Here is a 71,240-nt window from a genome sequence, read left to right as displayed (position 1 = left end):
CTCTGACTCCCAGCCCCACCTGCTCTAACCATTACACCCCACTGCCCTGCCAGGGCTGGGCACAGACCCCAGGACACCTCACTCCCAGACCCCACTGCCCTAGGATCCAGTTCCCTCCTGGAGGCTTCAGAGCCGTCAGGGGGCGGGTCCTTTTGGCTCCTGTCAATTTGCAGCAGGACCAGTCAGGACAAGCTCCCTGGGGTGTCAGACCCTCAAGGTGTGGGGGGTCTCGAGGTGCCAAACAGCCTCAGACGCAGCGCAGGGACCGTCTGCTGATTTTCAGGGACACCCACGCCAGCCCCAGCTCGGCAGGGAGACGCTGTTGGTGACGGCGGGAAGCCGGTTGTGTCACCCTTGTTGCTCTACAGGAAATGTCTCTGCCGTAGGCCAGGAAGGGCCAGTTCTGCCCCCGCAGGGGAATCGTTTGTGTCCTTCTTCCCCGGCCATCGACCGAATCTTTGGTCTGACTCCCAGCAACCCCTGAGACCTGCATCTCTCCTGGAACCCCTGAGCCCTCAGCCCCTTTGCAATCCAAGCTCAGGGTGAGCTGTGTGGGGTGGGAAATGAGCAAGGGCCAAGCCAGGCCCAGCTCTGCCTCCTGCCTTGGCCCCACTCACAGGGCACAGTCCCCAGCCAACACATTACGCATTGGCGGTAACCAAGAGAGACACAGCTGAGGTAACCAATTCTTTGGGGTTAATTAATCTGCCGACCTCCTAAGCAGCTGGGCATTGCCTCTGCCAAGAGGTGGCAAACTCCTCTGTACGCATGAGAGTCAAAAGTTGGAGGGGGCGCTAAAAATCTCTCTTCGCCCCCATGTCTGACTCTGGGGGAAAACACACGCCCGCTCCACTGTGCGACACCAGATGGGTATCCCGGGGGGTCTAGGCCGGCCTACTATGTACAGGATGGCTGCCACGCCCAGGCGTGTTGCTGCAAGTGTCCGAGGAGGCTCGCCGTTGTCCTAAATTAATGCCGGGAGCAGAGACTGAGGGAGACTTTGTTTCCAGGAGGGTGCGAGTCTGACACTGAGTCCCGCGTCCGGCCCTTCTAGGCATCACCTGCTTTGTCTTTTTTTTTTGGTAATACAATGTGAGGGGGTACGTCTACACTACAGCACTAATTCGAACTAACTTAGTTCGAATTAGTTAATTCGAACTAAGCTAATTCAAACTAACGCATCTAGAACTAAAAACTAGTTCAAATTAGCGTTTTGCTAATTCGAACGAGCGCGTCCACACTGATTGGACGCAGGGGCGCATGTATCGGTTCTGGCAGGGCATCAGGTCAGTAGTTGCGTTGTGTGGCTGCTGTCTGAGGCTATCTGAGGCTCGAGCTTAAAGGGACCCCCCCCCCGGACAGCCGGTTCTCAGCTTTTCCTGCTTGCTTGCCAACCTCGCCGAGGGACAGCAAAGCGTCGGTCTCTGTGCCCGTCTGTGTCGGTGCTTCCCTTCGGGGGGGCCGCCGCAGGTGGAAACATGGAGCCACGGCTCGCCCTGCACCTTCTGGTGCACTTTCTGGACTTGCTGCTGCAAGCCTGCCAGCAATGGCTCGAGGCTGCCTGGCACCACCTGGTGCACGTCAGCCCCCTGCCTCTCCGCCTGGCTGCCCTGGGGGCTGTGGAGAAGCCGCGGCGGCGCCCCGGCACCGGCGTGCCCCGCCGCATCTGGCGTCTGGACACCAGCAGCGACTGGTGGGACCACATCGTCCTGGAGCGCTGGGACGACCGACAGTGGACCCAGAACTTCAGGATGAGGAGGGACACCTTCCTGGAGCTCTGCGAGTGGCTCGCCCCTGCCCTGCAAAGAAGGGACACTCACATGCGGCCCGCCACCCCCCTCCAGCAGCGGGTGGCCATCGCCCTCTGGAAGCTCTCCACGCTGGACAGCTACCGATCCTTCGGGAACCAGTTCGGCGTGGGGAGATCCACCGTCGGAGCAGTGCTCATGCAGGTACGGCGCTCGTCGGCCACCGAGCCGGGGGGGAGGGGGGCTGCGAGGAGGGGACGGGCCGCCCCAGGGACAAAGGGGGGGGCGGGAGGAGGCGAAAGCGCCCCGCACCGGAGGGGTCGGTCTGTCCCGGCCATACTACACGCCGCCGGTGGGGTTGCTTCCGGGAGTGGGGCGCGGGGCACTGCCAGGGCACGCATGCTCCCAGCCACCCGGGCGCCCCACTGAGTGGCGCTGTGCTGTGTCTCTCCGCAGGTGGTCAAGGCCATCAACCGGGTGCTGCTCCGCAGGGTGGTCCGCCTCGCCGACCTGGACGCCCTCATCTGGAGATTCAGCGCCCTCGGCTTCCCCAACTGCGGGGGGGCCATCGACGGGACGCACATCCCCATCCGTGCCCCGGAACACCAGGCGTCCCGTTACGTGAACCGCAAGGGGTACTTCTCCATCCTCCTGCAGGCCATGTATGACCACCGGGGCCAGTTCATGGACATTAATGTGGGCTGGTCCGGCAAAGCACACGACGCACGGGTGTACCGCAACTCCTCCGTGTGCCAGCGGCTGCAGGACGGGACCTTCTTCCCCGACCGCCACATCAGGGTCGGGGACGTGGACATGCCCGTGTGCCTGGTGGGGGATGCCGCCTACCCACTGCAGCCGTGGCTGATGAAGCCCTACACGGGGCACCTCAGTCCCTCCCACCAGGCCTTCAATGCCAGGCTGACCAGGGCCCGCATCGTGGTGGAGGGGGCCTTCGGGCGACTGAGAGCCCGCTTTCGATGCCTCCTCACCCGTCTGGACCTGGCCGAGCACAACATCCCTCCCATGGTGGCAGCATGTTGTGTGCTCCACAATTTGTGTGAGCGGAAGGGGGAGGCTTTCCTGCCAGCCTGGATGGCTGAGGCTGACCACATGGCTGGCCACTATGGTCAGCCCCGCACCGCCGCTGTCCGGGAAGCCCAGCGGGGGGCCGTCCGGATCTGGGAAGCCCTGCGGGAGAGCTTCCTGGTGGAGGAGGAGGACTGACCTCTCCCTGCATGCCCCACTGGGGCCTTCTTCCACCCTACCCCCCTTCCCCTTTCCCCTCCCTACCTACTGTCAAATAAAGACACCTGTTTTTCAAACAAAAACGTCTTTTTATTTATCATAACTGGGGTGGGGGGAGGGAGGAAGGAGGGTGGGAGAGGGGAGGGGGAAACCTGGGACGAGGGAGCTGGAAGTGGAGGGAAGGGAGGAAGGGAAAGGAAAGCTCAGGGGTGGGAGTCCGGCTGCCTCTCTTGTCTCGCAACGCTGCGGGTCCGGGGGCGTTGGTGGGGAATGGTTGTGGAGGGGGGGCAGGAGGGACGGGGGGTGTGGAGGAAGCAGGAGCGGTAGCAGGAGGGGGAGCAGGGGGAGCAGGAGGGGGAGCAGGGGGAGTAGGAGGAATTGGGAAGCGGTTGAGCAGGCTCTGGAGGTGGCCTCGCAGGGCACGGCCCTGCTCCTCCAGGGCCTCCAAGCTCCTCCGGTGCAGCCTCAGGTCCTCCTGGACCCAGTGGTCCTGGAGACGGAGCTGTTGCTCCAGGAACCGGAGGTGCCGCCTCTGGTAGTCCTCCTGGTTCCTGGCTCTCCTGCTTGCCCGGGCATGGGCAGCTGCTGCAGGCGGGGTGGTGCGCCCTGCAGGCCCAGGTGCTGCGGCTGTGGTGAAACAAGACCAGCGGTCAATTACCCCAGGGGCCCAGGTGTGTGAAACCCAGCTCCCCTCTGCAAGGCCAGGGCCCCTGCAGGATTCCCAGCTGCTGCTCCGTGGTGGGCAAGGCCCAGGCGCACGGTCCCAGGGCTCCCTCTTGCCCCAGACCCCCCGTACACATAAGGGGAGCATGATGGTACTCACAGGTGGACGCCTCCCCGGCCTTGGACGACACAGGCGAGTGGCTCTGTGGGGTGCCTCGGGGGTCCCGGGTCCTGGGCAGGCTGCCGGCAGGCTCCTGGCTCTCGGAGCCCTCCTCCTCCTCCTCCTCCTCCTCCTCCGTCTCCTGGAGCAGTCCCTCTGCCCCGGGGTCTATCGCGTCTCGGGGGGCAGGGACGGCATGAGCCCCCAGGAGGCGGTCCAGAGCCAAAAACTGGGGGCATGCCTCCAGGTCAGCCCCTGGCAGGCAGGCCCGGGAGTAGGACTGCTGCAGGTCCTTTATTTTCCAGCGCACCTGCTCCCGGCTGCGCTGGTGGCCCCTGGCGGCCAGGCTGGCAGCCATGAGGCCATAGACTGCTGCGTTCCTGTGGCTAGTGCGGAGATCGTGGACATTGGAGGCTTCCCCCCAAACCTGGATGAGGTCCACGATCTCCGCACTAGACCACGCGGGCGCCCACCTCTTGCGCCCCCGGGCAGGGTCCTGGGAGCCGCTAGGCTGGTCCCGGGAAGAGGGGGAGGGCTGGGTGTCCTCGGGTGGCTGGCTCATGGGTGTCAGGTGCAGGGTCTGCTGGCACGGGTGCTGGCAGCCTTGCAACTGGCACAAACTGTGTAGCCAGCCCGTGGCCCTTTAAGGGCTCCGGGGCCGGGAGGGGGGCAGACAAGTTTCCCTGGTGTTGGCCAGAGTGGCCACCAGGGTAAGCTGGGGAGGGCTAGCCTCCCACTAGTTCGAATTAAGGGTCTACACAGCCCTTAATTCGAACTAGCAAGTTCGAACTAGGCTTAATCCTCGTGGAATGAGGATTTCCTAGTTTGAACTAAGCGCTCCGTTAGTTCGAATTAAATTCGAACTAACGGAGCGCTAGTGTAGCCTATGAAAGTTAGTTCGAACTAACTTTGTAGTGTAGACATACCCATGGAGAATTAGTGTCGCTTGGGCGTCTGGACATCATTTTCCGCCTCACAAGAGACAGAATAGGTCAATGGAGCCAACTTATCACAACCCAGTCACAAATCCGTCCTTCCTTCCTTCCTGATGGGCGTCACCTCCCCAGATCTCCTGGACTGGTCTGGCAGACTTGTTCCTCCATTTTTGTTCCATCTTTACTGCAACTTTGGACCACTTTTGAGCTGTATTCATAGAATCATAGAATCATAGAACCATAGAGCTGGAAGAGACCTCAGAAGGTCATCAAGTCCAGCCCCCTGCTCTAGGCAGGACCAGTTCCAACTAAATCAACCCGGCCAGGGCTTTGTCAAGCCGAGACTTAAACACCTCTAGGGATGGAGACTCCACTACTTCCCTAGGTAACCCATTCCAGTGCTTCACCACCCTCCTAGTGAAATAGTTTTTCCTATTATCCAACCTGGACCTCTCCCACCACAACTTGAGACCATTGCTCCTTGTTTTGCCATCTGTCACTACCCCATATACCCCATGTCTGGTGCTTCATTCACCCGCCACCGCCCTCTGGTCTTTATCTGACACGTTCTCCATGACATTGGAAAAGGTTCAGAAAAGGGCAACAAAAATGATTAGAGGTGTGGAATGGTCCCAGATGAAGAGAGATTAAAAAGACTTGCACTTTTCATCTTAGAAGAGAGGAGACTAAAGGGGGATGTTGATAGAGGTCTATAAAATCACAACAGACGTGGAAAAAGTGAGTAAGGAAAAGTTATATACATGTTCCCATAACACAAGAACTTGCGGCCACCCAATAGGCAGCAGGTTTAAAACAAAGAACAGGAAGTTTTTCTTCATGCAGCACACAGTCAACTTGTGGAACTCCTTGCCAGAGGATGTTGTGAAGATTAGGTTCATGGACAGATTCATGGAGGTTAGGTCCAATAATGGATATTAACCAGGCTGGGTAGGATTGGTATCTCCAGCCTCTGTTTATCTGGAGATGGATGACAGGGAGGGATCACGTGGGGCTTCCTTGTTCTGTTCACTCCCTATGGGGCATCTGGTATTGGCCACTGTCTGCAGACAGGATACTAGGCTAGATGGACCTTTGGGCTGACCCAATATGACCGTTCTATGTTCTTATGTGCATTTCATCTAGCCTGCACATTGCGCATGCACAACTGTTCACAACCTAATGCCATATGCTGGCATAGATAGAATGTGTGGGGGGCATCGGCGGAACGGTTGCAGCGTTGTGATTGGATGCAGAGGGAGCACACAGCTCTCCCCATCAATGTTGAGTGCAATCTGCTTGCCCCTCACATCACGGGCCTTTCCTTTATGTGGGAATTGCTTTGGCGATACCGCTACGGAAAAAACGACGCAGACGAAAACCAGCGGGATCTGGAAACCCTGTGCATGGGCAACAGTCAATAAATTGTCTTATGGGCCACCGTAAACCCCAACAGGCCTCAGCTTGCCCACCACTGACCTAGTACCCACGGTTTTCCGGCTGGATTCCAGGTTCTGGGTCGGATTGCTTCGAGCAATTCTTAGTGACTCAGATACATCATTGTGGGGTGCTGGGTTCTTTTGCTTTTCTTGATCAGTGCACTTTTTCTCCTCTCGCACCTGCCAGCAGGACACGTTACTTATCTTGCTGCTCAACATGCCAGCAAATGAGAGCAAAGAAGAATAGCAAAAACCGACACCAAGTGCCCACTAGTGCAGATCAGAACTTTTCAGCTATTTGCACCGGAAGGGTTTATAGGGAGCGAAGGCTTTTAGTCATGAAAAGGCTCCGGTAGAAGATTGAAATTTGGTATTCATTATATGCAGGCAATGACATAGGCAGACATGCAAACAGGAGTGTTTCTCATAATAGGAATACAGGCTGCCCCCAACGTGCAACACAATCGGTTATTGGGATAGCGTCGCAAGTCGGGGGCATCGTAACTCGAGCCTGCATTTATGACAGACATTATGTGCCCTCATAAATGCGGGGCCGATGATGTAAGTCGGTGGATTTCGGCCCCTTCCGCACTTATGGAAAAGGTCGTAAGTGCGGGGTGGTCGTAAATCAGGCTGTCGTAAACCAGGGGGCCTCCTGTATACAAATGTATATAATCATGTAGTTCTACAAATATGGACCATGTATATAGGCGTTTGGTGAAATATTGTTCTACATTGACAGACCCAGCGGTAATCCCAAGAATTTTGAACACAGATATTTATTTTACAGCTGTAATATAAAATATGTATAGCGCTTCTCTGGCTCAGGAAACATCAGGTTAACTTGGCACAAAGCAAGGTGAACATTTTAGTAAAGGTATCATATTCCTATATTTATATCGTTTCTATATTTATTATGTATACATAGTTTCTATATTTATTACTTATTAAATGTGTAAATGTCACATTCATATATTTACATAATCTATCTATCTATCAATCTATCTTGCTTTCACACTTTACATTTTGAAGCTATAAAATCGGGAAATAGCCTCATTTGATATTTTAATGAGGTTTAAATCCGCTCAAAAGTTTCTCTCATATTTTCATGCACATTTAGATGTATTTTTTCTAGACACAAACATTTCTCTTCCCATTTCCCTCAGGTGTTGACAATGAATCAAAGCTTTCCAAATCCCAAAAAGTCAGTTTAAAAAGATGAAAATTGAGAAAAATATTTATGACTTTTCCTTATCCCCCCCACTTTGATTACCTCTATTTTCTGTTCTTTGGTTTCTAGAAGCAAAGATGCTTTTCTCTACTGCTTTTCTCAGGGCTCCCTTCACCTCTTTGTTCCTCAGCGTGTATATGATGGGGTTCAACATGGGTGCCACAATGGTGTTCAAGAGGGAAATCATTTGATCAGTCTCTGGGCTGGAGCTAGACTTGGGCCTCATGTAGGTGATCAGGGCCGTTCCATAGAACAACATCACCACCATGAGGTGGGAGGAGCAGGTGGAGAAGGCTTTACGCCTCCCCTCCACTGATGGTAGCTTGAGGATGTTGTAGATAATGCAGATGTAGGACAGGATTATCAACAGAAAAGGGCTCATGATGAAGACAACTGACACAGTGAAGACCATGATCTCATTTTTGGATGTGTCGGTGCAGGCCATATTCACCACCGGTGGGATGTCACAGAAGAAGTGGTGGATGCGGTGGGATCCGCAGAAGGGCAGGCTGAAGATCCACGTAGTCTGAGCTACTTCCACTGAGATCCCAATGAGCCATGAAGCCCCCACGAGCTGGGCACACACCTGGCCACTCATGATGGTCGTGTAGTGCAAGGGGTGGCAGATGGCCACGTAGCGGTCGTAGGCCATCGCTGCGAGGAGGCAGCATTCGGTGAGACCCATAATGGTGATGACGTACATCTGGGCTGCGCAGCCTGTGAGAGAGATGGTCTTTTCCTCTACCAGGAGGTGAACCAGCAGCTGAGGGACCATGCTTGTAGTGAAGCAGATTTCCAGGAAGGACAGGTTGACCAGGAGGAAATACATGGGGGTGTGGAGAGAAGGGGTCAGCTTTATCAGAAGGATAACGAGCAGGTTCCCGAATAGGGTGGCTAGGTAGATGACCAGAAGCAGCAGAAATAGAAGGATTTGCAGCTTGCCAAGGTACGAGAATCCCACCAAGATTAACACGCCGGAGATGGTCTGGTTCTCGCCAGGGCCGTTCTTAGAGTAGGCCATCTGCATGGGGATTAAAATTGAAAGGGAAGATGGAGCTGAATCTGCGGAATACCAAACACATGGGTGTGAATCAAACAATTCACACTGGTCTCCAGTGTGCTGCAATGCTTCTGACTCAAACACTCTACAATGAATAAGGAACTAGGCCCAGTCATCATCACACATGAACTAGTGTAGCCATTTTGTAGGCAATCAAGCGATGCCAAGGAGATCAGCTGCAGCTATGGCCACTTGGACCCCGGTGGAACTATAGCTGACTTTCAGCAGTTGGGGAATCTCATAAATTAATTCCAAGGGCACCTCTACAATACACGGGAGATCGACACTGCAGCAGTCGGTTTTCTGGGAGTTGATTTAGCAGGTAGTATAGATCGAACTCAAACGGCACCTCCTGCTCCTCGTAAGGAGTAAGGGAAGCCGACAAGAGTATTTGTTCCCATTGACCTCTGGCTGTGTGGATGGGGATTTAAGATACGTCAACTTCAGCTTCGTAATTTATGGAGCTGGAGTTGCGTATCTTACTTTGACCTTCTTATGTTGTGTGGACCAGACCTGAAGGAACTACCTCACTTTATCCCAGCAATAGAGGTGTTTCCAGCTTGCTTGCTTGCTTGCTTGCTTCCTTGCTTCCTTCCTTCCTTCCTTGCTTCCTTCCTTCCTTCCTCCCTCCATCCCTCCCTCCCTCCCTCCTTCCTTACTTCCTTCCTTCCTTCCTATCTATGGAGAATGTTCCACATTCACCAGATACAATTTCTCAAAGGAGGGCAACTTCTCATCTCCCTCATATCTTCATCCCAAGGAGAACTCTATACATCTCAGTGTTCCCACTGTTGTTACAGCTCAAGTAAATGAGGGCTACAGTGACCTGATGCTGCTGAGCCCAGTAAGTCTGAAGCCCTTTGAAGAATGAGACGCACGACGACCGATGGGAGATTTTTGGCCTTTTGTGTATCTATTATACATTTTGGAGACTTTCATCGTTTGTGGATTTCTTTGTGCAAAATAAAGTCCTGCTTCCCGATTACTTACAGGTACCAAATTAGGCATAAACAGCCCTGCCACTGATATTACCTGAATACTACTTTTTACACCAGAACGTGCTGGGTGAAAGATTTAAATAATTATTTTTTTCATTGGAAAAATGTCATGACTATTATGATTAGAGTTCCTAACAAATATTTGCTAACAAAATAAAAATCGAGTCGCTGATTCAACTGTCCTTTTAGCGCAAAGAACATTTTTACTGTTACCAATCACAAAATAATTCAAATTAGTTATGAAAAGAGCAACGGAAGCTTTACGAGTTTCTGATTCAAATGTACGATGGATGATAATTATCCGATACAATGAGTCATGTTTGATGTTTTTTACTTCCTTTTGCAAGCACCTTAATAAAAAATCCAATGACGTAGATTTAATATCTTGAACTTTCTGTCAGTGTAATCTACGCAAAATGACTTTGCCCGGTCAACCATGGGCCTCGCCCATTAGTTATAAAATATTATTCTTCCCTAAATATTAGAGAACGATTTGAATCTTGCCTGCTTCATGGCTCTAGTTTCTATAAATATATAAAAGGAGACCTAGGGCCAGTTTCTTAGCTGGTATAAATCTTGATAACCCTGTGGGTGTAAAAAAGAGCTGATTTACACCAGTGGCCAGTGTTTGTCTTGTGATCGTCCTGCAAAGCCTTTTTGCAAAGAAGAAGAGACATTTTCCACTGATGTTTTACTGCAGGATTAAGCTGTTGACAAGAAACTTCTGATATTTTACATCAGGGTTAGTTGTCAACAGGAACGGAGTCATAACCTTGACATCTTCAGCATGGGACTCAATGCAGCACATCAAATAACAGTAAGCTACAAAGCAGGAAACGGGAATGATAGAAGGACTTTTTGAGTGAGCATATCCAGAAATAGGAACTGATGTCTCTAGGGATACATCTACATTGCACGGATATCTCGGGACACTGGAGGTATCCTGAAATAGTTACCCAGCATCTTAACAAGCTGCCCATTATTTTGAAATATTTTTCAAAATAACGGGTGTGCTATTTCTGCATCCCAGTAATTCTTGCTAAGTGATTTCTTGAAATAGCACAGTATTTCCAAATTTGGTTCTGTGCAGACACTCCAAATTTCAAAATAGCCTATTTCGAAATTCAATCGCAATAAGATACGTGATTTGCATAGTGCAAATTGCGTATCTTATTTCAAGTTTAGTGTGCTATGTAGATGCCCCCTTCATACTTGGAACTCTGGAAGAATAAATGGACCAGTCTTCTGGAAATTACACACACACACACACACACACACACACACGTAAAGGGAATCAAAGAGAAAATTAAATCATACCATAAAAGAAAACTTGGGTGGTCCACTATGAACAGAGAACTGTATAGAACAATTTAGAACACAAGCAATTGACATTCCCCAAACACAGAGTCCCGGAGAAGGGGTAGGAGTTCTTCTCCCTCTCTTAAGAGCTACTTTGAGGTAAATTCATTGGTGAGTATTGTCTGTAGCTCAGACACTGCACTAATGGCAGAGATGGCCAGGAAGTGGAATTCCCACCGCATGGAAACTATCAAAGAATCATAGAGCATTAGAACTGGAAGAGACCTCAAGAGGTCATCAAGTCCAGTCCCCTGCCCTCATCTAGACCATCTCTGACAGGCGTCTATCCAACCTGCTCTTAAATATCCCCAGTGATGGAGTTTCCACAACCTCCCTAGGCAATTTATTCCAGGGTTTAACCACCCTGACAGGCAGGAAGTTTTTCCTAATATCCAACCTAAACCTCCCTTCCTGCAATTTAAGCCCGTTGCTTCTTATCATATCCTCAGAGGCCAAGGAGAACAATTTTTTTCTCCCTTCTCCTTGTGACACCCGTTTAGATACTTGAAAACTGTTATCATGTCCCCTCTCTCAGTCTTCTCTTTTCTAAACTAAACAAGCCCAGTTCTTTCAGTCTTCCCTTATAGGTCATGTTTGCTTAGACCCTTAGGCTGTGTCTACACTGGCATGAATTTCTAGAACTGCTTAAAACGGAATACTATTCCGTTTTCAATTTTTCCGGAAAAGGAGCGTCTACATTGGCAGGCTGCTTTTCCGGAAAAACCCTTTTTCCGGAAAAGCGTCTGTGGCCAATGTAGACGCGCTTTTCCGGAAAAGAGCCCTGATCGCCATTTTCGCGATCGGGGCTTTTTTCCCGAAAAGACTACTGGGCTGTCTACACTGGCCCTTTTCCAGAACAGTGTTCCGGAATAAGGACTTATGCCCGAGCGGGAGCAGAATAGATTTTCTGGAATAGCGGCTGATTTTGTACAGTAGAGCATCGTTGCTCTTCCGGAAATTCAAGGACCAGTGTAGACAGCTCGCAGCTTATTCCGGAAAAGCGGCTGATTTTCCGGAATAAGTGGCCCAGTGTAGATACAGCCTTAATGTTTTTTGTTGCTCTTCTCAAGACCTTTTACAATTTCTCCACATCTTTTTCCAACTGTCCCAGTATCCCAATACTTGTTTTCACCCTGAAATACTATGAAAGTTGAAATCCCTAACTTCAAATCAGAAAAAAATCATATGATGCCAAATAGAAAATTGAAAACTGCCACCAACACAAATGTTTTTCATGCAAAAGATTAATATGCATGGAATAATATATTCAGAAAGAATTTTGATTTATTTCTTGGCTGACGTTTGGAAATGCTGTAAATAAATGGAGACATTTACTCACCCTTAGAAATACGATCTGTAACGATTCCTGTCACTGGCATTTGACCAATATTTTCCATTTAAACACAGGAGAACATGCAAGCAATGGAAGAAGAGCACAATATATGGAAAGCGGATTGAGGGAAATATTGCTAAAACAGTCCAGTACCCTCCTCAGGAAACAGCATTTCCACTCTCATTCAATGGATGAAGGGGGTTTTAGAATATGGGAGACTACAGACAGCAGAAGGGAGAAGCAAGAAAAAAAATCAGCAACACAGCACCAATGGTAAACGAGACCATGGCCTGGTGACAAGCAAGTTGGGTGTACTCGGATGTGCACTATGGAATTCTGAGACCCAAACACCACCCAGTGTTAATTAGCATCGAGCCATTGAACTACAGATCATGATCTGGTTTTGTTCAACATCTTTATTACTTACCTGGATCAGAGGGTAGGTTGCACCCTCATTAAATTTCTGGATGACACTAAGCTAGGGGGAGTGGTAGATATATAGGAGGGCAGGGATAGGGTGCAGAGTGACCGAGAAAAATTGGAGGATTGGGCCAAAAGAAATCTGAGGAGGCTCAACAAGCACAAATGATGAGTCCTTCCCTTGGGACGGAAGAATCCCAAATATTGTTACAGGCTGCGGGCCAACTGGCTAAGTAGGAGTTCTTCAGAAAAGGCCTGGGGATTGCATTGGATGAGAAGCTGGATATGAGTCTACAGGGTGCCCTTGTAGCCAAGAAGGCTAATGGCATATTGGGCTGCATTGGGAGGAGCATTGCCAGCAGATCTAGAGAGGTGATTGTTCCTCTTTATTCGGCACTGGGGAGGCAACATGTGGAGTATTGTGTCCAGTTCTGCCCCCTTCCCACTACAGAAAAGAGTTGGAGATGGTTCACATTGCAGATGGTCCAGCAGAGGGCAATGAAAATGATTCAGGGGCTGGAGCACATGATCTACAAGGAGAAGTTGAGGGATTTGGGCTTACTTAGTCTGCAGAAGAGAAGAGTGAGGGGGGATTTGAGAGCAGCCTTCAACTTCTTGAAAGGGGGTTCCAAAAAGGCTGGAGAGAGGCTGTTCTCAGTGGTGGCAGATGGCAGAACATGGAGCAATGGTGGGGACATTTATGGGAATAGATAGATAGATAGATAGATAGATAGATAGATAGATAGATAGATAGATAGATAGATAGATAGATAGATAGATGGAGTGTCTGGGGATAGATAGATAGATAGATAGATAGATAGATAGATAGATAGATAGATAGATAGATAGATAGCTGCGTGTGAATACAACCCACGTGCTCAGACACACTCCAAAGTTCTTTATGCCCATGTGCAAAACTCAACTAGTTATGTGATTTCGTTCCACTCATTCATTCCCAGCCTACCTTTCTTAGGAAGAACAGATCCATTTGCTGGCGGCAGGCACTGGATGTGCTGAGAAAACAAAGGGGGTTTTATTGCCTTCCCTGGCTCCTGGGACTGAGTCCCTGATGGAAATTTCTTCTCATATTCCTTGGAGGAAGAACAGCCCTGTCTGGAACTGCAACAGAACAACACTCATTAAGACAATCGTGTCATAGGAAGTTGTACTATCATCATCACCATCATCATCACCAAGAGTGTTTCTACACGGAAATGAGCCTGGAATTTACTAACTTTGTTATAAATCCTAACGCTTTTATTTGTTTGGCAGGGGCAATGCTCTGTCCCAGGCAACACAGAAGAGTCAGGGACAGGGACAGGAACAACCCCCCAGGCTCATGGCTCTAGGTCCCTGATGCTCAGACTCTGGGCCCCACCCTTGTCTCAGAGCCATGATGAGACTCTAGGAGCTATGATTCAGTCAGTGCTGCTGACAATGCCCCGGCACTAGGGGGCGCTGAGCGACAGGGCTGGGCCGGGAGGGCTCTGTGGGACGGGCTCAGGTGGAGGGATCACACTGCCCCAGCTCAGCAGCAGGGGGCGCTGAGTGACGGGGAACTGGGCGTGTGGCTCATTCGGGGACGGTCTCCTCTGGAGGGGCAGTGCTGACCCCAGGTCCCACCGCGGCCCCAAGGGGTGACGTGCTGCACAGAGCTGGGGGTTGCCTCCAGGGGGTGCTGTTCTCTCTGGGTCCAGGCTGACACCTGTGCCCAGCAGGGCTCCACACGGCCCCCTATGCCGCAAGGATCTGGGTGGGGCCTCAACTATGGGCCTGCCCCATCGGAACTGCCACTTAGATCACGGCCCAGCATGGTGCTCCCAGGCCCCGTGCTGCAGGGGGTGGGCAGAGTGGGGCAGTAGGGGGCGCTCTCCCCTTGGAGCTGTTACTGACCCATAGAGACCCACCATAAAGGATGGGTTGCAGTGTCTCATGGCAGCTCACACATAGGAGATGAGACGATATTGGCCAGACTTTTATTAATGCAATTAGGAAATTCACACACTTGGCATCCCGGCTAGGCAGGAGGCCAAAATACAGTAAGATCCGAGCTTCCATCGACTGACACCACCCCTTGCAAAGCAACCCAAAGTATCTCTCTTCCCCTCACCGCCATGAGCTGCCATCACATGTTCATCTCACCCCCCATACAGCCCAGGATATAATTTTATCATGTGTTACATGGATGAGGTTGTGCCTAATGCCAATTCAGCAGAGGGCTCCTGATGCTTTTCCTTATTGCAGTCCTATCAGGATGGCCTTATCCCATAGGCTCTTGATTCTTTCTATAAGGCCACATTTTTGCTTTGTGGATGATAGACACTGCAGTGATCAATGTTCCAGAGTTTGATTTATAAGGTCTAGTAAAGACCTGCTAAATGGAACGCTGAATAAATGGAGCATTTTCCCTGTTGTGAGGATGGTTCCATAGCTCAGATTAAGATACATCGACTCCAGCTATGGTTTTTACATTGTTAGAATTACGTCCCTTCAGCGAACCTTTGGCTGTAGTGTGGTCCTGGCTCACTAGCATATCCCTCAATAATACATCTTAGCCTTCTTATCAGAAATGTGCTGGCACCCCAAACTAAAAATATCTCAACCTGACATGAACCTCCACCTTAGAGCCACCTAGCTGATGTTTGCAACATGTGGGTTTATGCCAAAAACGCATACATAAATAAACAGAACTTTGAGCTCTGTTGTGACCGATGCTCGTATTTAACTCTTTAGACTAACTCATTGCACAACTGCACCTCTTCCTGCTGTAAGATTTCTACCGATGGTATCTGCTTACGCTGTTCTGGGATGATGGGCTGTTGTAGCTGTTCGGCTTCCAGGATACCAATGAGACCAAGCGGGTGAGGACATGGCTTTTCCTAGACAAACTTCTGTCTCTCTCACCAGTTACAAAAGATGTCACCTCCCCCACCCTTGTATTTCAGAACTCTTTTTAGAAGTCTAGGCCCAGTGGTGTCTTCTGTTCCCACTGTCAGTTCCACATCTCTCTGCCCTCTGCTTACAAAGAACAACCGTTAATGCAATGGCTACCCAAGCTGCACGGGTTAGGGGGAACAACAAGCCCATTTCTCTTTTGTCCTCACTTGGATGCATGATTAGAGGCCTCTGGGTTGAAACCCAAAACAACACGGTAAAAGAGGAGATCAGAGTACGGGGTTTTGATGCCTCTTTTTGCCTTGAACTGTAAGACTCTTTAACACTATGAAACATCACTGTAATGAGGGACTCTAACTGCTTGGGATGCAGCAAGCACACATGAGGGGGAAGAGAATCGCAAAGCCAAACAAATGGACTATCTAGGCGCCAAATAGCCCCAGAGGTGTACAAGTGATTATCTCCTGTTTTCCATGGACACAAACGCCCGAGCCAACGCAACAGGGAAATGTTGTTAAGTGACACCTAAAGGCCGTTGCGTCATCCTGGTTGAAATCCTTCTGATTCAAATGTCCTGTGGATGTAATAAAATGAATAATATTTGTAGTTGAAACCACACACGTTTAAAACTGTTCTTGTAGTTCCTTATTAAAAGTAGATTAATATATAAATGTTCTACTATTTAATGCCTTAAACTTTGCTATAAGAGTAATCGATGCAAAATGACTTTGCCCAGTCCAGGCCTCACTTGCTAGTTTATTACACCTTATTTTGAACATACAATTACACAAATATTACAAGATACAAAAAGTTTTGGAGTAATATTTTATATATTGATAGAAACTATTGTAGTGATATGTGTTGCAAGCAGCAATTATTTTACAGATGTAATATGTACAGTGTTTCTCTGACTCAGGTAATATTCCCTCACCTGCAAATACGGAGGTAGGAGCGATATCCTCAAAATGGTCCTTTAATGACTCATAATCATTGAATCTATGATGCACATCCCGGTGTTCCAATCCAATCTGCAAGCATATACATTGACATTTACGCAAAATGGCAGGGAAGTCAAGAAATTCCCGGTATTAAAATCCTGCTGAAAATGGTACAATTTGCACACAACAGGGGAGAACATTTTCTGAAATGTTTCTCACGTTCAGCCATTTTCTTTCTTTGACATATCAGATTTTCCATATATGAAAACTTTCACTAAATATGCTCACTTGATTTTTTTCAATGAACTTCAGAGCTGGTCAGAAGGTTCTGATTTCTAGAAGTTTGTCAAAATTCATTCATTCATTCATTCATTCATTCATTCATTCATTCATTCATTCATTCATTCATTCATTCATTCCTAGGTTTCAGGTCCCAATTTCCTAACAAGTTAGAAAGAGATTAGTTATTTCGAAACACAAAATATTAATTAAAAAAATGGAGGGTCATCTGAAGAAGTACAAGAAAACAAGTACGACTTTCTTTCTGCCTACCCCTTTGCACTAAATCTACATTTCCTTCACTGATTTCGCCAGTTCTGTGGAAAGAGGGTGTTTCCTACAGTTTTTCTCAGGGCTCCCTTCACTTCTTTGTTCCTCAGCGTGTATATTATGGGGTTCAACAATGGTGATACAATTATGTTCATGAGGGAAATCATTTGATCACTCTCGGGGCTAGAGCTAGACTTGACCCCCAGGTAGGTGATCAGTGAGAGTCCATAGAACAAAGTCACCACCATGAGATGGGAGGAGCAGGTGGAGAAGGCTTTACGCTTGCCCTCAGCCGACGGCATCCTAAGAATGGTGGAGATAATGAGAAGGTAGGACAGAATTATCAATACGAAAGGGCCCATGATGAACAAAACTGTCACAGTCAAGAGCATGATCTCATTTTTGGATGTGTCGGTGCAAGCCATTTTCAACACCATTGTGATGTCGCAGAAGAAGTGGTGGATGCGTTTGGAGCCACACAAGGGGAGGCTGAAGATCCAGGTGGTCTCAGCTACTTCCACCGAGATGCCAAAGAACCACGAAACCCCGATGAGCTGTGCACATGCCTGGACGCTCATGATGGTCGTGTAGTGCAAGGGGTGACAAATGGCTGCATAGCGGTCATAGGCCATGGCCGCGAGGAGGCAGCATTCTGTGAGGCCCATGATGGCGTTGACATACATCTGCGCTGCACAGCCTACAAGAGAGATGGTCTTTTCCTCCACCAGAAGGTGAACCAGCAGCTGAGGGGCCACACTGGAGGTGAAGCAGATTTCCAGGAAGGACAGGTTGACCAGAAAGAAATACATGGGGGTGTGGAGGGAAGCGTTCAGCTTTATCAGGAGGATAACGAGCAGGTTTCCCAACAGGGTAATTACGTAGATGACCAGCAGCACCAGAAACAGAAGGATTTGCAGCTCGCCAAGGTAGGAAAAGCCCATCAGGATGAGCTCGCCAGAGATGGTCTGGTTCTCGCCGGGGTCACTTTTGGAATAGGCCATCTGGAGGGGTGAGAAAGACAGAGTGAATCTGTGCATGTGAGTGACATCATTCAAAGAGGTTTCCTTTCTATTACTGCAGTTCTGCATGGAAATATGAAACTGGGCCACGTTCTCCCCTGGTTTCTTCTGCAGTAGCGGTAGATAGACGCCAGTCAAGCTCTGTCAAGATGGAACAGCTGGAGAGATGATTCTATGACCCTGGTGGATTTACAGTGGATCAGAATCTAATACATGGGCCTTAAGGCAGCTACCAGAGTTTATGCTCACAATGGGGGATTCTTCTATGCAGTACAGAGGGGTCCTATTCATATTCTCTCTACTCACGGGTGACACTAAGCTCCGGGGGTGAGGGAGATACATTTGAGGTCAGGGGTGGGGTCCAGAGTGACCTAGACAGATTGGAGGATTGGGACAAAGGAAATCTGATGAGGTTCAACAAGGACAACTGCAGAGTCCTGCACCTGAGAGGGAAGAGTCCCAAGCATTCATAGGCTGGAGACCAACTGGCTATGCAGTAGATCTGCGGAAAAGGACCTGGGAGTTACAGTGGTTGAGAAGCTGGATATGAGTCAACAATATGTTCTTGTAGCCAAGAAGGCTAATGGCATATTGGGCTGCATTAAGAGGAGCATTGTCAGCAGATCTAGAGAAGTATTTATTTCCCCCTTTTTTGGCTCTATTGCGTCCATTACAGAGAGGATGTGGACACACTGGAGAGGGTCCAGTAGAGGGCAATCAAAATGATGAGGGGTCTGGAGCACATGGCCTACAGGGAGAGGCTGAGGCATCTGGGTTTATTTAGTCTGCAGAAGAGAGGAGTGAGGGGGGATTTGAGAGCAGCCTTCAGCTTCCTGAAGGGAGGTTCCAAAGAGGATGGAGAGATGGCAGAACAAGTAGAAATGGTGTCAAGTTACAGTAGGGGAGGTCTAGGTTGGATATTAGGAGAAACTCTTTTCTTAGGTGGGTGGGGAAGCACTGGGATGGATTCCCTAGGGAGAGGGGGGGGAGAATCTCTATCCCTAGAGGCGTTTAAGTCCTGGCTTGACCAAGCCCTGGCTGGGAGGATTGAGTTGAGGTTGGTCCTGCTTTGGGCAGGGGGTTGGACTTGATGACTTCTGAGATCTCTGCCAGCCTTGGTATTCTGTGATTCTATAATTCACATTAAGAATATTCCAGTTGTATCCTATTCACATTCACAAACCTTCTTCAAAAAAGCATGGGGAGTGCCCCATCCCACTTGGTGTCTCTCACTATCTGAAGCAAGCAAGATGAAGATGAAGGACAGGGTAGGTCCATTTCTCAGTGAGGAGGGAGAAACAATAACAGGAAACTTGGAAAAGGCAGAGGTTATTAATGTCTTCTGTATTTCGGTCTTCACCAATTAATCTCATGATGAAGGAATGCTTAACAGTGATTGCCAGTGGAAATGGGGTTGGCTTAGAAGCTAAAATAAAATATTTAGAAAGATTAGATGTCTGCAAGTCACCAAGGCCTGATGAAATGCCTCCTAGAATACTCAAGGAGCTGATAGCGGAGGAAGCTGAGCCTTTAGTGATTATCTTTGAAAAATCATAGACGTCGGGAGAGATTCCAGAAAACTGGAAAAAGGCAAATCTAGTGCCCATCTATAAAAAGGGAAATAAGAGCAACCCTTGAAAGTACAGATCAGTCCGTTTAACTTCTGTGCCAGGGAAGATAATGGAGCAAGATATTAACGAAATCATCTGCAAACATCTGGAGGATAATACGGTGATAGGTAACCGCCAGCATGGATTGGTAAAAAACAAGTGATGTCAAACCAATCTGGTAGCTTTCTTTGATAGGATAACAAGTTTTGTGAATAAGGGAGAAGCGTGGATATGGTAAACCGAGAATTTTGTAAGGCATTTGATATGGTCTCGCATGACCTTCTTATAAAAAAGCTAGACAAATAAAAGTTAGAATGGGCTACTTAATGTGGGTGCATAACTAGCTAGATAACCATTCTCAGAGACTAGTTACTAACAGTTTACAATCCTGCTGGAAGGGCATAACAAGTGGGGTTCAACAGAGGTCTGTTTTGGGACCGGTTCTGTTCAATATCTTCATCGACGGTTTAGGTGATGGCACAGAGAATACTCTTATTAAGTTTGCAGATGATACCAAGCTGGGAGAGGTTGCAAGTGCTTTGGAGGATAGAGTCAAAATTCAAAACAATCTGGAGAAACTAGAGAAATGATCAGAAGTAAATAGGATGAAGTTTAAAAAGGACAAATGCCCAGTATTCCAGGTAGGAAGGAACAATCCGTTTCACACACACAGAATGAAAAGTGTCTGTCTAGGAAGGAGTCCTGTAGAAAGGGATTTAGGGGTCACAAGTGAAATATGAGCCAACAATGTGACACACTTACAAAAAAAGCAAACATGATTCTGGGCTGCATTAACAGGTGTGTGGTGAGCAAGACATGAGAAGTCATTCTTCCGCTCTACTCTGCGCTGGTTAGGCCTCAGTTGGAGTCTTGTGTCCAGTTCTGGGCACCACATTTCAAGAAAGATGAGGAGAAATCGGAAAAGGTCCAGAGAAGAACAACAATGATGGAAGGTCTAGAGAACATGAGCTATGTGGGAAGACTGAAAGAAATGGGCTTGTTTAGTTTAGAAAAAAGAAGACTGAGAGGGGACATGATAGCGGTTTTCAGGTAACTAAAAGGGTATTTATTACAAGGAGGAGGGAGAAAATTTGTTTTCCTTCGCTTCTGAGGACAGAACAAGAAGCAATGGGCTTAAACTGCAGCAAGGGAGGTTTAGGCTGGACATTCACAAAAACTACCTAACTGTCAGGTTGGTTAAGTGCTGGATTCAAGTGTCTAGGGAGGTTGTGGAATCTGCATTCCTGGAGATATTTAAGAGCAGGTTAGACAGGGATGGTCTAGATGGTGATTTGTCCTGCCATGAGGACAGGGGACTGGACTCGATGACTCCTCGATGTCACTTCCGGGTCTAGTGTCCTGTGGTTCTATGATAAGGAACAAGGTCTGGGTAAATTCTTGTCACTCAAATTCTTGTCAATTTGCAGAGCTCCGAAAGTCCTCTGGACACACCACAAACACAAAACAAAGAATTATGACTTGGTGCTGATCATGTTTGAGTCTCATCGGTCACTCTGGTGGGCTGCATGGAATTCTGGGACCAGAACGTCACATGGTGTAAATTAGCATCACACCCAAAATGTCAAGACTTTGACATGACCCATGATAGTTAAGTTAACTGCATAAATTCAGAGACCTATCGACGAACTGATGTATTAATAAGTGGACTGGCAGAAAGAGATAGATAGATAGATAGATAGATAGATAGATAGATAGATAGATAGATAGATAGATAGATAGATAGATAGCGAGCATGTGTGGGGATAGATAGATAGATAGATAGATAGATAGATAGATAGATAGATAGATAGATTTGAACACCCTCACAACTCATGTGCTCAGACACACAGTGGCTATGTCTACACTGGCATGATTTTCCGGAAATGCTTTAAACGGAAAAGTTTCCGTTAAAAGCCTTTTTGGAAAAGCACGTCTAGATTGGAAGGATGCTTTTCCGCAAAAGCACTTTTTGCGGAAAAGTGTCTGTGGCCAATCTAGACACGGTTTTCCGCAAAAAAGCCCCGATGGCCATTTTCGCGATTGGGGCTTTTTTGCGGAAAACAGCACTGTGCTGTTTACACTGGCCCTCTTGCGCAAATGATTTGTGCAAGAGGGATTTTGCCCAAACGGGAGCAGCACAGTATTTCCGCAAGAACACTGACGATCTTACATGAGATCGTCCGTGTTCTTCCGGAAATTCAAACGACCAGTGTAGACAGCTGGCAAGTTGCCAGTCTAGACACAGCCAGTAAGTGACATGGTTTTGCAAACAGGGGCATGAGGCTGACCGACATCCTTGGGCGAATGGCTGGCGTTTCGTTCATTCATTCTCAGCCTACCTTATTTGAGCAGAGCGGTTCCACCTCCTCGCTGCAGGCACTAAATGTGCTGAGGGAACAGGGGGTTTTATTTCCTTCCCTGGCTTCTGGGACCTAATCCCTGGAGGACGTGTCTTGCCCTGTTCCCCACACAAAGATCAGCTCTGCCTGGAACTGCAGCAAAACAAGATTCCCCCGGCCAGTCATATCCTAGGAGATTGTAACATCGCCCCATTCAGTGTCATCAGCCCCATCAAATGCTGAGTGAACGGAACGTTTTCCCTGTTGCGAGGAGGGTTCTGAAGCTCAGTTTAAGAGACGTCAACTCCAGCTTCGGTTTTTACATTGCTAGAAGTGCAGACCTTCGGCCGACCTTCAGCTGTGGTGTGGACCTGGCCTTTAGCTGATTAGCCTATCCCTCGATCACGTGGCCTCCTTATCACAAATGTGCTGGGATCCCAAACTCTGAACATCTCAACCTGACGTGAAGCTCCACCTTAGAGCCACCTAGCTGAGGTTTGCAACATGTTGGGATTGTGCCCAAAAAATACATAATACACAGAACTTTGGGCTCTGTGGTGACCGATGGCCATTATTTAACTCTTTATACTAAGCCTTTGTGAAACTGCACATGTTCCTGCTGTAAGATCTTCCACCATGGTACCTGCTTATGGTGTTCCGAGATGCTCGGGTATTGTAGCATCCAGCATGCAGGACACCAATGAGACCAAGCGGGTGAGGACACCAAGTGACTTTTCCGTCTCTCTCTCACTAGCTACAAAAGAAGCGGCTTTTCCCCCACTCTTGTTTTTCAAAACTCTTTTTAAAAATTTACACCCTGAGCTCTCTTCTGTTCCTGCTGACACTTCCTCACCCTTCTCCCCTCCGCTTACAAAGAACGACCATTAATGTAATGGCTTCCCACATTGCACCAGTTAGAGGGACAAACAAGCCCTTTCTCTTTTGTCTTCACTTGGATGCATGATTAGAGGGCTCAGTGGATGAAACCCGAAACAACATAGAAAAAGAGGAGATTGGAGGAGGGGGTTTTGACGTCTCTTTTTGCCTTGAACTCTAAGACTCCTTCACATTATGAAACACAACAGTGAGAAGGGACTGTGACTGCTTGGGATGCAGCAAGCACACACGAGGGGGAAGGGAATCGCAAAGCCAAACAAACAGACTCTCTAGGCTCCAGATAACCCCAGAGGCGTACAAGTGACTATCTCCTGTTTTCCTTGGACACAAACGCCTGAGCCTGTATGGCAGGGAAATATCGTTAGGTGACACCTGAAGGCCATTGCATCATCCTGGATGAAATTCTCCTGATTCAAATGTCCTGTGCATGGTTATTATCTAATAAAATGAATAATATTTGAAGTTGAAACCCTACACATTGAAAACTGTTCTTGTATTTCCTTTTTGCAAGCACATTAATATCAAAAAGTTCTATGCCACATATTTAACCTCTTGAACTTTGCAATAAGTGTAACTGACTCAAAATGACTTTGCCCGGTCAATACAGGCCTCACTTGCTAGTTTATTATAAGAAGGCGCTGAAAGAGGTACACATGGAAACATAGTAATATTTCTCAACATGAGAATAATTTATGTTGATCATACAGTTACACAAATATCACCAGATATTGGACCAAAGGTTTTTGTATCATATATATCCTGGACCCGGGCACATGGCGCGGCGCTTGCGGGGAGCGTCGGCCCCGGGCGCGCAGCGCTTGCGGGGGAGGGGGAGTGTTGGCCCCGGGCACGCGGCACTTGCAGGGGGAAGCGCCGGTCCCGGGCGCGCGGCTATGGGGGGGCCCTGGCCCCGGGCGCGCGGCTATGGGTGGCCCGGCTGAGCGGCACAGAAGTCAACCAAGTGCTACGGCAGGAGGCGAAGAGGGGTGGGGTGCTGACGTGCGGTGTGACAGCGGTTCCAGGCCCCACCCTCTGGCTGAGAACAGACCTTGGCTGGGGGGAGGGCAGGGGAATGTGGGGGAGGGGGAGGTGGAGGACAACTGGAAGGCTGCGGGATCAGTGCTGGGGTGAAGGGAAACGGTGCAGGGGGACAGCTGGAGCTCATAGGCAGCCACTAAGCCGGGCTGCCACGTGGGAGCAAGCAGTGCAAACAGCCGTTTGGGCTCTGTGCTCCCCATGCAGAAGGAGGAGAAGAGAAATAGAGAGTGAGAGACAGGAGGAGGAGGAGAAGAGAGAATGAGAGGCAGGAGGGGGAGAAGAGAAAGAGAGATGGAGAGAGAGACAGGAGACGGAGGAGAGCTGAGGAGGGGGGAGGCAGTAAGAGTGGAGAGAGAGAGAGAGAGATGGAGCGAGAGACCGGAGGCTCAGGAGAGAAGACCGAGGGTATGTCTACACTACCCTCCTAGTTCGAACTAGGAGGGTAATGTAGGCATACCGCACTTGCAAATGAAGCCCGGGATTTGAATTTCCCGGGCTTCATTTGCATAAGCCGGGCGCCGCCATTTTTAAATCCCATCTCATTCGAACCCCGTGCCGCGCAGCTACACGCGGCACGGACTAGGTAGTTCAGACTAGGCTTCCTAGTCCGAACTACCATTACTCCTCGTGGAATGAGGAGTAACGGTAGTTCGGACTAGGAAGCCTAGTCCGAACTACCTAGTCCGTGCCGCGTGTAGCCGCGTGGCACGGGGTTCGAACGAGCCGGGATTTAAAAATGACAGCGCCCGGCTTAATCAAATGAAGCCCGGGAAATTCAAATCCCGGGCTTCATTTGCAAGTGCGGTATGCCTACATTACCCTCCTAGTTTGAACTCGGAGGGTAGTGTAGACATACCCCGAGATAGAAAGGGAAAAGGACGTGGAGGAGAGACCTGAAAATCCCATTTTATGATGGGCTAATTGGCTAGTTGTTATATATCGATAGAAACGGTTATAACAATATGAGTGCTGAACGCAGAAATTATTTTACAGATGTAATATAAAATATGTACAGTGTTTCTCTGACTCAGGTGAATAGCCTTCACCTGCATATAGGAATGTAGGAGCGATGCAATCAAAATGGTCCTTTAAGGACTCATTATCAATGAATCTATGATGCACATCCCGATGTTCCAATCCAATCTGCAAACATAAACCTAGGCACTTACGCAAAATGGCAGGGGAGTCAAGAAATTCTCGACATTAAAACTCTGCTGAAAATGGTACAATCTGCACAAAACAGGGGAAGACATTTTATGAAATATTTCTCACGTTCAGCCATTTCCTTTTTTTGACATTTCAAATTTTCCATATATGAAAACAAGGTGCTACTTTCACTAAATATTCTCACTTGATGCTTTAATGAACTTCAGAACTGGTCAGAAGGTTTCTCTCTCTCTCTCTCTCTCTCATTCATTCATTCATTCATTCATAGGTTTCACATCCTAATTTCCTGACAGCTTTGAAAGAGATTGTTTCAAAGCACAAAATATTAATAAAAGAACTTGAGGGTAATCTGAGGAAGTACAAGAAAACAGTTACGACTTTCCTTCTGCCTAAACCTTTGCACTAAATCTACTTTTCCTTCACTGATTTCTCCAGTTCTGTGGAAAGAGGGTGTTTCCTACAGTTTTTCTCAGGGCTCCCTTCACCTCTTTGTTCCTCAGTGTGTATATTATTGGGTTCAACATTGGTGACACAATTACGTTCATGAGGGAAATCATTTGATCACTCTCGGGTCTAGAGCTAGATTTGACCCCCAGGTAGGTGATCAGTGCGAGTCCATAGAACAAAGTCACCACCATGAGGTGGGAGGAGCAAGTGGAGAACGCCTTACGTCTCCCCTCTGCCGACGGTAGCTTGAGAACGGTGCAGATAATGACGATGTAGGACAGGATTATCAATAGAAAAGGGCCCATGATGAACACAACTGTCACAGTCAAGACCATGATGTCGTTTTTTGATGTGTCGGCGCAGGCCATCTTCAGCACGGGCGGGATGTCACAGAAGAAGTGGTGGATGCGGTTGGAGCCACAGAAGGGGAGGCTGAAGATCCAAGTGGTCTGAGCTACTTCCACCGAGATGCCAAAGAACCATGAAGCCCCCGCGAGCTGTGCACACGCCCGGCCGCTCATGATGGTGGTGTAGTGCAGGGGGTGGCAGATGGCTGCGTAGCGGTCGTAGGCCATGGCTGCGAGGAGGCAGCATTCTGTGAGACACATAATAGTGTCGACATACATCTGGGCTGCACAGCCAGCAAGGGAGATGGTCTTTTCCTCCACCAGTAGGTGAACCAGCAGCTGAGGGACCACACTGGTGGTGAAGCAGATTTCCAGGAAGGACAGGTTGACCAGGAAGAAATACATGGGGTTGTGCAGGGAGGGATTAAGCTTAATCAGGAGAATAACGAGCAGGTTCCCCAACATAGTAACTATGTACATGGCCAGAAGCACCAGAAACAGAAGGATTTGCAGGTCGCCAAGGTAGGAAAACCCCACCAGGATGAACCCGTCAGAGTTGGTCTGGTTCTTGCCGGCGTCACCCTTGGAATAGGTCATCTGCAGGGATGAGAAAGACAGAGAGGGAATCTGAGGGAAACCAAATCTGTGGATGTGAGTGAAAAACAATTGATACACGTTTCATTTCTGTTACTGCAGTTCTGCACAGAAATACATAACCTGGTCAAATCTTCTTCTGGTTCCTCCTGTGGTAGCTGTAGATAGAAACCAATCAAGCTATGCCAAGGTGGAACAGCTGGAGAGATGTTCTATGACCCCAGTGGAATTACAGAAGATCGTAATCTAATACATGAGCTCTTAAAAAGCTAGAATAGTTTGTTCCCACAATGGAGACATTACTGCTTCCAGTACTGAGGAGTTCTATTTATTTCCTCTCTGCTAACAGCTGTCACTAAGCTAGGGGAAGAGGTAGATATGTCTGACGGCAGAGAGAGGGTCTAGAGTGACCTAGACACATTGGAGGATTGGGCCAAAGGAAATCTGACGAGGTTCAACAAGGACAAGTATAGAGTCCTGCACTTGGGATGGAAGAATCCCAAATATTGTTACAGGCTGGGGACCGACTGGTTAAGCAGCAGTTCAACACAAATGGACCTGGAGATTATGGTGGATGAGAAGCTGGATATGAGTTAATAGGGTGCCCTTGTAGCCAAGAAGGCTAATGGCATATTAGGGTGCATTAGGAGAAGTATTGCCAGCAGATCTAGAGAAGTGATTATTCCCCTTTATTCATCACCGGGGAGGCCACATCTGGAGTGTTGTGTCCAGTTCTGCCCCCTTCCCACTACAGAAAGGACGTGGACGCATGGGAGAGGGTCCAGCGGAGGGCAACGAAAATGATTCAGGGGCTGAAGCACATGACCTGTGAGGAGAGGCTGAGGGATTTGGGCTTGTTCAATCTGCAGAAGAGAAGAGTGAGGGGGGATTTGAGAGCAGCCTGCAACTCCCTGAAAGAGGGTTTCAAAGAGGATGGAGAGAGGCTGTTCTCAGTGGGGGCAGGTGGCAGGACAAGGACCAATGAGTGGTGTCAAGTTGCAGTGGGGGAGGTCTAGGTTGGATATTAAGAAAAACTATTTCCCGAGGAGGGTGGTGAATTGCTGGGATGGGCATCCTAGGGAGGGGGTGGAATCTCCATCCTTACAGGTTTTTAAGTCCTGGCTTGAAACAGCCCTGGCTGGGATGTTGAGTTGGGGCTGGTCCTGCTCTGGGCAGGGGGCTGGACTCGATGACTCCTTAGGTCTCTGCCATTCTGTGATTCTATGATTCCCAAAAAGCACATTCCAGGTGTCTCTCAATATCCAAAAGCAGAGTCATGGCCAAAACTGAAACGTGCCATCAACACCAGTGTTTTCTCCTGGAAAACATTGATCTGCATTAAACCAGTTTTTCAGCATTGATTCTAAATGAATGATTGATTGGCTGACATTTGCATCTGTTCTACATCAGTGGAGATGTTTACTCACCCTAAGCTAACACAGCTGGGCATAGATCATCCAATAAATTATTCAACTGCATTGGAAGCAAATTTTTATATCAGAAGGGTGAGAAAGCTACTGGGGGGAAGCTGTTCTAGATTTGATTTTAACAAACAGGGAGGAACAGGTCAAGAATTTGAAAGTGGACGGCAGCTGGGGAGAAAGTGACCATGAAATCAGAGAGTTCATGATTCTAAGGAATGGGAGAAGGGAGAACAGAAAAATAGGGACCGTGGATTTCAGGAAGGCAAGGTTCCATGGGAAGCAAGACTAAGGAAAAACAACCGAAGAGAGTTGGCAGTTTTTCAAAGGGACATTATAGAGGGCCCACTGTGTAGGAAAGATAGAAAGTCTGGCAAAAGACAGCCTTGGTTAATTCAGATCTTTCGTGGTCAAAAAAATCAAAAAGGAGTCCTATAAAAAGTCAAAACTGAGACAAATTACCAAGGATGACTATAAGGACACAATATAGGAATGCAGTGGCAAGATCAAACAGGCAAAGGCACAAAACGAACTCAAACTAGCTACAGACATCAAGGGAAACAAGAAGACACTCTATAAATATATTAGAAGCAAGAGGAAGACCAAGGACAGGGTAGGCTCATTGCTCAGTGAGGAGGGAGAAACAATAACAGGAAACATGGAAAAGGCAAAGGTGCTTAATGACTTCTTTGTTTCAGTCTTCACCAATAAGTCTGATGATGAAGGAATGCCTAACAGTGAATGCTAGTGGAAATGAGATAGGTTTAGAAGATAAAATAAAATACTTAGAAAGGTTAGATGTCTTCAAGTCACCAGGACCTGATGAAATGCATCCTAGAATACTCAAAGAGCTGATAGAGAACTCAGCTGAGCCTTTATCTATCATCTTTGAAATTATGGAAGTCGGGAGAGATTCCAGAAGACTGGAAAAAGGCAAATCTAGTGCCCGTCTATGAAAAGAGAGAGAAGAACAACCCAGGAAACTACAGATATCAGTTTAACTTCTGTGTCAGGGAAGATAATGGAGAAAGATATTAAGGAAATCATCTGCAAACAACTGGAAGATAATAAGGTGATAGGTAAAGTCAGCATGGATTGTTAAAAAACAAGTGATGTCAAACCAATCTGGTAGCTTTCTTTGATAGGATAACAAGTTTTGTGAATAAGGGAGAAGCGTGGATGTGGTATACCTAGACTTTCATACGGCATTTGATACAGTCTTGTACGACATTTTATAAATAAACTAGGCAAATACAAGTTAGAATGAGCTACTGTAAGGTGGGTGCAATACTAGCTGGATAACAGTTCTCGGAGACTAGTTACTAACAATTCACAATCACACTGGAAGGGGGGTTCCTTAGAGGTCTGTTTTGGGACCGGTTCTGTTCAATATCTTCATCGATGATTTAGATGATGGCATAGAGAGTATGATTATTAAGTTTGCAGATGATACCTAGCTGGGAGGGATTGCAAGTGCTTTGGAGGATAGAGTCAAAATTCAAAACAATCTGGAGAAACTAGAGAAATGATCTGAGGTAAATAGGATGAAGTTTAATAAGGAAAAATGCCCAGTATTCCAGGTAGGAAGGAACAATCAGTCTCACATGTACACAATGGGAAGCATGTATCTAGGAAGGAGTCCTGTAAAAAGGAGTCAGAGTGGCCCACAAACTAAATATGAGCCAACAATGTGACACTGTTGCAAAAAAAAGCCAATGTGATTCTGGGATGCATTAAAGACACGAGAAGTCATTCTTCCCCTCTACTCTGCGCTGGTTAGGCCTCAGTTGGATTTTTCTGTCCAGTTCTGGGCACCACATTTCAAACAGATGTGGAGAAATTGGAAAAGGTCCAGAGAAAAGCATCAAGAACGATGGAAGGTCTAGAAAACATGTGCTTTGAGGGAAGACAGAAAGAATTGGGCTTGTTTAGTTTAGACAAGAGAAGACTGAGAGGGGACATGAGTGCAGTTTTCAAGTATCTAAAAAGGTGTTACAAGGAGGAGGGAGAAAAATTGTTTTCCTTGGTCTCTGAGGACAGAACAAGAAGCAATGGGCTTAAACTACAGCAAGGGAGGTTAAGGTTGGACATTTGGAAAAACTTCCTAACTAACGAGCTGGTTAAGCGCTGGTATAGATTGTCTAGGGAGGTTGTGAAATCTCCATTCCTGGAAATATTTAAGAGCAGACTAAACAGGGATGGTCTAGATGGTGATTCATCCTGCCGTGTGGGCAGGGGATTGGATCTGATGATCTCTCGAGATCCCTTCCAGTTCTAATGTTCTGTGATTCCATAATAAGGAAGAAAGTCTGGGTAGATTCTTGTCAGTGGTATTAGAGAGATATTTTCTGGGCTCAGAAAAGTCCTCTGGACACACCACAAATGCAACACAAAGAATTATGAATTGTTGCTGCTCTTGTTTGAGTCTCACCTGTCACTCTTCTTGGCTATATGGAATTCCGGCACCACAACATCATCTAGTGTAAATTAGCATCACACCCCAAAACATGATCCATGATAGTTTTGTTAGCTGAATAAAATCAGTGATCTAGAGATGAATTGATGTACTAGTAAGTGGACTGGCATTTACTTCATTCATTCTCAGCCTACCTTGTTTGAGCAGAGCGGTTCCACCTCCTCACTGCAGGCACTAAATGTGCTGAGGGAACAGGGGGTTTTATTTCCTTCCCTGGCTTCTGGGACCCAATCCCTGGAGGACATATCTTGCTCTGTTCCCCACACGAAGAGCAGCCCCACCTGGAACTGTAAGAAAAAAAGACTCCCCCGGCCAGTCATGTCAGAGGAGACTGTAACATTGTCCCCTTCAGTGTCATCAGCCCCATCGCCCGGTGGGCTTGTAGATGAAATTCACTCTGGGACTTTCTGACTTGAGTAAATTCTGGGAAAGTTTGCTCAAGGGGAAAGAGGGATGATCTGTCCCAGAGAACGCAACACACAGAGTCAGGGAGGGGCAGGAACAACCCCCAGGGCTCATGGCTCTCTGAGGCTCAGACTCTTGGCCCCAGTCTAGTGTCAGAGGTAGGCAGAGACCCCTAGAGCTCTGACTCAGTCCGTGCTTCTGGCAGTGCTGCAGCCTGGCACTAGGAGGTGCCGAGTGACAGGGCTGAATCGGGAGGGCTCGGTAGGATGGTCTCAGGTGGGTGGATCCCAATACCCCAGCCTGGCACTAGAGGGCGCTGAGCGACAGAACTGGTCAGAGGGCTTTGTGGGATGGTCTCAGGTAAGGGGATCCCAGCCTGGCACTAGGGGACACTGAGCGACAGGGAACAGGGTGCGTGACTCATTCGGGGACATTCTCCTCTGGGGTGCATCACTGACCCCAGGATCCCAGCCCAGCCACAAGGGGCGACGCGCTGCCTAGAGTTCGGTGTGTCCGTGGGGATCACAAGGAGCAGGGTGGGGCTTCGGCTGTGGGCCTGCCCCATCAGAATTGCTGCTTAGCTCAGGCCCCGGCATGGCCCTCCCAGACCCCATGCTTCAGGGGATGGGATGGGAGGTTCTCCCCTTGGGGTTGTTGCTGACCCATAGCAACACACCATAGAAGAAGGGTCACGGTGTCTGGTAGAAGCTCGCACAATATTGACCAGAATTTTATTAACACAATTAGGAAATTCACTAGCACAGCATCCTGGCTAGGCAGGCGGCCCACAGTACGGTAAGATCCGAGCTCCCATCAACTGACACCTCCTTTGCAAAGCAACCCAAAGTGTCTCTCTTCCCCTCACCACCATGAGTGGCCATTACACATTTATGTCACACCCCATACAGCCCAGGATATAGTTTTTCACATGTTGCATGGATGCGGTTGTGCCTAATGCTGATTCAGCAGGGGGCACCTGATGCTTTTCCTTATTGCAGTCCATCGGCATAGTCTATCAGGATGGCCATCTCCCATACGCTGTTGATTAGTGGATGATCGTCACTGCAGCGATCAATGTTCCAGAGTTTGATTTAGAAGGTCTAGTAAAGACCTGCTAAATGGACCCGGACTCAATGGAGTGATTTCTCCATTGCAAGGATGCTTCTGGATCTCAGCTTAGGAGATGTTGAGTCCAGCTACAATGCTTACGTAACTAGGATTGCGAACCTTCAGCCGACCTTCAGCTGTGGTGTGGATCTGGCCTTTAGCTTATTCGCATATCCCTCAATCACATGTTATGGCCTTCTTATCAGAAATGTGTTAGGATCCCAAACTCAGAACATCTCAACATGCCATGAACCTCCACCTTAGAGCCACCTACCTACTGTTTGTAACATGTGAGTTTACGCCAAAAACACATACATAAATAATCAGAACTTTGGTGTTGTGACCAATGCTCGTATTTAACTCTTTATACTAACTCATTGTGCAACTGCACCTCTTCCTGCTGTAAGATCTTCTACCGACGGTACCTGATTACACTGTTCTGAGATGCCGGGCTGTTTGGCTTCCAGGATACTAATGAGACCAAGTGGGTGAGGACATGGCTTTTCCTGGCCAAACTTCTGTCTCTTTCATGAGCTACAAAAGATGTCACCTCTCCCAACTTTGTATTTCAGAACTCTTTTTAGAAATTTAGGCCCTGAGCTCTCTTCTGTTCCCACTGTCACTTCCTCACCCCTCTACCCTCCACTTAGGAAGAACAACCGTTAATGAAATGGCTACCCAAAATGCACGGGATAGAGGGAACAACAAGCCCATTTCTCTTTTGTCCTCACTTGGATGCATGATTAGAGGGCTCGGTGGGCCTCTGGGATGAAACCCAAAACAACATGGAAAAAGAGGAGATTGGAGGAGGGGGTTTTGATGCCTCTTTTTGCCTTGAACTGTAAGACGCTTTCACACTATGAAATACCACAGTGAGGAGGGACTCTGACTGCTTGGGATACAGCAAGCGCACACGAGGGGGGAAGGGAATCGGAAAGCCAAACAAACGGACTCTCTAGGCACCAAATAGCCCCAGAGGTGTACAAAGGATTTTCTCCTGTTTTCTATGGACACAAACGCCTGAGCCAACGCAAAAGGGAAATGCTGTTAAGTGACACCTAAAGGCTGTTGCATCATCCTGGTTGAAATCCTCCTGATTCAAATGTCCTGTGGATGGTCATTATGTAATAAAATGAATAATATTTGAAGTTAAAACAACACACATTTAAAACTGTTCTTGTAGTTCTTTATTAAAAGTAGATTAATATAGAAATGTTCTATGATATATGTGTTATGCCTTGAACTTTGCTATAAGAGTAATCGACACAAAATGACTTTGCCTGGTCCATGACGGGCCTCACTTGCTAGTTTATTATAAGTAGGCAGTGATACACATAGACATGGAAAGATAGTAATATTTCTCAACATGAGAATAATTTATTTTGAACATACAATTACACAAATACTACCAGATACAAAAGCTTTGGTGCAATATTGCTATATAGTGATAGCAGCTATTGTAGTGATATGAGTGTTGCACGCAGAAATTACAGATGTAATATAAAATATGTACAGTGTTTCTCTACCTCAGGTGAAATTCCCTCATCTGCAAATAGGGAGGTAGGTGCAATATCCTCAAAATGGTCCTCTAATGACTCATAATCGATGAATCTAGGATGCTCATCCTGATGTTCCAGTCCAATCTCCTGGCATAAACCTCGGCACTTATGCAAAATGACAGGGAAGTCAAGAAATTCCCAGTATTAAAATCCTGCTGAAAACTGTACAATTTGCACAAAACAGGGGAGAACATTTTCTGAAATGTTTCTCACGTTCAGCCATTTCTTTCTTTGACATTTCAAATTTTCCATATATGAAAACTTCCACTAAATATTCTCACTTGATTTTTTTCAATGAACTTCAGAGCTGGTCAGAAAGTTCTGATTTCTAGAATTTTGTCAGAAGTTCATTCATTCATTCATTCATTCATTCATTTGTAGGTTTCACGCCCCAATTTCCTAACAAGTTTAAAAGAGATCAGTTATTTCAAATCACAAAAGATTAATTAAGAACAACTGAAGGTCATCTTTGGAAGTACAACAAAACAGTGATGACTTTCCTTTTGTCTAACCCTTTGCACTAAATATATTTTTCCTTCACTGATTTCTCCAGTTCTGTGGAAAGAGGGTGTTTCCTACAGTTTTTCTCAGGGCTCCCTTCACCTCTTTGTTCCTCAGCGTGTATATTATGGGGTTCAACATTGGTGACACAATTACGTTCATGAGGGAAATCATTTGATCACTCTCGGGGCTAGAGCTAGACTTGACCCCCAGGTAGGTGATCAGTGCGAGTCCGTAGAACAAAGTCACCACCATGAGGTGGGAGGAGCAGGTGGAGAAGACTTTACATCTACCCTCAGCCGACGGCACCTTGAGGACACTGGAGATAATGCAGACGTAGGACAGGATTATCAGTACAAAAGGGCCCATGATGAACACAACTGTCACAGTCAAGACCATGATCTCATTTTTGGATGTGTCGGTGCAGGCCATCTTCAACACTGGTGGGATGTCACAGAAGAAGTGGTGGATGCGGTTGGAGCCACAGAAGGGCAGGCTGAAAATCCATGTGGTCTGAGCTACTTCCACCGAGATGCCAAAGAACCACGAAGCCCCCGCGAGCTGTGCACACGCCACACTACTCATGATGGTCGTGTAGTGCAAGGGGTGGCAAATGGCCACGTAGCGGTCGTAGGCCATGGCTGCAAGGAGGCAGCATTCTGTGAGACCCATGATGGTGTTGACATACATCTGCGCTGCACAGCCCGCAGTGGAAATGGTCTTTTCCTCCACCAGGAGGTGAACCAGGAGCTGAGGGGCCACACTGGAGGTGAAGAAGATTTCCAGGAAGGACAGATTGACTAGAAAGAAATACATGGGGGTGTGGAGGGAAGCGTTCAGCTTTATCAGGAGGATAACGAGCAGGTTTCCCAACAGAGTAATTACGTAGATGACCAGTAGCACCAGAAACAGAAGGATTTGCAGCTTGCCAAGGTAGGAAAACCCCACCAGGATGAGCCCGCCAGAGATGGTCTGGTTCTTGTCAAGGTCACTTTTGAAATAGGCCATCTGGAGAGGTGAGAAAGACAGAGTGAGAATCTGTGCATGTGAGTGACATCATTCAAAGAGATTTCCTTTCTATTACTGCAGTTCTGCATGGAAATACAAAACTGGGCCACGTTCTCTCCTGGTTTCTACTGCGGTGAAGCTCTGCCAAGGTGGAACAGGTGAAGAGATGAATCTATGACCCCAGTAGAATTACAGTGGATCAGAATCTAATACCTGGGTGCTAAGGCAGCTACCAGAGTTTATCCTCACAATTGGGGAGTCCTCTTTGCAGTACCGAGGGATTCTATTCATTTTCTCTCTACTCAAAGGGACACTAAGCTTGGTGGGTGAAGGAGATACATTTGAGGGCAGAGGTGGGGTCCAGAGTGACCTAGACATATTGGAGGAATGGGCCAAAGGAAATCTGAGGACGTTCAACAAGGGCAAGTGTAAAGTTCTGAATTTGGGATGGAAGAATCCCAAACATTCATAGGCTGGAGACCAACCGGCTATGCAGGAGTTCTGCAGAAAAGGACCTGGGGATTAGAGTGGTTGAGAAGTTAGATATGAGTCAACAATGTGTCCTTGTGTCCAAGAAGGCTAATGGCATATTAGGGTGCATTAGAAGGAGCATTTCTGGCATATCTAGAGAAGTGATTATTCCCCTTTTTATTGGCTCTATTGCGTCCACTACAGAAAGGATGTGGACTTACAGGAGAGGGTCCAGCAGAGGGCAATCAAAATGATGAGGGGGATGGAGCACATGACCTATGTGGAGAGGCTGAGGGATTTGGGTTTATTTAGTCTGCAGAAGAGAAGAGTGAGGGTGGATTTGAGAGCAGCCTTCAACTTCCAGAGGGGAGGTTCCAAAGGGGATAATGAGAGGCTGTTCTCAGATGGTGGCAGATGGCAGAACCGGGAGCAATGGTCTCATGTTGCATTGGTGGAGGTCTAGGTTTGAGATTGGGGGAAACTATTTCTGTAGGAGGGTGGGGAAGCACTGGGATGGGTTACCTAGGGAGGGGGTGGAATCTCCATCCCTGGAGGTGTTTCAGTCCTGGCTTGACCAAACCCTGGCTGGGATGATTGAGCTGGGGTTGGTCCTGCTTTGGGCAGGGGGCTGGACTCGATGTCTCTTGAGGTCTCTGCCAGCCCTGGGATTCTGTGATTCTATAATTCACATAAAGAATATTCCAGTTGTGTCCTATTCATATACACAAACCTTCTTCCAAAAAGCGTGGAGTGCCCCATCCCACTTACTCATAGACTTATAGGCTGTGTCTACACTGGCCACTTATTCCAGAAAATCAGCTGCTTTTCCGGAATAACTTGCCAGCTGTCTACACTGGCCCCTTGAATTTCTGGAAAAGCACTGACTATCGAATTTAAAATCATCAGTGCTTTTCCGGAAAAACTATGCTGTTCCCGTTCGGGCAAAAGTCCTTTTCCAGAAAACTGTTCTGGAAAAGGGCCAGTATAGACAGTACAGTAGTCTTTTCCTGTCGCGAAAATGATGATCAGGGCTTTTTTGCGTAAAAGCTCGTCTAGATTGGCCATGGACGCTTTACTGCAAAAAGTGCTTTTCCGGAAAGGCGTCCTGCCAATGTAGATGCACTTTTTCCGAAAATGCTTATAATGGAAAAGTTTTCCGTTATAAGCATTTCCGGAAAATCATGCCAGTGTAGACGTAGCCATAGACTTTAAGGTCAGAAAGGACCATTATGATCATCTAGTCTGACCCCCTGCACAGTGCAGGCCACAGAATCTCACCCCCCCCCCCCAGAATAATCCTCTCACCTATAGCTCAGATATTGAAGCCTTCGAATACTTTGAAGACCCCAAGATGCAGCGAATCCTGAAGCTGTGATCTGTACCCCATGCTACAGAGGAAGGCGAAAAACCTCCAGGGCCTCTGACAATCTACCCTGGAGGAAAATTCCTTCCCGACCCCAAATATGGTGATCAGCTAAACCCTGAGCACGTGGCCAAGACTCACCAGACAGACACCCAGAAAGTTCTCTATAGTAACTCCTATCATCCCTCCATTGACCTATTTACCTCTGATAATGAATGGTCAATTAGTTACCAAGATCATGTTATGTCATCAAACCATCCCCTTCATAAACTCATCTAATTTAATCTTGAAGCCAGATAGATCTTTTGCCCCCACTACTTCCCTTGGAAGGCTGTTCCAGAACCTCAGTCCTCTAATGGTTAGAAATCTTCGGCTAATCTCAAGTCTAAACTTCCTACTAGCCAGCTTATATCCATTTGTTCGTGTGCCCACATTGGAATTAAGCTTAAATAATTCCTCCCTCTCCCTGGTATTTATCCCTCTAATATATTTAAAGAGTACAATCATGTTTCCCCTCAGCCTTCTTTTGGTTAAGGTAAACAAGCCAAGCTCCTTGAGTCTCCTTTCATAAGACAGGTTTTCCATTCCTCGGATCATCCTAGTGGCTCTTCTTTGTACCTGTTCCAGTTTGAATTCATCCTTCTTAAACATGGGAGACCAAAACTGCACCCAGTATTCCAAATGGGGTCTCACCAATGCCTTGTATAACGGCACTAACACCTCCTTATCCCTACTGGAAATACCTTGCCTAATACATCCCAAGATGGTATTAGCCTTTTTCACGTCCATGTCACAATGTCGGCTCATAGTCATCCTATAATCAACCAGGACTCCGAGGTCCTTCTCCTCCGTTACTTCCAACTGATGTGTCCCCAGCTTATAACTAAAGTTCTTCTTATTAATCCCTAAGTGACCTTACACTTCTCACTATTAAATTTCATCCTATTGCTATCACTCCAATTTACGAGGTCATCCAGATCTTCCTGTCTGAATTGGCAATACCTCCCAACTTTGTGTCATCCGCAAATTTTATCAGGACACTTCCACTTTTGGTGCCAAGGTCAGAGATAAAAAGATTAATTAAAATTGGCCCCAAAACTTATCCCTGAGGAACTCCGCTAGTAACCTTCCTCCAGCTTGACAGATCACCTTTCAGTATGACCCACTGTAGTCTCCCCTTTAACCAGTTGCTTATCCACCTAACAACTTTCATATTAATCCCTATCTTTTCCAATTTAACCAATAATTCCTCATGTGATACTGTATCAAATGCCTTACTAACGTCGAGGTAGATTAGATCCACTACATTTCCTTTATCTAAAAAATCTGTTACTTTCTCAAAAAAGGAGATCAGGTTGGTTTGGCACGATCTACCTTTTGTAAAACCATGTTGTAATTTGTCCCAATTGCCATTAGCCTCAATGTCTCCAACTACTTTCTCCTTCAAAATTTTTTCCAAGATCTTCCATACCACAGATGTCAAACTAACTGGCCTATAGTTACCCGGGTAGCCTTTTTTCCCTTTCTTAAAAATAAGAACTATATTAGCAATTCTCCAGTCAAATGGTACAGCCCCTGAGTTTAGAGATTTATTAAAAAATGTTGCTAATGGACTTGCAATTTCATGTGCCAGTTCTTTTAATATTCTTGGATGAAGATTATCTGGGCCCCCCGATTTACTCCCATTAAGCTGTTCAAGTTTGGCTTTTACCTCGGATATGGTAATATCTACCTCCACATCCTTAGTCCCATTTGTTATGTTATCATTATCCCTAAGCTCTTCATTAGCCTCATTAAAGACTGAAGCAAAGTATTTGGTTAGATATTGGGCCATTCCTAGATTATCCTTAACCTCCGCTCCATCCTTAGTAATTAGCGGTCCTACTTCTTCTTTTTTTGTTTTTTCCCTATTTATATGGCTATAAAACCTTTTACTATTGGTTTTAATTCCCTTTGCAAGGTCCAACTCTACCTGGCTTTTAGCCTTTCTCACTTTCTCCCTACATGCTCTAACCTCAATAAGGTAGCTTTCTTTACTGATCCCTCCCATTTTCCACTCCTTATATGCTTTCTCTTTTTCTTAATCACCTCTCTGAGATTCTTGATCATCCACTTGGTGACTCTCACTATCCGAAGTAAGCAAGAAGAAGACCAAGAACAGGATAGGTCCATTTCTCAGTGAGGAGGGAGAAACAATAACAGGAAACTTGGAAAAGGCAGAGGTGCTTAATGACTTCTTGTTAGGTGAAGGCTAACACTTCTTTATTTCAGTCTTCACCAAAAAGTCTGATGATGAAGGAAAGTCTAACAGTGAATGCCAGTGGAAATGGGATAGGTTTAGAAGATAAATAAAATACTTAGAAAGGTTAGATGTCTTCAAGTCACCAGGACCTGATGAAATGCATCCTAGAATACTCAAAAAGCTTATAGAGAAGGCAGCTGACCCTTTATCTATCATCTTTGAAAAATTATGGAAGTCAGGAGAGATTCCAGAAGACTGGAAAAAGGCAAATCTAGTGCCTATCTATGAAAAGAAAGATAAGAACAACCCAGGAAACTACAGATATCAGTTTAACTTCTGTGTCAGGGAAGATAACAGAGCAAGAAATTAACGAAATCATCTGCAAACACCTGGAAGATAATAAGGTGATAGGTAAAGCCAGCATGGATTGTTAAAAAACAAGTGATGCCAAACCAATCTGGTAGCTTTCTTTGATAGGATAACAAGTTTTGTGAATAAGGGAGAAGCGTGGATGTGGTATACCTAGACTTTCATACGGCATTTTATACAGTCTTGTACGACATTTTATAAATAAACCAGGCAAATACAAGTTAGAATGAGCTACTGTAAGGTGGGTGCAATACTAGCTGGATAACAGTTCTCGGAGACTAGTTACTAACAATTCACAATCACACTGGAAGGGGGGGTTCCTTAGAGGTCTGTTTTGGGACCGGTTCTGTTCAATATCTTCATCGATGATTTAGATGATGGCATAGAGAGTATGATTATTAAGTTTGCAGATGATACCAAGCTGGGAGGGATTGCAAGTGCTTTGGAGGGTAGGATCAAAATTCAAAACAATGTGGAGAAACTAGAGAAATGATCTGAGGTAAATAGGATGAAGTTTAATAAGGACAAATGCCCAGTATTTCAGGTAGGAAGAAACAATCAGTCTCACATGTACACAATGGGAAGAGTGTATCTAGGAAGGAGTCCTGTAGAAAGGAGTCAGAGTGGCCCACAAACTAAATATGAGCCAACAATGTGACACTATTGCAAATAAGCCAATGTGATTCTGGGATGTATTAAAGACACGAGAAATCATTCTTCCCCTCTACTCTGTGCTGGTTAGGCCTCAGTTGGATTTTTCTGTCCAGTTCTGGGCACCACATTTCAAAAAGATGTGGAGAAATTGGAAAAGGTCCAGAGAAAAGGATCAAGAATGATGGAAGGTCTAGAGGACATGAGCTTTGAGGGAAGACAGAAAGAATTGGGTTTGTTTAGTTTAGAAAAGAGAAGACTGAGAGGGGACATGAGTGCAGTTTTCAAGTATCTAAAAAGGTGTTACAAGGAGGAGGGAGAAAAATTGTTCTCCTTGTCCTCTGAGGAAAGTACAAGAAGCAATGGCCTTAAACTGCAGCAAGGGAGGTTCAGGTTGGACATTTGGAAAAACTTCCTAACTAACGAGCTGGTTAAGCGCTGGAATAAATTGTCTGGGGAGGTTGTGAAATCTCCATTCCTGGAAATATTTAAGAGCAGATTAGACAGGGATGGTCTAGATGGTGATTCTTCCTGCCATGAGGGCAGGGGACTGGATTTGATGACCTCTCGAGATCCCGTCCAGTTCTAATGTTCTGTGATTCCGTGATAAGGAAGAAGGTCTGGGTAGATTCTTGTCACTGGTATTAGAGAGATATTTTCTGAGCTCCGAAAGTCCTCTGGACGCACCACAAACGCAACCCAAAGAATGATGAATTGTTGCTGCTCATGTTTGAGTCTCACCTGTCACTCTGCTTGGCTATATGAAATTCTGGCACCAGAACATCATCTAGTGTAAATTAGCATCACACCCCAAAACATGATCCATGATAGTTTTGTTAGCTGAATAAAATCAGTGATCTAGAGATGAATTGATGTACTAGTAAGTGGACTGGCATTTAGTTCATTCATTCTCAGCCTACCTTGTTTGAGCAGAGCGGTTCCACCTCCTCGCTGCAGGCACTAAATGTGCTGAGGGAACAGGGGGTTTTATTTCCTTCCCTGGCTTCTGGGACCCAATCCCTGGAGGACATATCTTGCTCTGTTCCCCACACAAAGAGCAGCCCCACCTGGAACTGCAGCAAAACAAGACTCCCCCGGCCAGTCATGTCAGAGGAGACTGTAACATCGTCCCCTTCAGTGTCATCAGCCTCATCTCCTGGTGGGCTTGTACATGAAATTCACTCTGGGAGTTTCTGACTTGAGTAAATTCTGGGAAAGTTTGCTCAAGGGGAAAGAGGGATGATCTGTCCCAGAGAACGCAACACACAGAGTCAGGGAGGGGCAGGAACAACCCCCAGGCTCACGGCTCCCTGAGGCTCAGACTCTTGGCCCCAGTCTAGTGTCAGAGGTAGGCAGAGACCCCTAGAGCTCTGACTCAGTCCGTGCTTCTGACAGTGCCCCAGCCTAGCACTAGGGGGCACCAAGTGACAGGGCTGAATCGGGAGGGCTCGGTAGTACGGTCTCAGGTGGGTGCATCCTAATACCACAGCCTGGCACTAGGGGGCTCTAAACGACAGGGCTGGGCCAGGAGGGATCAGTAGGACAGTCTCAGGTGGATGGATCCCAATACCCCATGAGTGGCCATCACACATTCATGTCACACCCCATACAGCCCAGGATATAGTTTTTCACATAGTCTATGGATGCGGTTGTGCCTAATGCTAATTCAGCAGGGGGCTCCTGATGCTTTTCCTTATTGCAGTCCATCAGCATAGTCCTATCAGGATGGTGATCTCCCATAGGCTGTTGCTTAGTGGATGATCGTCACTGCCGCAATCAGTGTTCCAGAGTTTGATTTAGCAGGTCTAGAAAAGACCTGCTAAATGGACCCTGAGTCAATGGAGAAATTTCCCCATTACAAGGATGGTTCTGGATCTCAGCTTAGGAAATGTTGAGTCTAGCTACAATGCTTACGTTACTAGTATTGTGTGCCTTCAGCCAACCTTCAGCTGTGGTGTGGATCTGGCCTTTAGCTTATTTGCATATCCCGCAATCACATGTTATGGCCTTTTTATCAGAAATGTGTTAGGATCCCAAACTCAGAATATCTCAACCTGACATGACCCTCCACCTTAGAGCCACCTACCTGCTGTTTGTAACATGTGGATTTATGTCAAAAACACATACGTAAATAATCAGAACTTTTGGCTCTGTTGTGACCGATGCTCGTATTTAACTCTTTATACTAACTCTTTGCGCAACTGCACCTCTTTCTGCTGTAAGATCTTCTACTGACGGTACCTGTTTACACTGTTCTGGGATGCCGGACTGTTGTAGTTGTCTGGCCTCCATGATTCCAATGAGACCAAGCAAGTGAGGACATGGCTTTTCCTGGCCAAACTTCTGTCTCTCTCATGAGCTACAAAATATGTCACATCTCCCAACTTTGTATTTCAGAAGTCTTTTTAGAAATTTAGGCTCTGAGCTCTCTTCTGCTCCCGCTGTCACTTCCTCACCCCTCTACCATCCACTTACGAAGATCAGCCGTTAATGAAACTGAATCGCAAATCCAAACAAACGGACTCTCTAGGCGCCAAATAGCCCCACAGGTGTACAAATGATTTTCTCCTGTTTTCCATGGACACAAAGGCCCGAGCCAACACAACAGGGAAATGCTGTTAAGTGACACCTAAAGGCCGTTGCATCATCCTGGTTGAAATCCTTCTGATTCAAATGTCCTGTGGATGGTCATTATGCAATAAAATGAATAATATTTGAAGTTAAAACCACACACATATAAAACCGTTCTTGTAGATCTTTATTAAAAGTAGATGAATATGTAAATGTTTGATGACGTATATATTATGCCTTGAACTTTGCTATAAGAGTAATTGACACAAAATGACTTTACCCAGTCCATGATGGGCCTCACTTGGTAGTTTACTATAAGTAGGCAGTGATACACATAGACATGGAAAGATTTCTCAACATGAGAATAATTTATTTTGAACATACAATTACACAAATACTACCAGATACAAAAGCTTTGGTGCAATATTGTTATATAGTGATAGCAACTATTGTAGTGATATGAGTGTTGCACGCAGAAATTACAGATGTAATATAAAATATGTACAGTGTTTCTCTACCTCACCTACAAATAGGACTGTAGGTGCAATATCCTCAAAATGGTCCTTTAATGATTCATAATCGATGAATCTATGATGCGCATCCCGATGTTCCAATCCAATCTCCTGGCATAAACCTTGGCACTTATGCAAAATGACAGGGAAGTCAAGAAATTCCCTGTATTTAAATCTTGCTGAAAACTGTACAATTTTCTGAAATGTTTCTCACGTTCAGCCATTTCTTTCTTTGACATTTCAAATTTTCCATATATGAAAACTTCCACTAAATATTCTCACTGGATTTTTTTCAGTGAACTTAAAGCGGGTCAGAAGGTTCTGATTTCTAGAAGTTTGTCAAAAGTTCATTCATTCATTCATTCATTCATTCATTCATTCATTCATTCATTCATTCATTCATCCTAGGTTTCACGTCCCAATTTCCTAACAAGTTTGAAAGAGATCAGTTATTTCAAAGTACAAAAGATTAATTAAAAACAACTGAGGGTCATCTCTGGAAGTACAACAAAACAGTGATGACTTTCCTTCTGTCTAACCCTTCACACTAAGTCTACTTTTCCTTCACTGATTTCTCCAGTTCTGTGGAAAGAAGGTGTTTCCTACAGTTTTTCTCAGGGCTCCCTTCACCTCTTTGTTCCTCAGCGTGTATATTATGGGGTTCAACATTGGTGACACAATTATATTCATGAGGGAAATCATTTGATTACTCTCGGGGCTAGAGCTAGACTTGACACCCAGGTAGGTGATCAGTGCGAGTCCGTAGAACAAAGTCACCACCATAAAGTGGGAGGAGCAGGTGGAGAAGGCTTTACGCCTGCCCTCAGCCGACGGCACCTTGAGGACGGTGGAGATAATGAGAACATAGGATAGGATTATCAGTACAAAAGGGCCCATGATAAACACAACAGTCACAGTCAAAACCATGATCTCATTTTTGGATGTGTCAGCGCAGGCCATCTTCAACACTGGTGGGATTTCGCAGATGAAGTGGTGGATGCGGTTGGAGCCACAGAAGGGCAGGCTGAAGATCCACGTGATCTGAGCTACTTCCACCGAGATGCCAAAGAACCACGAAGCCCCCGCGAGCTGTGCACACGCCCTGCCACTCATGATGGTCGTGTAGTGCAAGGGCTGGCAAATGGCCACGTAGCGGTCATAGGCCATGGCTGCGAGGAGGCAGCATTCTGTGAGACCCATGATGGTGCTGACATACATCTGCGCCGCACAACCTGCAAGGGAGATGGTCTTTTCCTCCACCAGGAGGTGAACCAGCAGCTGAGGGGCCATACTGGAGGTGAAGAAGATTTCCAGGAAGGACAGGTTGACTAGAAAGAAATACATGGGGCTGTGGAGGGAGGCGTTCAGCTTTATCAGGAGGATAACGAGTAGGTTTCCCAACAGGGTAATTACATAGATGACCAGCAGCACCAGAAACAGAAGGATTTGCAGCTCCCCAAGGTAGGAAAACCCCACCAGGATGAGCTCGCCAGAGATGGTCTGGTTCTTGACGGGGATACTGTTGGAATAGGCCATCTGGAGAGGGGAGAAAGACAGAGAGTGAATCTTTGCATGTGAGTGACATAATTCATAGAGGTTTCATTTCTATTACTGCAGTTTTGCACGGAAATACGAAACTGGGCCACACCCTCTCCTAATGTCTACTGCGGTAGCTGTCGATAGATACTAGTCAATCTCTGGCAAGGTGGAACAGCTGGAGAGATGATTCTATGACCCCGGTGGAATTGCAATGGATCAGAATCTAATACATGGGCCCTAAAGGAGCAATTAGAGTTTATCCCCACAATGGGGGATTCCTTTTTGCAGTACCAAGGGGTTCTATTCATTTTTTCTCTAGTCACAGATGACACTAAACTCAGGGGAGACTTAGATATGTTTGAGGGCAGGGATAGGGTCCAGAGTGACCTAGATAAATAGGAGGATTGGGCCAAAAGAAATCTGATTAGGTTCAACAAGGACAAGTGTAAAGTCCTGCAATTTTGACGGAAGAATCCCAAACATGGTTACAGGCTGGGGACCGACTAGCTAAGTAGCAGTTCAACAGAAAAGGACCTGGGGATTAGAGTGGATGAGAATCTGGATATGAGTCAACAGCGTGTGCTTGTTGACAAGAAGGCTAATGGCATGTTGGGCTGCATTAGGAGGAACATTCCCAACCGATCTAGATAATTGAGTATTTCTGTATATTCAACTCTATTGCGTCCACTACAGAAAGGATGTGGATGTATTGGAGAGGGTCCAGCAGAGGGCAATCAAAATGATGAGGGGGCTGGAGCAGATGACCTACAAAGAAAGGCTGAGGTATTTGGCTTGTTTAGTCTGCGGAACAGAGGGGTGACAGGGGATTTGATAGCAGCCTTCAACTTCCTGAAGGGAGGTTCCAAAGAGGATGGAGAGAGGCTGTTCTCAGATGGTGGCAGATGGCAGAACGAGGAGCAATGGTCTCAATTTACAGTGGGGGAGGTCTAGGTTAGATATTAGGGAAAACTATTTCCCCAGGAGGGTGGGGAAGCACTGGGATGGGTTCCCTAGGGAGGGGGTGGAATCTCCATCCCTAGAGGTGTTTTAAGTCCCGGCATGACCAAGCCCTGACTGGGATGATTGAGTTGGGTTGGTCCTGCTTTGGGCAGGGGGCTGGACTCAACGACTCCTGAGGTCTCTGCCAGCCCTCGGATTCTGTGATTCTATAATTCACATAAAGAATATTCCAGTTGTGTCCTATTCACATTCACAAAGCATGTGGAATGCCCCATCCCACTTGGTGTCTCAATATCGAAAACCAGTGTCAGGGCCAAAACTGAAAAGTGCTATCAACACCAGTGTTTTCTCCTGGAAAACATCGATCTGGATCAAACCATTTTTTCAGCAGTAATTCTAACTGATTGATTGATTGGCTGACATTTGCGTCTTCTCTACATCGGTGGAGACATTTACTCCCCATAGACTAACATAGCAGGGCACAGATTTTCCAATAAGTTCTTTGACTGCATTGGAAGCAAATTTTTATTTCAGAAGGTTGAGAAAGCTACGGGGGGAAGCTGTTCTAGAGTTGATTTTAACAAACAGGGAGGAACGGGTCGAGAATTTGAACATGGAAACAGCTTAGGAGAAAGTGACCATGAAATATATTAGAAGCAAGAGGAAGACGAAGGACTGGGCAGGCCCATTCCTCAGTGAGGAGTGAGAAACAGTAACAGGAAACTTGGAAACGGCAGAGGTGCTTAATGACTTCTTTGTTTCGGTCTTCACCAAAAAGTCGGATGAAGGAATGCCTAACAAAGTGAATGCCAGTAGGAAGGTGGTAGGTTTAGAAGATAAAATGAAAAAAAAAAAACAGTTAAAAATACATAGAAAAGTTAAACGTCTTCAAGGGCCTGATGAAATGTATCCTAGAATACTCAAGGAGCTGATAGAGGATGTATATGAGCCTTTAGCTATCATCTTTGGAAAGTCTGAAAAAGATCGTAGAGATTCCAGAAGATTGGAAAAGGGCAAATCTAATACCCATCAATAAAAAGGGAAATAAGAACAAGTCAGGAAACTACAAATCAGTCAGTTTAACTTCTGTGCCAGGGAAGATAATGGAGCAAGTAATTAAGGAAATTGTCTGTAAACACTTGGAAAGTGGCAAGGTGATAGGGAACAGCCAGCATGGATTTGTTAAGAACAAATCATGTCAAACCAATCTGATACATTTCTTTGATAGGATAACAAGTCTTGCGGATAAGGAAAAAGCATGGATGTGGTATACCTAGACTTTCATAACGTATTTGATACGGTCTTGCATGACCTTCTTATAAATAAACTAGGGAAATACAACCTGGATAGGGCTACTGTAATGTGGGTGCATAACTGGCTGGATAACCATTCTCAGAGAGTAGTTATTAATGGTTCACAATCCTGTTGGAAGAGCAGAACAAGTGTGGTTCCCTCAGGGGTCGGTTTTGGGACCAGTTCTGTTCCATATCTTCATCAACAATATAGATATTGGCATAGAGAGTACGCTTATTAAATTTGCAGTTGATACCAAGCTGGGAGGGGTTGCAACTGCTTTGGAGGACAGGGTCAGAATTCAAAATGAGCTGGACAAATTGGAGAAATGGCCTCAGGTAAAGAGGATGAAGTTCAATAAGGACAAATGCAAAGTGCTCCACTTAGGAAGGAACAATCAGTTTCACACACACAGAATGGGAAGTGACTGTCTAGGAAGGGGTATTGCAGGAAGAGATCTAGGGGTCATACAAGCTATATATGAGTCAACATTGCGACACTGTTGCAAAAAGCAAACATGATTCTGAGATGCATTAAAAGGAGTGTGGTGAGCAAGACTCGAGAAGTCATTCTTCCGCTCTACTCTGTGCTGATTAGGCCTTAATTGGAGTATTGTGTCCAGTTCTGGGCACCACATTTCAAGAAAGATGTGGAGAAATTGGAGAGGATCCAGAGAAGAGCAACAAGAATGATGAAAGGTCTAGAGAACATGAGCTATGAGGGAAGACAGAAAGGTTTGTGTAGTTTAGAAAAGAGAAGACTGAGAAGGGACATAAGAGTAGTTTTCAAGTACCTAAAAGGGTGTTACAAGGATGCGAGAGATAAATTGTTCTCCTTGGCCACTGATGAAAGGACAAGAAGCAATGGGCTTAAACTGCAGCAAGGGAGGTTTAGGTTGGACATTAGGAAAAACTTCCTTCTTGTCAGGGTGGTTAAATGCTGGAATAAATTGCCTAGGGAGGTTGTGGAATCCCCATCTCTGGAGATATTTAAGAGTAGGTTAGATAAATGTCTATCAGGGATGGTCTAGACAGAATTTGGTCCTGTCATGAGGGCAGGGGACTGGATTCGATGACCTCGCAAGGTCTCTTCCAGGTCTAGTGTTCTCTGGTCCTTTGATAAGGAAGAAGGTCTGGGCAGATTCTTGTCACTGGTATTAGCGTGACATTTTCAGAGCTCCGAAAGTCCTCTGAACACATCACAAACGCAACACAAAGAATTATGACTTGGTGATGGTCGTGTGTGTCTCATCTGTCACTCTAGTGGGCATCTGGGACTAGAACGTCACCCGGTGTAAATTAGCATCACATCTAAAAGGCAAGACTTTGACGTAGCCTGTGACAGTTGTATTAGCTGAATATTCAAAAGCTTCAGAGGGTAGCCGAGTTAGTCTGTAACAGGAAAAACTCCAGCCATCTGAAGAAGTGGGTTGTGCCCATGAAGGCTCATGATACCATCTACATGTTTTGTTAGTCTATAAAGTGCTACCAGACTATTTTTTTGTTTTTTAAGTTATTAGATGAATAGATTCAGAGACCCATAGATCATTTGATGTACTGCTAAGTGGACTGGCAGAGATAGATAGATAGATAGATAGATAGATAGATAGATAGATAGATAGATAGATAGATAGATAGATAGATAGATAGATAGATAGATAGATAGATAGATCTGAACACACTCACAACCCATGTGCTCAGACACACAGTAAGTGACGTGGTTTTGCAGACAGGGGTACGAAACTGACCGACATCCTTGAGCGAATGGCTGGCGTTTCGTTCATTCATTCTCAGCCTACCTTATTTGAGCAGAGCGGTTCCACCTCCTCACTGCAGGCGCTAAATGTGCTGAGGGAACAGGGGGTTTTATTTCCTTCCCTGGCTTCTGGGACCTAATCCCTGGAGGACATGCCTTGCCCTGTTCCCCACACGAAGAGCAGCCCTGCCTGGAACTGCAAGAAAACAAGACTCCCCCGGCCAGTCATGTCAGAGGAGACTGTAACATCGTCCCCTTCAGTGTCATCAGCCCCATCCCCAGCTGGGCTTCTAGAGGAAATTCACTCTGGGAGTTACCGACTGGGGTAAATTCTGGGACACTTTGTTCAAGGAGAAGGAGGGATGATCTGTCCCAGACAACCCAAGTCAGAGAGTCAGGGGCAGGAGCCACCCCTGGGGCTCGTGGCTGCAGGTCCCTGACATTCAGACTCTGGGCCTTACTCTAGTCTCAGAGCCACGATTTGAACCCAAGAGCTCTGACTCCCAGCCCCACCCGCTCTAACCATTACACCCCACTGCCCTGACAGAGCTGGGCACAGACTCCAGTAGACCTCACTCCCAGCCCCCCTGCCCTGCCCACAGGGCCCATTTCCCACCCTGAGGGCCAGCCCCACAGCCCAGAGCAGTCAGAGGGACGGGTCCTTTGGGCTCCAGGGAGTTTGCAGCAGGACCAGAACCAGGGCGAGCTCCCAGAGGCAACAGACTGAACTCAGAGTGGGAGCAGAGGGGCTGGAGGCCAGTGTGGCAGGGAGTGGGGGGGATGGCTCAGCTGGCAGCTCTCTCATGTCTCAGACCCACTGAGCCAGCAGTCACCCCGCAGGTGGCCTCCTGGCCCACGGGCCAGGCGAGAGCGTCGGCCGGCTGCCCACGGAGGGACTGTGCCTGCTGCAGTGTTGGGTGCTCGCTGCAGGGGCCGGGCCGGGACTGACTGGTGGTCGCTTGTGGGGCAGCTGCTCCTGTTTGGGCAACGAGGCCTTGGCCTGACGCTCTCGGAGTCCGCTGCTCTTGGGGGTGCCTGGGAGCCAGGACAGGAGTGAGACGCAGCGGGTGGGGAGGTCTCCTGTTGGACAGACTGCTGTCTGCCCCGGCGAGACAAGATACCAGCCTCCCCGCCCCCGCTCGAATGTCTCTGTCCAGGCCATCGGTCTCTGGTGTTTCCGAGGCAAATTCATCACCCTTTGCTGTGTGTGACTATCATCATTGCATAAGCTACACACACACACAGATACACACAGATACACACACAGACAGACACATACACTCAAACACATACACACACATACATGCACAGACACACACACATGCATACACACACATACATATACAAACACATGCACATACAGATACATACACACATACATACAAACATGCATATGCTAACATACATAAACACATACATACATATGGATCTAAACACACACATACACACATACATGCAGACAGACAGACACACACATACACATGCATATACAAACACATACACATGCACATACAGATACATACACACATATGCAAACACACACACATACATACACAAACACATACACATGCACAGACAGACACACACATACACATACATATACAAACACATACACATACATATACAAACACATACACATGCACATACAGATACATACACACATATGCAAACACACACACATACATACACAAACACATACACATGCACAGCCACACATATATGTGTACAAACACACACACACACACACACACACACACACACACACTGAGTTTCTCTGTTACATAAATTGTTCTTTCTTTCCTGCCGTTAGTGTTGGTTTCGCAGTGTTACGTGACATGGTCCATTCTGCCTCCCAGACCTGCCCCGTCCCCATCGCTTCGGGGGCAGCTGAGTTAGTCTGCAACTGGAAAAATTAAAAAAACCCAATGAATGGTCCTGCAGCACCTTAGAGACTCACAAAACATGTCGCTGGGATCGTAAGCTTTCGTGGGCACAGCCCACTTCTTCAGATGGCTGGAGCGTTAAAAGTCCAGACCCAAGAATAAATAAGGGAAGGGGGGAGGAAGGGAAAAAGAAAAAAGTGAGCTGGAGTGTTCTAGTTACAAGAAGCTGATAAGAACAAGAAATCCCCCTTGTCTGGTGGGTTAAGCCGTAAGGCTGTGGGAGGCGTGTGTGAGCCAGCCAATGTCTTTATTCATATCTCTCTGATAGGAATCAGACTTGTGAATGAAGTTAAGTTCCAACCCTTCCCTGTGTATTTAGGACCGGGCTCACTAAGGACGTTTCTCTTTTCTCTCCAGGCTGAAATAGTCTCCGGGCCTGTGTGAGGAGAGTTAACACAACGTGACTCAGAGCAGGCCGGATGGGATGACCCAGAGACCTTTGACCTTCCCTGCCCTGCCTCTCGACCAACGGGCCGTGCCCCCGTGAGATGCGCCCGTCAGTGTTCGGGGTGAGGCAGCCACAGAGCTGGGAGAGGCGAATCTCACAGACAAACATGCGGAGTCTCGAGGCGCCAAACAGCCCCAGGCGCGGGGCAGGGACGGTCTCCTGTGTGCCAGGGACACCGACGCCAGCTCGGCAGGGAAACGCTGTTGGCAACAGCGTAAAGACGGTTGCGTCATCCTTTTTGCTCTGCAGGAAATGTCTCTGCCGGAGCCCAGGAGGGGCCGGTTCTGCCCCCGCAGGGGAATCGTTTGTGTCCTTCTTCCCCAGACACCGATCGAATCTTTGGTCTGACTCCCAGCAACCCCTGAGACCCGCGTCTCTCCTGGAGCCCCTCAGCCCTCAGCCCCTTTGCAACTCAAGCCCAGGGTGAGCTGTGTGGGGTAGAAATTGACCAAGGGCCTTGCCAGGCCCAGGCCCGGCTCTTGCCCTGGCCCCACGCACGCCCACAGGATACAGACCCCAGCCAACACAGAGGGACATTACACATTCAATAGAGTAAACTCTTGCACAGTTGGAGAGATGAGTTCCCCTGGGTTTAATTAACCTTCCGAGCTGCTCTGAGGCTGAGGATTGCCTCTGAGAACAGGGAAATGCCCTGTGCTGCATGATTAAGACAGGCCAACAGTGCAGGAACTGAAAAATCAAAGTCTGATCATCACTTGATCCTTCCCTACCCTCCACCCATAACCGGGGTTCTCTGAATGTTTAAGTCAAGCGAAGTTTGGGTTTGTTTGGGGTTTGTTTTGGTTTTTGGAAAACAAAAGGAAAATGTACGTGCTTTATGCAACTGGTTTTATTGGCCAAGAATGACAGAAAAAAAGAAGTGCGTATTCATGAGAGTAGGAGCGTGATTCAAACATTTCACAGAGCTTGCTGGGCGACCATATTTGCAGTTGTTCTGACTTTTGCTGGAATACAGGGAGGTTTCGCCCCTTCCCTCGCTCTGTGCAGCAACATGCAGTTGGCCATGTGCAAAGCAACCTGTTCTCAAGTCCATGCCAGCCCATTGCGACGGACTGTCCCTGTGCGTTGTTGATGGATATTGCAAAAAGCATCCTGTGGAACTCCTTGCCAGAGGATGTTGTAAAGACCAAGATTTTAACAGGGTTCAAAGAAGAGGTAGATAGATTCCTGGAGGCTAGTAGCCAGGGTGGAGAGGGACGGTGTCCCTACCCTCTGTTGGTCAGAAGCTGGGAATGGGCAACAGGGTAGGAATCACTCAATGATTTCCTCTTGTGTTCACTCCCCCTGACGTTGGCCACTGTCGGCCGACAGGACGCTGGGCTGGATGGACCTTTGGACTGACCCGGTCTGGCCGTTCTTATGTACTGGGAATTGGAGATGTTGAAACACAAATGGGCCATCTATGGAGAAGAATGGAACCTGTGGGAGAAAGACTTCCTCTCCTCGGGCACGTCCAGTCAACACGGTGGCTTTTATGGTGGGGGGTTTCAAAGATGTCATGCGAAGACTTTGAACCCTGGAATCCCAGGGCCGGCAGAGACCTCAGGAGTCACTGAGTCCAGCCCCCCATCCAAAGCAGGACCAACCCCGATTACAAAGTCTGGGAGCATCCAACTTTCTTGGAAGCCTCGTCGGAAATCCAGCTTCCAATGTCCAGTTCTGTGGTGGCACCGCACTAGGATTGGTGATGTGGGCCAGCATCATGGGCTTGGGGCCTTTGGCGGGTGAGGGGTTGGCTGGCCACCATTTCTGACCCTAGCCTGAGTTTGGTGGGGGAAGACCAGGGGTTGTTGGGAGAGAGGGCTCACCTTACCCAACCTGTGCTCTGTGGGGGAGTGAGAGGGCCGGGCGCCTTACCCCCGCCCTGGCCTGAGCTGAAGGGAGGCACCTTCCCCTGACCCAGCCTAAGCTCGTAGTGGTGGTGGGTGTTATGGGGCATATCCCTGGCCCTGGCATCACTGCAGGGGGCATGGCTAGGGGCAGTTCTGCCACATCTGGGCCACGTTTTCTGGCTCTGGTTGGAGAATGGGCATAGAGCCTGCCTACATTGACCTCGCTCTCCAAGAGTCTTCACATCCATGCCTGGGCACACCCATTGGATAACACCCCCTCCCTGAGTGCCATAGAGCGACTGTCGATATTGTCCACTCGAACAGCCTGGGCACAGACGTCAACTGTGATTGGCCTCCAGGAGCTGTCCCACAATGCCCCAGGTCAACCATTCTGGTCCCAGTGGTGAACTCCACTGCCCAGGGTGCAGCTGGACAGGAAGTCCCTCCTCCCCAGGCAAGCTCTACCCCTCTCTGAAATTTCCTCTCTTGGGGGCCCCACGTGGGAAGAGCCCTTGGCAGCTCCCCACTGTGGAGTGGAAGGGGCCTATGGAGCACACGGCCCACACGCTCCACACAGCTTGCTGCCAGTGGTGATGGCTTTTGGGGCGATTCCATCCTTTGACAGACACGTTTGATGAACGTGTCCCTGGAATGCAACGTTTCTTGATTATATCCAGATTTTCCTTGGCCTTTCAAATTTTGAAGACCTAAAAACAGGACACCACTTTGACTAACCTAATTCTCCATTCATTTTTCAATGAATTTTAAAATTGGTCAAATGTTCCATCTTTCATATTTTTAAGAACATTAAGATATGGGAAATTTGGACATTTACTGTAACTACTATTTCTCGTCTCATTATCCCGGCAGGTTTGCAACAATGTGAAAGCATTTCAAATGAGAAAATTTCAGTACAAATATAAAGAGTCACAGAGAGAAATTAAAACACAGTATTTAGGATTTTCCATTAATCCCCCTCTTTTGATGGACCCTTCTTTCCATTCTTTTATTTCTTTAGTTGTGTGCAAAAACGCTCGTGTCTATCTTTTTTCTCAGGGCTCCCTTCACCTCTTTGTTCCTCAGTGTGTATATTATGGGGTTCAACATTGGTGTCACAGCTGTGTACATGAGGGAAATCATTTGATCAATCTCCAGGGTGGATTCAGACTTGGGCACCAGGTAGGCGATAAGGGCCGTTCCATAGAATAAAGTCACCACCGTGAGGTGGGAGGAGCAGGTGGAGAAGGCTTTACGCCTCCCCTCCGCTGACGGCAGCCTCAGAATGGTGGAAATGATGATGATGTAGGACAGGATTATCAACAAGAAAGGGACAATGATAAAAGCTGTTGTCACAATGTAACCGAAAAACTTAAAATTCCATGTGTCAGCGCAGGCATTCTTCAGCACCGGGGGGATGTCGCAGAAATAGTGATGGATGCGGTGGGAACTGCAGAAGGGCAGGTTGAAGATCCATGTGGTCTGAGCTACCTCCATGGAGACACCGATGCTCCATGAAGCCACTGCAAGCTGTGCACACACACGGCCGCTCATGATGGTCGTGTAGTGCAAGGGGTGGCAGATGGCCACATAGCGGTCGTAGGCCATGGCTGCCAGGAGGCAGCATTCTGAGAGGCCCATGATGTTGAAGACGTACATCTGGGCTGCACAGCCCACAAAGGAGATGGTCTTTTCCTCCACCAGCAGGTGAACCAGCAGCTGAGGGACCACGCTGGAGGTGCAGCAGATTTCCAGGAAGGACAGGTTGACCAGGAAGAAATACATGGGGGTGTGGAGGGAGGGGCTCAGCTTTATCAGGAGAATCACAAACAGGTTCCCCATCAGGGTGACCAGGTAGGTGACCAGCAGCAGCAGAAACAGAAGGATTTGCAGCTTGTTAAGGTAGGAAAAGCTGACCAGGATGAACCCATCAAAGATAGTCTGGTTCTCGCCTGGGTCGTTCTCGGAATAGGTGATCTGCGGGGGCAACAGAGACACACTGGAACTGAATCTAATAAATACCAAATGTGGATGTGGCTCACCCACAATTCCTGCTGGTTCCTTTGCTGCTGGAAGGCTTCTGACTAAAACGTGCTGCAATTCTTGATAGACACGTAGCTGGGCCCAGTCACCATCAGTGTCAGCTGCTGTCCAAGTTCAGACACCGTTCCTGCTACACCAGGGTCAGTCAACTGGCGAGAGGACTCCTTGGACACCAGTGAAGCTACAGCTGATCTACAACCATTGGGGGTTGGATAAACTGATTCTAAGGCTAAGGGTACGTCTACATTGCAACACTATTTCGAAATAACTAGCACCATTCTGAAATAACTCAGTCCACGTCTACACAGCAGGTGGTTATTTCGAAATAGTGTCAAATACTGTGAAGCTGGAGGACTTCTTACTCCGACGCCCGTAATCCTCATTGTATGAGGAGTAAGGGAAGTAGGAGGAAGAGTGCTCGATTTCGAAACAAGAGCTGTGTAGACGCTCCCTATTTCAAAATAAGATACACAGTTGACATAGCTCAGTTTGCATAACTTATTGGATGTTAAGCCCTGCAGTATAGAAGCATCCTATGTCTACACAGTAGAGTTATTTCGGAGTAACTTCAGTGCTTCCGAAATGGCGCAGTGCACATCTACACAGCAAGCCAGTTACTTTGAAATCATTTTGAAACAACGAGCTTCTTACCCCGACTCCTGTAACCCTCAGGGTATGTCTAGACTGTACCCCTCTGCCGGCAGAGGGATGCAGATTAGGCAGGTGGAAATTGCTAATGAAGCGGGGATTTAAATACCCCACGCTTCATTAGCATAAAAATGGGCACTGCTTTTTTCCATCACGGAGATTTGTCAGAGAAAAACGGCAGTCTAGAGACTGATCTTTTGCTAAAGAAAGCCTTTTCCAATAGATCTCTTAAGCCTTGTAAAACAAGGTATACAGGATCGATCGGAAAAGTCTTTATTTTTCAAAAGATCAGCCTGTAGACTGCCACTTTTCTCTGACAAAGCACAGTGCCAAAAAAAAGCGGTGACCATGTTTATGCTAATGAAGCTTGGGATATTTAAATCCCCGCTTCATTAGCAATTTGGACTTGCCTAATTTGCATCCCTCTGCCGGCAGAGGGCTGCAGTCTAGACATACTCTCACCGTAAAGGATGTCGGGGGAAGAGTGCTCTATTTCAAAATAACTGCTGTGTAGACAGCGCCAAAAGTCGAAATAAGCCATATTGATTTAAGCAGCACAATTATCCTAGCTCAATTTATGAAGCTTATTTCAAGTTTAACCCTGCAGTGTAGACACGCCCTGAGGGAGCTACATTGGTTTAATCCAATAATGAGGGCATACCAGTTCCTTGTATCATGGGATGTAGCCTAGTTTGTCTACTTGAAAATTCAAAGGGAGTGAGTTAGTTTGTTCCCTTCCCTTCCCTTCCCTTCCCTTCCCTTCCCTTCCCTTCCCTTCCCTTCCCTTCCCTTCCCTTCCCTTCCCTTCCCTTTCCTTCCCTTCCCTCTAGCACTATTGCTCTACTGGCACATTCACCCAGTGTCTTGTCTCAAAGGAGGGCAAACGCCAATCTCACTCCTACCTCCATCCCAGGAAGAGTGACACTAATGGAGATCCTCCGACGGACGTTACAGCTCAGATGTGTGAGATCTGCTCACATCAGGAAACTGAGGCTCCCGAGCCCGCCATGTTTGGAGCTGTTGGAAGAAAGAGAGGCAGGATGAATTTTGAACACAATGGGGGATTCTGGCCTTTCATGTCCTGCAAAAATTCATTCTTCCCCAAATAGTAGAGGATGAGGAAAGTCCTTCCAGCTGCTATTATAGTGACATGGTGAATACATTGGTGTGTGTCAGGATACAAACAGAGACATAGGGCCAGACCCTGATCTGGTGTACATGTGAACAGCTCAGTGGGTCCACTGGGCTAAATGGCAAGAGAGGAAAGAGCATCTTTGCGGGCAGGCTTGCAAACCTAGTGAGGAGGGCTCTAAACTAGGTTCCTTGGGGAATGGTGACCAAAGCCCTGAGGTGAGGAAGTTGGATACCCGGAAGAAACACAAGGAGGAATGAGCAACAAGGGAGGACCCCTGATTCGGATGGAGAAGGCAGGGCGATCAACTGGTCATCTGAGGTGTTTGTACACCAATGCGAGAAGCCTGGGTAACAAACAGGAAGAATCAGAGGTCCTGGCCCAGTCCAAGAACTATGATTTGATCGGGATAACAGAGACTTGGTGGGATGACTCGCATGACTGGAGCACTGTCATGGAAGGGTATAGACTGTTCAGGAAGAACAGGCAGGGGAGAAAAGGAGGAGGAGTTGCATTGTATGTAAAAGCAGTAGGATTGCTCGGAGCTCCAGTACTTAGAGGGAGAAAAGCCTGTTGAGAGTCTAGGGGTTAAGTTTAGAGGTGGAAGCAACAGGGGTGATGTTGTGGTTGGTGTCTTCTGTAGACCACCGGATCCGGTGGATGAGGCAGACGAGGCTTTCTTCAGAGAACGGAGAGAAGCTTCCAGATCACAGGCACTGGTTCTCATGGGCGACATTAATCACCCTGACATAGGTTGGGAGACCAATACAGCAGGACACAGACAATCCAGGAAGTTTTGGGAGACTATTGGGGATAACTTCTTCGTACAAGTGCTGAAGGGACCGATCAGGGGCCATGCACAGCTTGACCTGCTGCTCACAAACAGGGGAGAACTAGTAGGGGAAGAAGATATGGGTAGCAGTGACCTGGGAAGCAGTGATCACGACATGGTAGATTTCGGGATCCTGACCAAAGGAGGAAAGGAGAGTAGCAAAATACACACCCTGGACTTCAGAAAAGCAGCCTGTGACTCCCTCAGAGAACTGATGGGCAGGATTCCCTGGGACGCTAACATGAAGGGGAAAGGAGTCCAGGAGAGCTGGCAGTATTTTAAAGAAGGCATGTTAGGAATAAGAGGGTGATCAGAGAGGGTGCGGGACCCTTACTGGGTGAGGGAGGTAACCTAGTGACAGATGATGTGGGAAAAGCTGAAGTACTCAATGCTTTCTTTGCCTCTGTCTTCACGGACAAGGTCAGCTTCCAGACAAATGCACTAGGAAATGCACTATGGGAAGGAGGAGGCCAGCCCTTGGTGGAGAAAGAACAAGTTAGGAACTATTTAGAAGAGCTAAACATACACAGATCCATGGGCCCAGGTTTAATGCATCCGAGGGTGCTGAGGGAGTTGGCAGATGTCATTGAGGAGCCTTTGGCCATTATCTTTGAAAACTTGTGGAGATCCAGTCCGCATGACTGGAAAAAGGCAAATGTAGTGCCCATCTTTAAAAAAGAGAAGAAGGACGATCCAGGGAACTACAGAACAGTCAGCCTCACTTCAGTCCCCGGAAAAATCATGGAGGGGATCCTCAAGGAATCTATTTCGAAGCACTTGGAAGAGGGGAAAGTGATCAGGAATAGTCAGCATGGATTCACAAAGGGCAAGTCGTGCCTGACCAATCTGATTAGCTTCTATGCTGAGGTAACTGGCTCTGTGGACATGGGAAAGTCAGTGGATGTGATCTACCGTGGCTTTAGAAAAGCTTTTGATACGGTCTCCCACAATATTCTTGCCAGAAAGTTAAGGGACTATGGATTGGATAAATAGACTGTAAGATGGATAGAAAGGTGGCTAGACTGTTGGGCCCAGCAGGTAGTGATCAACGGCTCGATGTCAGGTTGGCAATCGGTTTCTAGCGGAGTACCCCAAAGATCGGTTCTAGGACCAGTTTTGTTTAACATCTTTATTAATAACCTGGTTGAGGGGATGGATTGCACCCTCAGCAAGTTTGTGGATGATACTAAGTTAGGGGGAAAGGTAGATACATTGCAGAGTAGGGATAGGGACCAGAGTGACCTAGACAAATTGGAGGTTTGGGCCAAAAAAAATCTGATGAGGTTCAACAAGGACAAGTGTAGAGTCCTGCACTTGGGACGGAAGAATCCCAAGCATTGCTACAGGCTGGGGACTGACTAGCTAAGTAGTAGTTCTGCAGAAAAGGACCTGGGGATTACAGTGGATGAAAGCTGGATATGAGTCAACAGTGTGCCCTTGTAGCCAAGAAGGCTAATGGCATATTGGGGTGCATTAGGAGGAGCATTGCCAGCAGATCCAGAGAAGTGATCGATCCACTTTGTTCGGCTCTGGTGAGGCCACATCTGGAGTACTGTGTCCAGTTCTGGGTCCCCATTACAGAAAGGATTGGAGAGGGTCCAGTGGAGGGTAACCAAAATGATTAGGGGGCTGGAGCATATGACCTACGAGGAGAGGCTGAGGGAGTTGGGTCTGTTTAGACTGCAGAAGTGAAGAGTGAGGGGGGATTTGAGAGCAGCCTTCAACTTCCTGAAGGGGTTTCCAAAGAGGCTGGAGAGAGGCTGTTCTCAGTACAGACAGATGGCAGAACAAGGAGCAATGGTCTCAAATTACAGTGGGAGAGGTCTAGGTTGGATATTAGGTGAAAGAATTTCCCTACGAGGGTGGTGAAGCGCTGGATCTCCATCCCTAGAGGTTTTTAAGTCTCGGCTTGACAAAGCCCTGGCTGGGTTGATAGAGTTGGGGTTGGTCCTGCCTTGGGCAGGGGGCTGGACTTGATGACTCCTGAGGTCTCTTCCAGCTCTGGGATTCTGGGATTCTTTAACCTTGGGTCTCACCCACTCTGGCCATTCTCATGTTCTGTTCTTATGAGCTGCAGTGGCCTACACCAGTTGCGTGGCTTTGTCCTAGGACCTTGCGATGAAGAATTTTACAGGAAGGAACATCTGACAGTGTAGCAGCCATTCCCCACCAATGTTTCACTTCAAGGTTATGGGTTGAGAAGGGTTTTCACAATACCAAGCCTGACAGTGAAGTGATTGATTCGAAATAAAAATGAGACATAGCTAATATCATATTTTGCACACTCTTAGCTCTTTCAAAATCCATCTTTCCAAGCCACGTATTAAATAACAGTGACATGGTATGAAGGAACGTGGGAACGAGGGAGAGAGGAGACTGGTATTAAACGCTGAGTCCGCATTTCCAGACATGACGATTGAGTTCTCCTCATACCTGAATTTGTGTAAAATCATACAACCATTGGCCTGGAAAATTACACACACACACACACACACACACACACACACACACACACACACACACACAGAGGAAAGGGTTCCATCTCTCCAATGGGTGCAGCAGAAACGCACACCCAGATGCAAAGCTAATCACAGAAAGCAAGATAAATCCAACAAGAGATGCAAACACTGGTGCGGCAAAGTGCCCTGTATAGAGTGGTGGGAATTGTCATGCAACGCCTAAGAGAGACTTTGGGGAACCTAGACTGACATTGGCAAGGACTTTCCAGAACATTCCCAGTGCAGGGGATTCGGGGCTGGCTGAAAATAGAGTTTCCATTTCATGGCCAATGTCCCAATACATCTTTTCACCCGGAGTGAACACGAAATGTTCAAATAGTGAAAGCCCGAATTGTGTCTCAGAAGAGTTAATAAGAAATGAAATGGGAAATTGAAAACTGCCATCGACATCCCTGTTTTCTCCTAGAGAACATCAGCACCAGTGAAATCATCTGTACCGAAGGGATATTGATTTATTTCTATATTTTTGCCTGACATTTGGATGGATTCAATGGAGGCATTTACTCACAGTTTGGAATACGGTCTCTAGAGATGCTTTTTGGTCTCCATGGGTGTGTTTCAGTCAAGGCATCTGGACACTCCATTTAAATACAGGAGAACATGCAGCAACAACAAAAACAAATGTTGTGTGGCGAGAGGATTGGGGGAAATGAGGGTAGAAAGGGACAGCACGTAACTCTTGGGTACCAGGGGCAGCGCATTTAGGACACTACACTGCCATGGTCAATCTTCTGGGTTCGATGTTGTGGGTGAAGATCGAACTCAAAGGGTACCCCCATTGGTGCTGGTACTCCTGCTCCTCGCGAGGACTAAGGGAGTCCCTGGCGAGCACTAAGACAAGCTGAGAGGAACATTTGCTCCCCTCAGCCTCCCGCTGTCTGGATGGGATTTGAGCTACGTCGACGCCTGCTATGTAAGTTACGGAGCTGGAGATGTGTGTCTTACTGTGACCTTCCCATGTCATGTAGCCAAGGCCTCACGGTGCTTGGAGCCAGGTGTGGCCTCTCGGATGAGAAGAGACTGGACTGAGCCCACGGGCCAGCTGAGTTCAGATGCCAACTCAGGAGCTCACATTGCCGCTTGGATTCAGTGAGTGAGGAGGAGGGTGGGGGAGAGAGGGGAGTGAAGATGAGAGAAGGGAGAAGCCAGAAATAAACCCTAGCACTGCAAACATCACACAACCTTCCACGGTGGGGTGAGGAACATGTCTGGTGCCCACCTAGAGCTCGGGGGACTCTATGGATATCGTCAACCAGATCTTCACCTGGTGTAAATGGGCATCACAGCCCTGATGTGAACCTCTTGACCTGACACACATTAAGTTAGTTCAGAAAGAGACAAATAGATCAGTCTTTGGAAAGATAGATAGATAGAGGGGGTGTATGGGGCTAGCTAGCTAGATAGCTAGATGAACACACACTCAGCCCATGTGTCAGACACACACAAAGGTTCTCTGCACACGTATGGGAAATTCAGGTAAAGAAAGTGGTGAGCTGGGCAGGAGGCCGATGGATTTCACTGGGCGAATGGCTGGGGACCTTACTCACTGATTTCTATCCTACCTTGTGTAAGAAGAGCGATTCCATCTGCTCTCTGCAGGTGCTGGACGTGCTGAAGGGAACATGGGGGGTTTTATTTCCTTCCCTGGCTTCTGGGACCACGTCCCTGGGGAAACGTCTCATCATGTTCCTTGGAGGTAGAACAGCTCTGCCTGGAAGTGCAACAAAACAACAGTCACTCGGTCAGTCGTTGCATAGGAAGTTGTACCAACGTCATCTTCCTTGTCATGTGCTCTGTGGATGCAAATCACCACAGGATATACTGACTGTAGTAAATTGGGTGACACGTTTTTCTCCCAGCAACACACCACACAGAGTCAGGGGCAGGGGCAGAAACAACACCAGGGCTCATGGCTCCAGATGCCTGAGGCTCAGAGTCTGGGCCCCGCTCTTGTCCAAGAGCCATGATGGGAACCCAGGAGCTCTGGCTCCCAGCTCCACCTGCACTAACCATTATGCCCCACTGCCCTGCCGGGGCACAGAACCCTGATGCGAGGGTGTCTGATGCAGGTTCAGCCGAGCTTCCCACCCTACTTGTCGTTCATCACCATGGCAACACCGGGGTCACTTTCTCCCACAGACCTATGATCCTTTTACCTCCAGCTAATGAGCCTGAACCTCGGATACTGACCCTGGCCCCTGGTGGGCAGCCATCAGTGGCTGCCCCGCAGTGATACAAGCCCGGCCCGGCCTAGCCACGCCGCTCGGGTCCCCTACCTGCCATCGGCAGCATCTGAGATGAGGGCAAACACAGACACAGCTTGGGGATGTGCAGGGGATGGGTCTGTGACAGACCGAAGGTCACTCCTGGAGCAACCACTCCTGGTCCAGCAACGAGGCCTTCGCCGGACGCTGGCGGCTTCCGCTGCCCTCATAGGCCGGGCTGCTGTGGCCGTCTGGGAGCCAGGACACGTACGAGAGGCAGTGGGGAGGCGAGGTCCCCTGTAGGAGCAACTGCTGTCTTCTCCGGGAGAGACAAGATACCAGCTCCCCCACTCGTGTGTGTTGCCCGATCTAAGATGACCTTTTAATTTCTAATGACCCACCTTTATGGTTGACAGGTTTTGTCCCAGGATCAAGCCCAGTATTTAATTATTCTATGCTTGGGAACCTTGATAGAATCATAGAACCATAGAGCTGGAAGGGACCTCAGGAGTCATCAAGTCCAGCCCCCTGCTCTAGGCAGGACCAATCCCAACTAAATCAACCCGGCCAGGGCTTTGTCAAGCCAAGACTTAAACACCTCTAGGGATGGAGATTCCACCACCTCCCCAGGGAACCGATCCCAGTGCTTCCCCACCCTCCTAGGGAAATAGTTTTTTCCTAATAACCAACCTAGATCTCATAGATGTGCACAGTCGCAACACTCACACTGTAGAAACTATGGTATAGTTACAAAGACAGTTTATGAATGCAGCGAGTACCATCACAAACACCCCCATTATCTGGGATTGGTCCTACCTTGGGCAGGGGGCTGGACTTCATGACCTCCTGAGGTCTCTTCCAGTTCTATGGTTCAATTTCATAATATAGGGAGTGTAAATCCATATTTCCATACCACAGACCTACATCATTCCTTCTAGAACTATCTCAGGTGTTAGCCCATCCTCTTTCTCATGATCTTCACCTTCCCCATCACCAGGACCATCAATCTGGACCTTCCAAGGACGACATCTTCTCCTCCCACCTGCCCCTCAGCTGGGTCCCACTTTTACACAATGGGTACATCTAGACTACCGGCTTTTGTAGACAGAGGCTTTGTCGACAGATACTGTTGACAAAGATTCTATCGACAAAGAGCGTCTAGACTACATCTAGTTCTGTCGACAAAGCGGCTTGCTTTGTCAACATGAAAGTGTAGACACAAAGGACAGTGTAGATGCAATAATGCCTTCTCTCGCCAGAACTCTGTCGACAAAAGGTGTTATTCCTCGCAGAATGAGGTTTACAGCCGTCGACAAAACTGCTGAGTTCTGTCAACGTTATGTTGACAGAACTCAGCGGCAGTGTAGACGCAGGTATAGTTTTGTCGACAAAAGTCCACTTTTGTTGACAAAACCCTGTAGTCTAGACACACCCTATGTGACACTGACATGGTTGACACATATTCAGTAGGGGATGTTTCTAATGCTGAAGTGTCCTTTTCCTATAGGTCAATGTATCATTGCTCTCAGCTTAGTATCCTATACGTCAATCCGTTCCCATGGGGCTTGGTGGTCATCTATCAACTCCTGTGTCCTGATTACTCAACTCAGCTGGAACCAGTTATTTTGGGACTTTTCTATAATGATTCATCTGTATTTCACACAATTTGTTCTTTCCTTCCTGCCTTTCACGTTGGTTTCACTGCGTTACGTGACATAGTCCATTTTGCCTCCCAGACCTGCCCCCTCCCCATTGCTCCGGAACTGGGCTCACTAAGGACGTTTCTCTTTTCTCTCCAGTCTGAAATAGCCCCCGGGCCTGTGGGATGAGAGTTAACATGACATGATACAGGGCAGGCCAGACGGGATGACCCAGGTGTGGTGCAGGGACGGGCTCCGGTGTGTCAGGGACACCGATGCCAGCTCCAGTTCATCAGGGAAGCGTTGCTGGCAACGGTGTAAAGACGGTTGCGTCATCCTTGTTGCTCTGCAGGAAATGTCTCTGCCGGAGCCCAGGAGGGGCCAGTTCTGCCCCCGCAGGGGAATTGTTTGTGTCCTTCTCCAGCCACCGATCGAATCTTTGGTCTGACTCCCAGCAACCCCTGAGACCTGCATCTCTCCTGGAGCCCCTGAGCCCTCAGTCCCTTTGCAACCCAAGCTCAGGGTGAGGTGTGTGGGGTGGGAAATGGGCGAGGGCCAAGCCAGGCTCCTTCGCTCGCCCCAAACACATACACAGGGCACAGACCCCAGCCAACACAGGGGGAACTTTTGCATTGAATAGAATAAACTTTTGCACTGTTGCAGGGATGAATTCCCTTGGGATTAATTAACTTTCCAAGATGCTCTGAGGCTGGGGAATGCCTCTGAGAACAGAGAAATGCCCCATGTCGCATGATTAAGACAGGCCAATGGTGCAGGAACTGAAAAATCAAAGTCTTTGACATCCCGTTTGACCATCCCCTGGCCCTCCGCTGCCCTCTACCCTCTGCTGCCCCAGTGCCCATTAGAGAATACCAGCAGATGTATCCAGGGCTGCCTGAATGTTTATGTCAAGCAAAGTTTGGGTTTGTTTTTCTTTGCTTTTTGTTTGTTTGTTTATTTGTGTTTTGGAAAACAAAAGGAAAATGTACATGCTTTATGCAAATGATTTCATTTGCCAAAAATAACAGACAAAAAGAAATGCGATAGAAATGTAGCCATGTTAGTCTGGTGTAGCTGGAACAAAAGACAGGACTATGTAGCACTTTAAAGACTAACAAGATGGTTTATTAGGTGATGAGCTTTCATGGGCCAGACCCACTTCCTCAGATCAAATAGTGGAAGAAAATTGTCACAACCATATACACCAAAGGATACAATTAAAAAAAATGAACACATATGAAAAGGACAAATCACATTTCAGAACAGAAGGAGAATGGGGGGGGAAGGTAAATGTCTGTGAGCTAATGATATTAGAGGTGATAATTGGGGAAGCTATCTTTGTAATGGGTAAGATAATTAATGTCTTTGTTTAAACCTAAGTGTAAAGTGTCGAATTTAAGCATGAATGACAGTTCAGAGGATTCTCTTTCAAGTCTGGTGTGAAAAGGTCTTTGAAGCAGGATGCAGGTAATCAAGTCGATGAGACAATATCCTTTCTGGTTGAAATGGCAAGAAACTGTTTTTTCTTTGTGATCCTGTCTAATATCTGTTTTGTGGGCATTGATCCTTTGGCGAAGTGTCTGAGACGTTTGTCCAATGTACATAGCAGATGGACACTTTCGGCACATGATAGCATAAATTATATTTCTGGATGTGCAGGAATATGTATTCTTGATCTTATAACTCACTTGGTTAGATCCAATAATGGTATGCATTATTAAAAGAAATGCGTATGCATGAAAATAGGAGCGTGATTCAAACTTTACACAAAGCTTGCTGGTTGACAATATTTGGTGTTGTTCTGACTTTTGCTGGAATACAGCTAGGTTTTGCCCTTCCTTCTCTCCATGCAGCAACATGTAGTTGGCCATGTGCAAAGCAATCTGTTCTTGAGCCCACGCCAGACATTGTGAAGGACTGACCTTGTGCTTTGTTAATGGGTATTGCAAAAGCAACCTGTGGAACTCCTTGCCAGAGGATGTTGTGAAGACCAGGGCTGCAAGGGTGTATCTACATTGCACCGTTATTTTGAGACAACTATTGTTATTTTGAAATAACAAAGTGAGCATCTACATAGCCATTCCATTATTTCAAAATAATTTCGAAATAATATCTGGTTTAGTTCAAAATCTGTAAAGCTCGTCTTACAAAGAATAACATCTATTCTGAATTAGCTATTTCAAAATGAGGTGTGTGTGGATACTCCATTGCTACAATTTTGAAATAGCCCCTCACCAGGGCCATTCTAAGTTATTCCTCGCCAGTGCATCCTAAATCAAGATAGCACGTCTACATTAGGGAAGCCGACCTCAGACTCATTTTGAGACTTCCCTGCAGTGTAGACCTGCTATTTTGAAATAAGCTATTTAGGATAACTATTCCAGAACTGCTTAATTTGAAATAGCCGTACAGTGTAGACCTACAATGACAGGTTTCAAAAAAGAACTAGATAAATCCATGGAGATTAGGTCCATCAATGGCTATTAGCCAGGATGGGCAGGGATGGTGTCCCTAGCTGTGTTTGTCAGCGGCTGAAAATGGATGAGAGGGGATGAATGGCTCCCTGTGCTTTTCACTCCCTCTAGGGCATCCGGCATTGGCCACTATTGGCAGACAAGACACTGGGCCGGATGGGCCTTTGGTCTGACCCAGTCTGGCCGTTCTTATGTTCTTATGTACTGGGAATTGGAGATGTTGAAACACAAATGGGTCATCTATTGAGAAGAATGGAATCTGTGGGAGAAACACATCGTCCCCTCAGGCACGTCCAGTCAACACGGTGGCTTTGATGGTGGGTGGTTTCGAAGATGTCATGCAAAGACTTGGGATGCTAAAATCCCAGGGCTAGCTGAGACCTCAGGAGTCACCGAGTCTAGTCCCCTTCCTAACTCCGCTGCCCAGGGAGCAGCTGGACATTTCTTGTAACAACCAGTTCTCGTCTCATTATCCCGGCAGGTCTGGAACAATGTGAAAGCATTTCAAGTGATAACATTTCAGAACAAATATAAAGAGTCAATGAGAGAAATTTAACAAAGAATTTCTGAATTTCCCTTAATCCCTTTCTTTTGACGGACCCTGCTTGCTTTGATTTCTCTAGTTGTGTGCAAAAATGCCAGTGTCTATCTTTTTTCTCAGGGCTCCCTTCACCTCTTTGTTCCTCAGCGTGTATATTATGGGGTTCAACATTGGTGTCACAGCTGTGTACATGAGGGAAATCATTTGATCACTCTCCGGGGTGGAGCTAGATCTGGGCACCAGGTAGGTGATCAGGGCTGCTCCATAGAACAAAGTCACCACCATGAGGTGGGAGGAGCAGGTGGAGAAGGCTTTACGCCTCCCCTCCTCCGATGGCAGCCTGAGGATGGCGGAAATTATGAGGATGTAGGACAGGATTATCAACAGGAAAGGGATCATGATAAAAAGTAGTGACACAATGAAACCTAAAATCTTAACCTTCGATGTGTCGGCGCAGGCCTTCTTCAGCACTGGGGGGATGTCGCAGAAGAAATGGTGGATGCGGTGGGATCCACAGAAGGGCAGGCTGAAGATCCAGGCGGTCTGAGCTACTTCTACAGAGATGCCAGTGAGCCATGAAGCCCCCGCGAGCTGGGCACATGCCCGGCTGCTCATGATGGTTGTGTAGTGTAAGGGGTGGCAGATGGCCACGTAGCGGTCGTAGGCCATGGCTGCGAGAAGGCAGCATTCTGTGAGGCCCATGATATTGAAGACGTACATCTGGGCTGCACAGCGTGCAAGGGAGATGGTGTTTTCCTCCACCAGCAGGTGAACCAGCAGCTGAGGGACCACGCTGGAAGTGTAGCAGATTTCCAAGAAGGACAGGTTGACCAGGAAGAAATACATGGGGGTGTGGAGGGAGGGGTTCAGCTTTATCAGTAGGATAACGAACAGGTTCCCCATCAGGGCAACCAGATAGATGACCAGCAGCAGCAGAAACAGAAGGATTTGAAGCTTGTTAAGGTAGGAAAAGCCCACCAGGATGAACCCATCGGAGATGGTCTGGTTCTCGCCTGGGTCGCCTTCAGAATCCATCATCTGCAGTGGTGACAAAGAGACACTGGAACTGAATCTAATAAATACCAAATGTGGATGCAGCTAACCCAATTCCTGCTGGTTTCTTTGTTGCTGGGAGGAGGAGCAGGAGGAGTAATGGTAGTTCGAATTAGGAGCTTTAATTCGAACTACCTAGCCCATGCCGCATGTAGCCATGGGCAGGGAGTTCAAACTTCCGGGAATTTGAAAATGGCGGTGCCTGGGAACATGCAAATAAAGCCCAGGATATTTTAATCCCAGGCTTCATTTGCAAGTTCTAATGACTACGTTAGCCACCCTAGTTGGAACTAGGGTGGCAGTGTAGACATACCCTTATAGCTCAGACTTGTGACAACTGTTCACACGAGGAAACTGAGGCTCCTGAGCCCATCATGTTTGGAACGTTTGGAAGAACAAGAGGCAGGATGAATGTGGAAAACAATGGGGGATTTTGGCCTTTTGTGTCCTGCAAAAATTCATTCTTCCCAAAAGAGTAGAGGACAAGGGAAATCATTCCAGCTGCTGTTATGGTGAATCATGATGCAAACAGAGGCCAGGGACCAGACCCCTGTCTGGTGTAAATTTGAATAGCTCAGTGGGTCCACTGAGGGCAGACAGGACACTGGGCTAGATGAACCTTTGGTCTGACCCACTCTGGCCGTTCTCATGTTCTGTTCTTACGAGCCGCAGTGGCCTACACCAGAGCTGTGTCTAGACTGGCCAGTTTTTCCGGAAAATCAGCCACTTTTGCGGAAAAATTTGCCAGCTGTCTACACTGGCCGCTTGAATTTCTGCAAAAGCACTGACTTCCTACTGTAAGAAATCAGTGCTTTTTGCGGAAAGACAATGCTGCTCCCATTCGGGCAAAATTCCCTTTTGTGCAAAACAGCTGAGATTTGTTTTCCCCAAAAAAGCCCCGATCGCGAAAATGTCGATCGGGGCTTTTTTGCGGAAAAGCGCATCTAGATTGGCCACGGACGCTTTTCTGCAAAAAGTGTTTTTGCGGAAAAGCGTCCATGCCAATCTAGACGCTCTGTTCCGAAAATGCTTTTAACGGAAAACTTTTCCGTTAAAAGCATTTGCGGAAAATCATGCCAGTCTAGACGTAGCCCAGTTGCGTGGCTTTGTCCTAGGACCTTGCGATGAAGAATTTTACAGGAAGGAACATCCAACAGTGTAGCAGCCATTTCCCACCAATGTTTCACCTGAAGGTTATTGGCTGAGAAGGGTTTTCACAATACCAAGCCTGACAGTGAAGTGACCGAGTCGAAGTAGAAACGAGACGTAGCAAATATCGTATTTTGCACGCTCTTGGCCCCTTCAAAATCAATCTGTCCAAGCCACGTATCAAATAACAGTGACATGACATGAGGGAAGCTGGGATTGAGGGAGAGAAGAGACTGGGATTAAATGCTGAGTTCGCACTTCCAGACATGAAAATCGAGTTCTCCTGTTACCTGAATTTCTGTATACTCGCAAGACCATCGGCCTGGAAAATTACACACATGCACACACAGAGGAAAGGGCTCCATCTCTCCAAGAAATAACACCCCAACACCTCAAACATCACGCAACCTTCCATGGCGGGGGTGAAGAGCATGTCTGGTGCCCACCTAGCGCTCGGGTGGGCTCTATGGAAATTGAGGACCAGAACTTCACCTGCTATAAACGGGCATCACCGCCCGGACATCAAACTCTTGACCTGACCCATGATTGTTAGATTAGTTCAGAAAGAGACAAATACATCAATCAATGGATAGATAAAGAGAGAGATAGAGGGGGGTGTATGGAGATAGATAGATAGATAGATAGATAGGGTCGTGGCAGGCGCTGGACGTGCTGAAGGCAACAGGGAGGTTTTATTTCTTTCCCTGCCTTCTGGGACCACGTCCCGGGGGAAACGTCTCATCATGCTCCTCAGAGATAGAACGGCCCTGCCTGGAAGTGCAACAAAACAACAGTCACTCGGTCAGTCAGTCAGTATGAGACTGTGTTATTCCCCTCTTCCTTGTCCTCACGTGTGTTTTATGGATGAAAATCACCACGGCATTTACTCATTGTGGTAAATAGTGCAACACTTTTTTCTCCCACCAACACACCTCACAAAGCGAGGGGCAGAGGCAGAACCAACCTCCAGGGTTCATGGCTCCAGGTGCCTGAGGCTCAGAGTCTGGGCCCCACTCTTGTCCCAGAGCCATGACAGGAACCCAGGGGGCTCTGACTCCCTGCCCCATCTGCTCTAACCATTGCGCCCCACTGCCCTGCCAGGGCACAGAACCCTGATGGGATGGTGCCAGGTGCAGGTTCAGCCGAGCTTGCCACCCTACTTGTCGTTCATCACCATGGCAACACCGTGGTCACTTTCTCCCACAGACCAATGATCCCTTTACCTCCAGCTTATGAGACTGGACCTCGGATACTGACCCTGGCCCCCTTACTGGAAGCCATCAGTGGCCACTGCGCAGTGAGACTAGCCCAGCCTGGGCTGGCCACACAGCCTGGGTCCCCTCCCTGCCGTCTGCAGCCCCTGAGATGGGGGCAAACACAGACACAGCCTGGTGACCTTCGCCTAGTGCCTGCGGCATCCGCTGCTCTCCTAAACCAGGCTGCTGTGGGTGCCTAGGAGCCAGGGGAGGAGCGCGATGCAGTGAGGAGCTGACATCTACAGCTGGACCAGCTGCTGCCTCTCCCCAGCAATGACCCAAACCAGCTCCCCCACCTCGCAACTCTAAACTCTTGGAGTCTGACTAGATCCAGAGTGCATTGGTGTGTCTGCTGTCAGTGCTTCCCTCTTTCGCCTTTACTTCCTATACAGCTATCATTAGTGCATGGCTACACACACACAGAGACTCTCTCTCACACACACACACAGAGCGTTTGTATTTTGCACAAACTGTTCTTTTGTTCCTGCCTCTAGCGTCGGTTTCTCAGCGTTACGTGACATGGTCCATTCTGCCTCCCGGACCTGCCCCCTTCCCATTGCTCCGGGATTCGGCCCACTAAGGACGTTTCTCTTTTAGGCCTAGGCTGAAATAGTCCTTGGGCCTGTGGGATGAGAGTTAACACACTGTGACTCAGAGCAGGCCGGACGGGATGATCCAGAGACCTTTGACCTTCCCTGCCCTGCCCCTCGGTCAAGGGGCCATGACCCTGTGAGACGCGCCCATCAGTGTTTGGGGTGAGGCAGCCACAGAGCTGGGAGACGAGAATCTCACAGACAAACACGCAGCATCTCCAGGTGCCAAACAGCCCCAGGCGCAGTTCAGGGACAGTCTCTGCTGTGCCAGGGACACCGACACC

The 71,240-nt window shown here is 47.5% G+C and overlaps 6 protein-coding genes and 1 pseudogene across 6 annotated transcripts; all 7 read right to left on the bottom strand.

Moving 5' to 3' along the window:
- Positions 1-7,425: 7,425 nt before the first annotated feature.
- On the bottom strand, positions 7,426-8,439 carry LOC102451857 (olfactory receptor 10A4-like). Its single transcript, XM_006112319.2, has one exon. The coding sequence runs from the start codon at positions 8,437-8,439 to the stop codon at positions 7,426-7,428; it is 1,014 nt and encodes a 337-aa protein (XP_006112381.2).
- An 8,560-nt stretch (positions 8,440-16,999) lies between these two features.
- LOC102451616 (olfactory receptor 10A4-like) lies at positions 17,000-17,971 on the bottom strand. The gene has a single exon (XM_006112318.3). The coding sequence runs from the start codon at positions 17,969-17,971 to the stop codon at positions 17,000-17,002; it is 972 nt and encodes a 323-aa protein (XP_006112380.3).
- A 7,488-nt stretch (positions 17,972-25,459) lies between these two features.
- Positions 25,460-26,431, bottom strand: LOC102451382 (olfactory receptor 10A4-like). Its single transcript, XM_006112317.3, has one exon. The coding sequence runs from the start codon at positions 26,429-26,431 to the stop codon at positions 25,460-25,462; it is 972 nt and encodes a 323-aa protein (XP_006112379.3).
- A 7,502-nt stretch (positions 26,432-33,933) lies between these two features.
- On the bottom strand, positions 33,934-34,905 carry LOC102451149 (olfactory receptor 10A4-like). The gene has a single exon (XM_075912233.1). It carries the CDS (start codon positions 34,903-34,905, stop codon positions 33,934-33,936), a length of 972 nt encoding a protein of 323 aa, XP_075768348.1.
- Positions 34,906-43,648: 8,743 nt separating this feature from the next.
- Positions 43,649-44,620, bottom strand: LOC102450915 (olfactory receptor 10A4-like). The gene has a single exon (XM_006112315.2). It carries the CDS (start codon positions 44,618-44,620, stop codon positions 43,649-43,651), a length of 972 nt encoding a protein of 323 aa, XP_006112377.2.
- A 9,209-nt stretch (positions 44,621-53,829) lies between these two features.
- Positions 53,830-61,731, bottom strand: LOC102450672 (olfactory receptor 10A4-like; annotated as a pseudogene).
- A 5,252-nt stretch (positions 61,732-66,983) lies between these two features.
- LOC102450451 (olfactory receptor 10A4-like) lies at positions 66,984-67,943 on the bottom strand. Its single transcript, XM_006112313.3, has one exon. The coding sequence runs from the start codon at positions 67,941-67,943 to the stop codon at positions 66,984-66,986; it is 960 nt and encodes a 319-aa protein (XP_006112375.3).
- Positions 67,944-71,240: the final 3,297 nt, after the last annotated feature.

This window comes from Pelodiscus sinensis, chromosome 30, assembly GCF_049634645.1.
Source record: "Pelodiscus sinensis isolate JC-2024 chromosome 30, ASM4963464v1, whole genome shotgun sequence".
Taxonomy (NCBI): domain Eukaryota; kingdom Metazoa; phylum Chordata; order Testudines; family Trionychidae; genus Pelodiscus; species Pelodiscus sinensis.
Note: the sequence above shows the minus strand (reverse complement) of the source record. Positions and strands in the feature narration are given on the sequence as shown.

What these genes read in the sequence shown, in the direction of transcription:
- LOC102450915 (XM_006112315.2), bottom strand. Translation starts at nt 44,620, where the DNA reads ATGGCCTATTCCAACAGTATCCCCGTCAAGAACCAGACCATCTCTGGC.
- LOC102451382 (XM_006112317.3), bottom strand. Translation starts at nt 26,431, where the DNA reads ATGACCTATTCCAAGGGTGACGCCGGCAAGAACCAGACCAACTCTGAC.
- LOC102450451 (XM_006112313.3), bottom strand. Translation starts at nt 67,943, where the DNA reads ATGATGGATTCTGAAGGCGACCCAGGCGAGAACCAGACCATCTCCGAT.
- LOC102451857 (XM_006112319.2), bottom strand. Translation starts at nt 8,439, where the DNA reads ATGGCCTACTCTAAGAACGGCCCTGGCGAGAACCAGACCATCTCCGGC.
- LOC102451149 (XM_075912233.1), bottom strand. Translation starts at nt 34,905, where the DNA reads ATGGCCTATTTCAAAAGTGACCTTGACAAGAACCAGACCATCTCTGGC.
- LOC102451616 (XM_006112318.3), bottom strand. Translation starts at nt 17,971, where the DNA reads ATGGCCTATTCCAAAAGTGACCCCGGCGAGAACCAGACCATCTCTGGC.